The sequence below is a fragment of the Megascapheus bottae genome, chromosome 22 (assembly GCF_031878675.1).
Source record: "Megascapheus bottae isolate mThoBot1 chromosome 22, mThoBot2.hap1, whole genome shotgun sequence".
NCBI lineage: Eukaryota > Metazoa > Chordata > Mammalia > Rodentia > Geomyidae > Megascapheus > Megascapheus bottae.
This window is the reverse complement of record NC_143530.1, coordinates 2,396,058-2,466,306: the sequence shown is the minus strand read 5'-3', so window position 1 is coordinate 2,466,306 and position 70,249 is coordinate 2,396,058. Positions and strand designations below refer to the sequence as shown.

The 70,249-nt window shown below is 54.2% G+C and overlaps 1 protein-coding gene across 1 annotated transcript; it reads right to left on the bottom strand.

Annotated features, from left to right (window-relative positions):
- Positions 1-25,095: 25,095 nt before the first annotated feature.
- On the bottom strand, positions 25,096-60,884 carry Elovl5 (ELOVL fatty acid elongase 5). The gene is made up of 8 exons (XM_090355475.1): positions 60,805-60,884; positions 39,278-39,344; positions 37,582-37,769; positions 30,104-30,181; positions 29,325-29,496; positions 27,979-28,103; positions 26,385-26,519; positions 25,096-25,320 (listed from the first exon to the last, which is right to left on the bottom strand). The coding sequence occupies exons 2-8, from the start codon at positions 39,333-39,335 to the stop codon at positions 25,189-25,191; spliced, it is 888 nt and encodes a 295-aa protein (XP_090211601.1). The 5' UTR covers positions 39,336-39,344; positions 60,805-60,884; the 3' UTR covers positions 25,096-25,188.
- Between the last annotated feature and the right edge of the window lie 9,365 nt (positions 60,885-70,249).

The following is a 70,249-nucleotide window of genomic DNA, read 5'->3' as shown; positions in this document are numbered from 1 at the left end:
ATCCCTGAGGCCTGATTCCGGCTCAGCGGCAATTAAAGGGCTTTGACCAGGCATTCGCTCCTTGCATACCTCTCTTAAGGCATCTCTGTATACATGACTCAATTGAGCCCCCCGCAGCTTCACGGATCTCGAAGCAGCGCAGGTCTCACGCGCTTTCCTGCACCTGTCCTGCCCAGTACCTGAAAGCCCCATCCAGACCCTTAGTGGTAGCACAGAGGCCCTCTTCCTATTGGCTAGCTTCCCAGTGCCCACCTTCTCCTACCCCAACAGTATATAACTAATTGTCCAACGCAATAAAGAGCGAGCATGAGAGCATCAGAGAACAAGAGATCATCAGAGATCAGCAGAGAGATCTGATGCGCTTTCATGGTTAACACTGCTTCTGACTCAGCGTGGTTTTTACTTCCCCGGTGATTGGGGGAGGGCTGGGTCATCGACACTTACCATCTCGCTCGGCTCCCGGGGGACTACAGGCTGGCCCTGTGTGTCCCTCCCCGTTCCTGAGTTGCTGCCCTAGAGAAGCAACAGAGCTAGGATGGCAGGTGTGAGCCAGCCCTTCCTGGCTTGAATGGAGGTTTTTAACACCACTTCCAGCTCCGGAACTTGCATGAGCATTTGAACTTACTTCTGTGCACAGTGGAGCACCAAACTGAACTCTGATTTTAAGATCCCTGTGTGTGTGTGTGTGTGTGTGTGTGTGTGTGTGCACTTCTCAGGCTGGGATTATGTGACAGTTCCACCCAACAGCAAATGGTTTTTGTGTACCTGTGAATTCAAAGCCAAGGACTACTAGCCCATATGAGCAAAAGTAATGAAACGAGCTGGGTATGGCAGCTCACACCTGTAATCCCAGCTACTCAGCGACTGAGATCTGAGGATCATCTTTGGAAGGCAGCCCAAACAGAAGCGTCCAGGAGATCCTTATAGCCCATTCATTACAAGAAAGCCAGATGTGGAGCTGTGGCTCAACATGGGAGAGCTCGAGCCTTGAGCGCGAAGGCCCCGAGTTCAAACCCCAGCACAAGCTCACCCAAGCAAAAACCAAGACAATGGCCAAGGGAGAATGCTACAACTTCAGATGAGGCACAGAGGGAGAAAAGTCACCTCAGTTACAGCTCGGCAGCACCTACAGCGTCCAGTACAGAGAGGCCAAACTTGAAAACAAACAACAAACCAACGCAGTGGTGAACACTACACACCAAATCTGCCGGACACTGGCTCTGTGCATGCAGTGTTGTCAGAGTTGTCCCGGGGCCTGGCTCCTCCCAGCAGCTGTGGGTCTGGCGGTGACTGGAGAGAAGAGTCTCATGGACTTCCTGGCTTTGAACTAGAAAGATCCTCAGCTCTCAGCCCCCTGAGTAGCTAGGATTACAGGCATGAGCATGGGTGTCCCTGGAAGCAGGTTTATCTCGGGTAAGCTGCAAGCCCCCCACGTGATTGTAGTTGCGAGCATTACTTTGGTGACAGCACTGACTCACTTGAAGCTCCACGTCTTTTGGACTACGGCCAAATAGCAATAAAGTAAACCCTGAAGCATGATCTATGCCTAGCAGATCATTTGTTTAATCTTTAAAAGGTGCTAATGCTAATTAATATTGCTTTATAAATAAATAGAGGATTGCAAACATTATTTTTCCTTTTTTTATTTGCAAGGCATGCTAGGCAAGCATTTTTTTTTTCTTTTCTTCCTTTTTCTTATTTTTTTAAACCTTTGCCAGTTCTGGGGCTTGAACTCAGGGTCTAGGTATTGTCCTTGGGCTTTCTCAAGGCTAGTGCTCTACCACTTGAGCCACAGCACCACGTCTGGCTTTTTCTGTAGATGAGGTACTGAGGAATCAAACCCAGGGCTTTGTGCATGCTAGGCAGGCACTCTACCACTAGGCCACGCTCCTGGCCCCTAGGCAAGCATTTACGACAAATGAACTCCATTTGGCTTTGGGGGCCTTTTGTTGTTGAGTCTGTCCACTACCCTGGAGCCCTCCCTCCCTTTGGAGGTCTCCTCTGGAGAGACAGAGGAAATGGCAGCTCCGGGCCAGGTCCTGGTGCCTGTCCTGGAAAGGTCCCGCCAGCCCTGGAAAGGTCCACAAGGTGGCAGCTGTCTCTCCAGCGGCTCCTCATCCGCAGTTCCTGCCAAGAGCACCAGAGGGCAGTAGAGGAGCGAGGCCAGACAGGTCAGCGACTCTGCCTCAGGCCCAGTGAAGGCTCCCGGCGTCAAAGGCCGTCTCCACACCCCAGGAACCAAGCCGGCCTAGCCCGTCCCCAGTGCAGGCATCAGTAAGGATTTCACACGTTCTCTGCGGACCTCCAGCCCCTCTCCCTGACGCCGCCTAGCTTACACGGTGCGGGGTGAGGAAGCCACGGCTGCACCCCAGCTCTGGTCACCCCACTCCCTCTGGTCAGCTGTCCTGCGTGCGGTCATAGGTGGATGGTTCGGGGCCGCCCCTCCGGGCCCCTCACCTCTGCCACTTCCTCGGGGCTGTCATGGGCACGCACAGCTACCGTGTCCACGTCATTATGTATGACCCTCCTCCAGGCCCGCTTCTCCAGCAGCCACGCCCTGTTTCTCTGCCCACACTGACCCTGCGGCCTCCAAGGCCTTTCTGGTTTCCTGATTGCTCCCCAGCACTCTGGCCTTTGCTCACAGCACGTCCAAGAATCTCGTGGACCTCCACGTCCCTCATTGTGTGGGCAGCTTCGTCCTCAGCTTGCTGGACCTGTAGGCCCGGCGGTTGGAAATGGCTCCGCTCCTTCTCCTCACTTCCTTCTGCTGGATTCTGCGTTTTCCCCCCGGTGCATCTGCTGAGCGTGCTAGGGTCCAGGTCTTGAATTCGAACCCATCTCGCTCCTTCAGCGACTTGTAAATACCCCTGGGAATTCTCTAACACCCCCTGCCCAGCTCCATCCTCCAACATCCCCCCCAACACTCTTCCCATTTCTCAGGCCAAAACTCTGTCCTCGCTGTATGCCTGGCCCCACAGGACAACCTGGAGACTCCAGACCAGAGCGGGACCCTTGCCTCTGGGCCCAGGCTCCGCCATCCCCGCCCTGGCAGCCAGCCTCGCCCAGTCCAGGCCAGCCCATGGCCTCTTTACCGGCCTCTCTACGTGAGCTGCAAGATCTTGTCTCCACACCACCCCCAGCAATCTTTTTTTTTTTTGAGGGGTGGGGGTCATGGGGCTTGAACTCTGGCCTGAGCACTGTCCCTGAGCTCTTGGGCTCAAGGCTACCACCCTACTCTTGAGTCACAGCCCCACATTCTATTTTCTACTGATTAATTGGAGATAAGAGTCTCTTGGCTTTGTATTGCCTTGGCAGGATTTGAACCACGATCCTCAGATCTAGTATCCTGAGTCGCTAGGATTACAGGTGTGAGCCACCACGCCTGGCTCCCCAGCAGTCTTCTTGAGGAAGCCAGCTTTGTCACTCCTCCACTCCAGATTCCTCTAAATGCTCTCCCTGTCAGCCAGAAGCAAAGCCCCAAATCCTCAGGCATAGCAGGCTCTGGAACTGCACAGCTAAAAACAAGCAATGCAAGCCACGTACCAAGCCAGGTACGACGCTGTCGAGTTCCTACACACCATGAAAGAATGACAAACAGGCAAAGTGTACCTTAATAATGTCTCATATAGTCCAGCATCTCTAATTATTATCATCACATGGAATCTTTATATGGGAAGTAAAGCTGACCTTTATTTTCAAAGCCTTCACAATATGCCAAGGTTCCCGGGCACCAGTCAGTCAGGACTCCTCCACCTGCCATGGTCCCATGTGGCCTCACACCAAGGCCAGGCAGCTCTGACCTCCAGCTAGCCTGGCTCGCTCACTGCGCCCCAGCCCTGAACCCCAGCCTTGAAAGTGTGCTAGGCCTCAGGGCCTTTGCACAGCCTCTTCTTCCCCACCTCCACTCCCTCCTGCCGGTGTTTGCACACCCATCTCACCCATCCTCCTCTTGTTCTCAGGGTGATGCACTTCTCACGCTGGCTTCCTATAGCCAGGCCATTTCCACCGTGGACCTATCCTTAGGTGTGCAGCTCTCCTTCTGGGGAGATGCGGATCTGGGTCAGTGACCTGGTGCCTGGTGGAAACTTCATGATCGCTGGGGTCGCATTGACCAGCCAGAACGGGAGCTGCTGGGGACCCATCACGGTCCCCATAAGGTGGAGCCGCCCCTTGGAGTGATGGAGGCAGAGCTGCTTCATCTGGCGCAAAGCTAGAGTTGACGACACAGCCACAAGCAGCTCTGAGGGCACGGGGTGCAGAGGGGGCGGGAGGCGTTGCTAGGTAACAACCCCAGCCCACGCAGCAGGAGCAGAGTCCACGAGTGGATTTGACTGTAGGGAAGAGGGTGTGTGCCTGTGTCGGCACGCGTGTTTAACTCACCACCTGACTTCCATTGTGGGGAAAAGGGTATGTGTTCCTGCGTGCAAGTGTGCAACTCAAGATAGGGTCCCTCCCCTCCCTCCAGCCTGCTAGGCATTGTTGCATACAAGAAAGCAAGGTGGGAACTTTGGCCGCAGAGTTTTCCCCTGGCTTCCAAATTCCCCAAGATTTCAAACAGTTTTCTTTAAAAAAACAAACAAACAAACAACAAAAAAAAACTGTGGGCCGGGAGTTTGGCCTAGTGGTTAAAGTGCTTGCCTAGCATGCACGAAGACCCGGGTTCGATTCCTTGGTACCACATACATAGAAAAAAGCCGGAAGTGGTGCTGAGGCTCAAGTGGTAGAGCTCTAGCCTTGAGAAAGTCCAAGGACAGTGCTCAGGCCCTGAGCTCAAGCCCAGGACTGGCAAAAAAAAAAAAAAAGAAAAAGAAAAACTGTAACTGAACTTGTGTCCAGTTGGCTCCGGCCCCCCCAAGACCTCTCCCGCCTGCCTTTTCCTACCAGTGACCACATCCGCTCCAGCTGCTCACAGCAGTCTGGCAGCAGGGAGGGTGCTCAGGAGAAGGGGGGGGAGCCAGGTCCACAGGGTGGGCCTCCCAGGCCAGCTGTGCCCCGGCCCCCAGCCCGCCTCTCCCTTAGCTTGCGGCTTCTCTACAGAGTCTCCAGGTTTGGAAATCACTTTCAATTTTGTTGAGGGGGTTGGGGTGGGGGGGTGCCGGGTCTGGGGCTTGAACTTGGGTGTTTCCTCAGCTTTCGTCAAGGCCACCCGTGCTCTAGTTCTTCAGCCACACCTCCGCCTCCAGCACTTTGCAATTCATTGGAAATAGGAGGTTCCCAGATTTGTGTGCCTGGGCTGCCGGCAGACCTTTGCCTGCAAGGGTTGCCTGGATGAGGTCACTTTGTTTTGGTTTGCAAATCTGAAACTCTACAACCATTCTAATCGTGATGCATAAACTCTCCACTGCCTCCACCTCCTCCAGCTTAAGACTTTTTTTCCCCCCAGCTCTGGGGATCGAAGTCAGGGCCTGAGCACTGTCCCTGAGCCTCTTTTTGCTCAAGGCTAACACTCTACCACTTCAGCCACAGTGCCACTTGTGGCTTTCTGAGAATGTGGTACTGAGGAATGGAACCTAGGGCTTCACGCATGCTAGGCGAGCACTCTACCACTAGGCCAGTCCACCGTGGGACTTCTTTTGGCAAAACATCAATGAAAGCTCGGCAGTCTGCGGCTGGGTCTGTCCACCACCTCTGTGGGGGGAAGCAAGTGCCCCCTCTCCCTCCCTTGCTATGCTGGTCTGGATTTGCCTCAGGTGTTTAGGCCTGAGCACCTTGCGGTGGGTTTCACGCTGCAATTTTACGCCTCAGAACCCCTCACTTGAGTCATGGGGTGGGGACCCCCCCTCCCTGAGAATTTCCAGATCTCACTCACTGTTCATCGAGCACATCTGCCTACATCTGTGTCCCCGCCTTCTCTGGCAGTACTGGGATTTGAACCCAGGGCTTCACGTGTGTTTAGCAAGTGTTCTCCCGCTTGACCTTGCAGCCCCTTTTGCTCTGGTTATCCTTTGAGATTGAGCCTCATCTTTTTCTTTTGCCCAGCCCAGCTCGGCTGTGCCTCTCCAGATACGCCGCCCACAGAGCCGATGAGATGCACAGACCACAGCGCCAGCCTTTTCTGTGGAGTCGGGGCCTTGTGGATCATTTTTACCTAGGCTGACCTTGAACTCTGACCTTTGGTATCTTCCGAGCAGCAGAACCCGCCAGCAATGTCTGTGACATTGAATGGGGAACAGGACAGCAAATCCAGGCCCTTCAGCTAAATCCAGCCCCACCAGCTGCCCGTGTACAGTCTGCCCACCGAGGCTGCTTTTGGCCTTTTAAATGGAGGAAAACCCAAAGGCGGCCTGAAAACTGCTCAGATCTCAGCCATCCCAAATCAGCCATGCTGGAAGGAGACTTCTTCCGGCCTGTGCGGGGCTGCTGGCGGGTTAGCACAGCACGGAACTGTGTGGCCCTTAGACATGAAAACGTCACTTGCCCTCCGCAGAAACTCTTTTTGTGTGGTTGTTGTTTGTCTTGTGCCAGTACTGGGGCTTGAATGCTAGAGGCTGGAGACTGGAGGCTGGAGGCTGCTATTCCTGAGCTCTTTTGCTCAAATCTCGCACTCTACCACTTAGGCCATAACTCCATGGGTGGCCTCGTGGTGGCTGATTAGTCTCAACGCACTTTCCTGCAGGGCGGACTTTGAGCCACAGTGCTTCAGATCTCGGCCTCCTGAGGAGCTGAGCCACCAGCTGGTCCCCTGTGCCCCAGTCCCAGCTCTGCAAACCTCCATGCCAAGGCCTCCCCGCCTCCCTCTGCAGCTCGGCCCCAACCCCTCCGCAGCTCTTCTCTGTCCTCCCAGGCCCCCCTACCAGTGTACCCCAATGCTGTTACTATCCAGCCTTCAAAAACATGGGGTAGGGGGCAATGACAGCAGCATTAATTAGTGTTACCATGCTGACAGGGAAAAGAAGTAAAACCCCAAACCACAAGCACTTGTGAGAGGCTCTTCTCTACCTCCACCACCTGCACAGCAAGAATCCTCAACAGCTTCGTGCACCCCCCCCCCCCAGTCTCAGCCCCAAGGCCTTCCCAGGCCTCACTTACCCCATCCAGCCCCAGGCAGCTCTGACTCCAAATCACTCTTCCAGCTTTAAAGCCATTCTCACCTCGACACACCCCGGCTCTCCACGCCCTCTGAATTCTCCGCTACCTGCTAGCTGCTTCCTTTCTTCCTCCTTTCCCAACCCTCCCATCCCTGGACTCTCCAGCCTCCCCCTCTCTTCCTCGTGGGGTCCCGGCCAGCTTCCATGGCCTAGCAGCCTTCTAGAGTCTTCTCCACGTGACCTCCCCTCCCCCGCCACGCACACACCAGCGTCCTGTTCCTCCGGTGCCCGTGGGGATGCCATGCTGTCATGACCGTCCGCCTGCAGCCCCTCTCCACCACGCCGGCTTCTGGGGCGGGGGCAGGTGCAGGCCCTCAAGCCCTTCGCCTGGCTTTCCAGCAGCTCGGGTGGGGACCGGGCCTTCCCTCCAGGCTGAGGGGTGCAGTGGGAAGGGGCGGGGAGCACGGGGCTCCGTGGGGATGGGGGCCTCCTTGAATCTCAGACCCGGGTGACAGTGGAAGTTCTTGCAAAGCCCAGGCTGGCAGCCATGGCGGCGGGGGAGGGGTGGGGTGGGGGATGGGGAGAAGGGGAGGGGCTGGCGTCTGCGGGGGTGGGGGGAGGGCATCTAGGCTTTCTCATGTGAGTGTGGAGCAGGAGAGGCTAAGAGGGTTTCAGGGCCAGCTCCACATCTTCACGCACTTGACGTGAAGCTCCTGCCCAGCACGCGCTCTCAGACGCTGTGCTAAGGTCATTTCATTAAAACAAAAAAGATTCCCTCTAGAAAGGAAATCTGAGCTTCTCTGGGCCTAGCCCGTCCCTTCTGGGGTTTCAGGGACCCACCTGCATCATTATGGTCCTGAAGGACGTTGGGGGCTTCCCCCCAATTCCCCACAACTTCTCAGCGCCCACCCTGCTACCTGGGAGCCCACAGCCCTCCTCCCCCGGCTGCTGGGAGAGTCTTTCCCCAGAGGCCAGGCCTGTGTGTGGCTTCCAGGCCTTTTGCTAGTGGCCCCGTCACATGTCCGTCTTCTGTCCTGTCCTGAGCTCCTGGGCCATGGGCACAGCCCCCCCCCTCGCCCAGGCCTCCTGGCGCTCTCAGGGGCTGCTCCCTCCACTGGGAAAGCTGTTCCGGGGATTGCAGCACAGCCGTCCTCTGGGGCATTGTCTGGCTTGCTGAGGAGTCACCTTCCAGCATGGCTCCAGCACCTCCCGAGACCAAGGCCCGAGTGTACCTCGTATGTTCTTCCTACCACGCTAGCCACACTCTGCCCTCTGCCATGAGTGTTGACTCAGCTTTCTTCCCTTTATTTTACTCCAAATGCTTGAGACCCAACCTTGCTGGCTGGGTGTGTGTTGAACACACCTTGTGCTCTAGCTGAGTTTCTGGCTCATTTTTGTCTCACAGTTGGCCATGGCGTATGTCATCAACTCCTGGAAGATAACTTGTAGCACAAAACACGAGTTAGGAGGTTATTATTATTATTATTATTATTATTATTATTTTGTCAGTCGTGGGTCTTGAACTCTGGGCCTGGGCGCTGTCCCTGAGCTCTTCAGCTCAAGGCTATGGCCCTACCCACGGAGCTACCGTGCCACTTCTGGTTTTCTAGTGTTTAATTGGAAATAAGAGTCTCATGGACTTTGGTGCCTGGGTTGGCTTTGAACCACGATCCTCAGATCTCAGCCTCCTGAGTAGCTAGAATTACAAGCGTGAGCCACCACACCTGCTCAGGAAGTTGATTTTTTAAAAAGCACAATTGTGGGTCTGGATGTGCTTTGGAGGACAGGGTGGTTGGTTTATCTCCGTGTTGCTGTGGTCTCTGATGGATGCACTTTGATCTCGGGGGAACACATCAGCAGGTGACACAATGGGCGGGAGGGAGCTGCAGGCCCGGGAGGTCAGAGGTTGCCGCCTGCTGAGGATGTGAGGGCACCCGTGCCAGAGGAAACCTGGAAAGAATTCTTGCAGGAGAGAGGGCTCTGGGGAGGTGAGGCAGGGGTTTCTGGCTGGCTGTTTCCCTAGCTGTCTTCCCCCTGCCCCCCCCACACACACCCTCTTGACTGCTGGCAGGAAAACTCAAGTCTTCATTTACTTGGGGCAATGCAGTCAGGTGGCCTCTTTCCCCAGACCTCGGCTCTTGCCTGTCCGGTTCTGGGAACAAGCTGTTCAGCTGAAATCAAAGGGAGATCCACGTTGAGCCTTAGCGTTCTGTAGCCAGTCCTGAATTTCCAAGAAAGAGGCTGAGCTGCCAAGGGTGAGGCCAGGGTCGTGGACAGGGCCTGGGCACAAAGGAAACGGGAAGGAGGGGAGCCCTGGTCTGCTTTCTTCCCCAAGGCTGAGGAAGGCTGAGGGAGGAGCAGCTCCCAGCCTCCAGGCCCTGCCCTGGGCTGCCAGCACCTCCCCTTCTCCTCCCAAGCTCTCTTCCTTCCTCCTTTCCCAGCATCTTCATGCTGGGGTCTCATTTTTTTTTTTTTAAGTCAGGTTCATTTAGATATAATTTACCTAGAACTTGCACTTTTCTGAGCACAGGCCTGAGATTCTGACCGTGCCGACAGTTCTGTGAGCATCTAGACACATTCCCATCACTGTACTGGGTGTGCCCCCCCCCCACAATGCCCTGCACTGGGGTGACCTCGGTGACCTCGGCTGGGCCATCTGGACAGCTGAGGGACCACACGGGAGCCTGACTTCACTAACCCTGAGTCTCTGTGTCTACATCTGCTTTGTTACATGTTTCCAGCTGGTCTCACAACCGAACCCAGGCCCTCTGGCACACTGTGGGCAGCATACACTGTGGCTGAGCGGAACCCCAGGCAAGGCCTTGAGTTCAGTCTCCAGCACCAGAATATTGAATTGAATTAAAAGGGGCCAATGGCTCGCACCTGTCATCCTAGCTAACTCAGGGGGCTGAGATCAGATTCAAAGCCAGAAGGGGCAGCAACGTACGTGAGACTCCACAAAGGACCACAAAAGCCAGGCTCAGTGACTGCAGCGAGAAGGAAAAGAGGGGCTGGGAGTTTGGCCTAGTGGTTAAAGTGCTTGCCTAGCATGCATGGAGACCTGGGTTCAATTCCTCGGTACCACATATAGAAAAAAGCTGGAAATGATGTTGAGGTTCACGTGGTAGAGCTCTAGCTTTGAGAAAGTCCAAGGACAGTGCTCAGGCCCTGAGCTCAAGCCCAGGACTGGCAAAAAAAAAAAAAAAAAAAAGAAGGAAAAGAAGCTGGGCTGGTGTGTGTGTGCCTCAAGTGGTAGGGCACTAGCCTTGAGGAACAAGAAGCTTAGGAACAGGGCACAGGCCCAGAGTTCAAATCCCAGGCCTAGCATCGAAATTAGAAACAAAAACAAGCAAACAAACAAAAAGCACTGACTGGCTTTTTGTCTCAAAAAGCAAAACAAATATTTTACGACATGAAGAAGTAGGTACGAATGATGTCATAGAAATACAGCAGCTGAGCCTGAGCGGAGAGGTAGATTTTCATTGTTGATGGTATTCTGTGGTTGTTTTGTTTGTTTTCTTTCTCTTTCTTTTTTCTTTTTCTTTTTTTTTCCCCACCAGTCCTGGGCTTGAGCTCAGGTCCTGAGCCCTGTCCTTGGACTTTCTCAAGGCTAGAGCTCTGCCACTTGAGCCACTTCTGGCTTTTTTCTATGTGTGTGGTAACAAGGAATTGAACCCGTGTCTTGGTGCATGCTAGGCAAGCGCTCTACCACTAGGCCCCACTCCCAGCCCCACTCCCGGCCCCACTGTGTGTTTTCGTGGAACAGAGTCTCATTCTATACCCAGACTCCCTTCAGAGTTTTGATTTTTCTTTGTCAGCCTCTTAAACGCTGAGATTTCAGACGTGCGTCGCTATGGCCAGCCTGGACATTCTTTAATACAAAGCCGTGGCCAGATCCCGTGTAAGGTGTGACACGTAGCACCCCGTGTTGCAGAGACACGAGCTGACAGCTTACCCGTCCCCTGTAACCCGCAGGGCAGACGCAGCAAGAGAGGGAGCGCTGCGGCTGTGCGGCCACGAGCTCACTGCGCATGAGTAGCCAGCAGAGCTGGAGAGGAGAGGGGTGGACGGCGGTGGAGTGGACATGTTCTGAGCACGCATTGGTAATCAATACCAGTGTGGGACAAGGACTGCCATGTCCCCTGTACTCCGTATCAGCTCAAGAGAACTCCACACCGAGAGGCTTTGTTTCTGGAGGTGCTGCCACTGGCTGGCTCATCTCACAGTCTTCAAAGGAGAGGAGGCTAAAAAGAAAAATAAACAAACAACAAATCCAGCAGCGAATCATCGAAAAGTTTCAGCAAGGCCTCTGGGCAGAAAAGCCACCGGTGTTAGACTGTCTGGACGCAGCTGTGTCCATTCGGAGGCCAGCACATTCCTGTTGTCCACATGGAACCCTCATTCTTCAGCCTTGAGGGCAGGAAGGCTGAGCCCGCCCGCGAGCCGCCCAGGCTCCACCTCCACACTCCCGCCACCCACAGTCAGCAGGGTGTGAGCGTGTTAAATGGAGAGTGCAGAGAACAAACAGTTCCCGTGCTCTTCTGAGGGAACAATGAAGTCTCCATCCACCTCCATCCCACCTGCTGCAGCTGAGCGCTCAGTCTGCCAGTGAGTGCTCCGAGGGGCTGGGGCCCTGCCCCGCTCATGAACCCTCCCCATGCTGGGACCCTCCCCACACACGGGACCCTCCCCTCGCCCGGGATGACTGCAAACATTGTTATTAATCGGGGGATTTTATTATATGAGGGATTTTAGTGCCTAAGTTTCAGAAATAAGGAATTTTGCTTTTGAAGTACTAAGGTTGGCCCTCAGGACTTTGTACTTGTTTGACTTTCAAAGCTTACTTCTATACCAGATTAATTTTATTTAAAAAGAAGGGAGGAGCCAGGGAGGGGCCTGTGCCTCCGCGCCTGTAATCTCAACTGCTCACGAGGCTGAGATCTGAGGATTGTGGCTCAGCCAGCTGGGCAGGAGATTCTGGGAAACTGTCCCCAATGAACTACTCAGGAAAGCTGCAAGTGGTGCTGTGGCTCAAGTGGTGGAGAGCTCACTTTGAGCAAAAGGTCAGGGATCCAGACAGAGAGTTTAAGCCCCAGGATGGGGTGGAGAGGGTGGAGAAGGGAGGAAGCAAATACACATAGACACAGGATAAGAAGAGATAGGCTTAATTCCACATGCAGAAGTGATTGAAAGAACTGAAGCCTAGGGTAATAATCCTGTGGAAACAGCAGCAATCCAGAGGAAAATCACCACTTATCAAGTCTGGCCAGGAGTTTGGCCTAGTGGTAGAGTGCTCACCTAGCAGCATGAGGCCCTGGGTTCGATCTCTTGGTACCGCATACACTGAAAAAGCCGGAAGTGGTGTTGAGTCTCAAGTGGTAGAACGCTAGCCTTGAGAAAGCCCAAGGACAGTGCTCAGGCCCTGAGCCCAAGCCCAGGAAATTGTGACCTTGTGTGCTCAGGTTCCTCTCATGCTTCTGACATCGTCGGGTTAGAAGAGAAACTCACTCATCACAGGAACTGGTGATGTCGGTTTTAAAAGCACTTGGTAAATGTAGCAGTCAGCCATCATGAAAATCTAAGAAGAGCAAAAAAGACGTGGGGACCTGAGGCTCCCAGGGGAACGGAGGCCCCCTGGAGCTGCAGGCAGGCCTGGACCTGGCTCCTCTGGGGCTCCACGAACTCAGCCCTGGGCTGGGAAGGGCTGCAGTCCCAGCCAGCCCTGGTGAGGCACAGGCAAGAGGACTGAGCGTCTGCTTGGGTTCCATAGCCAGAAGTTGTCAGAAAGAGAGAGACAGAGACAGAGGGACAGACGCAGCCACGCAGAAAGACCAAGGGAAGACAAAGAGAGGGAGGAAATAGGCACAGAAAGGCCAAGGGCAAAGGAAACAGAAGAAAGCAGCTGAGCCTCCTGGCCCCCAGCCCCACTTGGCCCCTGCCTGCCGTGGTTTTCTTGATATTCTTGATTCTTGATCGAGGCACCCCGTATTTTCACTTTGCCCCGAGCTCTGCCCATCCTGTGTGCGGCCCTGGCCCGCCCGGCTTCTGTGGCTTGGCTGCGAGCGCTCAGGGCTGGGGCAGAGCAGAGCTGTGGCTTCCCTGGCCTCCCGCGGGGAAGGTGGGTGACCCGCTCTGTCTTTGAACAGATAGGTTCTGGGGCTCCTTTGAGCCAGTTGAGGGCTGTGCTGGGGCGGCCAGGCATTCCCAGGGGTACCGGGAGGGCAGGAGTGGGCAGTGGAGGCTGCTGTCGCAGGGCACATGACAGCCCAGGAAGACCATTTCTTTCTGTAGTCACCGTTTACACATAGCTTGTGTCGTGTGTGCGATGTGGGGCACTGGAGATCATCGTTATGCGTCACAGGATGTGAATTCAGAGTGAGGCCCACTGGGAGCTGGAACCAGGTGACACATGGCTTTCTTATTCCAAAACTTCAGGGTCTACTTTCTGCCCTTTTCCCTAGAGAGAGAAGCATTAGAAGAGAGGGGATGCTCTGGGCTTCTTTTCTGTCTGGTGCAGAGCCCCACCCTGTCTGTGGGAGGGCAAAGGACAGACACAACAGTGACACGGCAGACAGGTGAGCAAGAGCAGGTGGCCGCCTGCCGCTGGCTGCCGGAGGCCCCCGAGGCCCCGAGGCCCCGAGGCCGGACACAGCGCGGAGGTGTCCCTTTGCATCACCATCTCGCCTGCACTCTGGCCTCCCGGGTCCTCCATTCTGCCACCTTTGCAGAATGGAGCCTGCCAGGAGTCGTGCAGGGATGTCCGTTGTGAGGATGAGAAGTGCAGCCAGGGAGCCGCCAGGCCCTGGCGTGGTCTGAGTGGAAGGACGCCTCCACAGCCTGCCCACGAGCCAGGGACAGCTCCCTCAGTGTCACCTTCACAACACTTCCTGCCAGCAGCCAGGCTACTCCCCACCCACAGGGGTGGCCTTGGGGACAGACTTTCCAGTCCTTGCTCTCGTGCTCATCTTTGACCCTCACCCCTGCATGAAAATCATCTCCCTTAAGTCTCCAGGTTTGCCGGGGATGTAATGCTATTCACCTCAAAGTGTGTGTGTGTGCGTGTGCATGCGTGTGCGTGCATTGTGCGTGTGTGTGCATCTGTGTGTGCGCACGTGCGTGTGTGTGCATTGTGCGCGTGTGCGCATCTGTGTGTGTGCATCTGTGTGTGTGCGCACGTGTGTGTGTGTGCGTGCATGTGCACCATTCGTGGGGCTTGAACGTGGGGCTTGAGTGACACCTGTGCTCTTCTGTGCTCAAGGCCAGCGCTCTACCTCTAGAACGATGGCGCCACCTCCAGCCTTTTCGGTGCTTCACTGGAAGTGAGCGTCGCTTAGACTTTCTTGTCGTGCCAGCTTCGACCTGTGATTCTCAGTGCTCAGCCTCTGGGTAGGGCGTTTCAGCACCAGGCACCAGCAGGGCTCGGCTGCTGTTTTGGGCCGTGGGTTGAACCAGGGCCCCAGCCACTCTAAGCACAGCCTCTGTGCTATGCCCCGGCCCCCAGACGCCGCAGGATCCCAGTCCAGTCTGGCCCTGGTCTGCCTGGCCAGAAGCTGGGTGGAGGGCCGGGCTCAGCACTGGGGCCTCGGGTGGATTAGAGCTTTCCCGTCTCCTTGCGGAGCAGGCTGCCATGACACCCAGCCTTCCAATACACAGTGTGCGCTCAGTAAATCATACACGGCACATCTTGAAAACAAATCTCAGGGGCTGGGAGTGTGGCCTAGTGGTAGAGTGCTTGCCTAGCACGCACCAAGACCCGGGTTCGATTCCTCAGTACCACATACATAGAAAAAAGCCGGAAGTGGTGCTGAGGCTCAAGTGGTAGAGCTCTAGCCTTGAGAAAGTCCAAGGACAGTGCTCAGGCCCTGAGCGACTGCCCCCCGCCCCCACCCCCCGCAAAAAAATTTCAGTTACATGTTGTCCATGTTAACACTTAACTATGCTTACACGGAGCTGTTCATTTAGAACAGAACAAGGAGAAATAGAAAGGGAGTGTTCCCTGACATTCCAGCGGTAAACAGGAGGAGCTCTTGAACCTAATCAGACTCGTGTGTGTGTGTGTGTGTGTGTGTGTGTGTGTGTGTGTGTGTTGCCTCTCTATAGTGACCAGAAAAGGTGCCAAAAAGGAATTTTGAGAGGAACCACAAAATCAGGTGGGGCTGGGTGTGGCGGCACACACCTGTGATTCTAGCACTCTGGGGTAGAAGCAACTGGATGAAGAGTTGGAGGCCAGCCTGATCTATAGAGCTGTAGTCTGACACCCCCAGCAAAACAAAACCAAAACAAACTGTGGATCTGTACTTGTGATTAAAACAAAAAACAAAACAAAACAAAAAAACTAGACACAATGCCAGGGCTGTGGCCCCCGCCTGCCATCCTGGCCACTCAGGAGGCTGAGATCTAAGGATCGTCCAAGCCAGCCCGGCACTAAAGACCCTGAGACTCTTATCTACAATTAACCACAGAAAAGAGGAAGTGGGCTGTGGCTCAAGGGTAGGGTGGTAGTCTTGAACTCAAATGCTCAGGGACAGCACCCAGGCCCAGGGTTCAAGCCCCATGACTGACAAAAACAAAACAAAACAACACTAGACACTTCCTAAACTCATACTGAGTCTCGCTGTGGTTGAGAAGAGCCTCCCAGGGTATCCAGGCTGGTCTTGAACTCTCCACTCTATAGGTAAGAGACTCCAGATGCTCTGGCGTGGGTGGTTCTTGAGATGGAGTGATTATCCTTTTGAACAGATAGACCTTGGCCTTTAGATGTCTAAGGCAGATTTGACATACAACCTGACTGTGTCCAAGAGTCTGTCTGTTGGTGACAAAGTCCCAGGCAGCCAGGCCTGGGATTCTTCTGGACCCTTGAGACCCTCCCTCCCTTGAGGTGCTTGGGCCTGTCCCAGGAGACATGACAGTCACCTTGCACGGAGAGACTCAGCCGCCAAGGAGGCTCCCAGCTGGGCAGACACCTGTGGTCCCAGCAACCACTCAAAGCCTGAAGGTAGGGGACGGAGGCTCAGGTACCAGCCTGGCAAGTGCAGGGTCCTGAGTTCAACCCCCCGGACTACCAAAACAAAGCAACAGCATGGCAGTTCCTCTGTGCGTGTGTGCGTTGGGGGGGGGGGGTGTACTGGAAGACCTACTCGGCCTGAACATGATCATCAAACCCTTGATATACAAGACTTTCCCTCTGTCACCCCTCTGATAAATGTGAATCTATACAGTGTATGAATGAGAGACTAACCACAACAAATCATAAGATAAAACAGTTTACTAGTGGGCCGGGAGTGTGGCCTAGTGGTAGTGTGCTTGCCTAGCATGTACGAAGACCCAGGTTCGATTCCTCGGTACCACATACATAGAAAAAAGCCGGAAGTGGTGCTGAGGCTCAAGTGGTAGAGCTCTAGCCTTGAGAAAGTCCAAGGACAGTGCTCAGGCCCTGAGCTTAAACCCAGGACTGGCAAACAAACAAACAAACAAAAACAACTTACTAGTAATAAACTAGAACAGTGATGCCACTAGACTGAATTCTTTATTTTGGGCATTTTCTATGACCTGCTTCAGGCTCCCCTGTTGCCCGTGCAGCAGTGCGCAGTTCAGGTGCCTGGACTAGTGCCGTGTCCAGGTCTGTGCTGGCAGGCAGGTGGCCGGTGCCTGGACGAGGGCTCTGGCTGTCTCTCCTCTTGTGGGAGGAGGACGTGGCATGGCTCCTGTGGCTGTGCTGGGGGGGTGGTGCTCGGATTCTCCGAGTGGCTTGTCTGTGTGGCTCCAGCTCCTCTGCCTTAGAAGACAGAATAGGCTTTGTTACTGTTTAAGTATGGCCTTGGGTTTGATCTAAGTACAGGAGAAGGAGGAGGAGAAGGAGGATAAGGGGGGAGGGAGGGAGGGAGGAAGGGGGGCAGGGAGGGAAGGAGGGAGGGGGGAAAGTTGTGTGACCTCACACATCTTACTGAGCAGGCACGCGCCCGCGGTGAATGCTGAGGCAGGAGGTTCACTTGAACACAAGGTCCGAGGCCAGCTTGGGCGACATAGTGAGACCCTCATCTCAATAAAACTGGGTTCTGCTGCTGAGGAAGAGTGAAGGGAGGCGAGATCCCATTGCAAGTGTGACAGGGGCCCTGCACTCCACACGCAGGCCCGGGCCCAGCTCGGGGGACAGTGTCACAGAACTGTAAATGTGGGTGCACTTAGGATCAGAAGGCTTCCCGCAGCAGGATCTGCCGTCTCTCCTAAACTTATTGACCATCTTCCTGGAGGCCAGGCAGGGCTCCAGCTGTCACGCCACTGCAGAGGGGGAGCTCCAAGAGACGCGCTCAGAGCTACCCACGCAGAGAGCTAGCAGACCCAGACGCCATCTCGGCGGACCCATCAGGCAGAAGCACAGACAGCCACTCCCCCCTCTGAACACCACCAGGCAGACCCGCCACACCTCATCTGGCAAAGAAGCCAAGCAAAAGGTCTGGAGACACAGCTTAAATGGCAGCCACCTGCCTGGTGTGTGCCAGGGCGGAGTTCCAACCTCAGAGGTGCCAGGACCACACGGAATGTCACCCTGGAGCATCTCACTGCACTAAGCCCCGAGGGACCACTGCCACAAACCTTGTCACCACTCGGTGTCTGCATTGCCACAAACCCTGTGTGGCCTTGTCACCGCCTGTGTCTGCATTGACCCCGGAAGGGAAGAAAAGCAGATGTCATTTTAAGGAAATGGGGTTATGAAGAAAATCTAAGAGGGGAAGAGTGAAAAAACGTGAAGCTCGGTACTCAGCACACACCGGAGGATCAACCGCACAACTGTGCACAGGGCGGGGGAGGAAACAGAGCAAAGGAAAAGGTGGCGCTGTCCAGAAAGAAAGGCACTCATCACCTGACTTACTTACTGCGCCTTCATAACAATAAAGCTATATTATTATGCTCTGAAAAGTTGGGAGCTGGCAGCTTACACTGTGAGCCTGGCTACTCAAGAGCTGAGCGCTGAGGCTCACAGTTCAGAGTCAGCCTAGGAAGGAAAGTTAAACTAGAAACGGGGCTGTGGCTCAACCTGGTAAAGAGCCAGCCTTGAGCAGAAAAAGCTCAGCAATGCCCAGGCCCTGAGTTCAAGCTCTAAGACCAAGCAAACAAACACAAATCTAAGGAGAGAGATGGATTGTAGCAAAGCTGCTGTGAACTCACAGCAGAACCCCAGACTGGAAGAATCCAGATGAACTGGGGAACGGAAGACAGCCTCCCTGCTCGTCAGTGGTTCTGGGGTGTGGAATAAAAATAACAGGGCAAACACAGATGGAGAGGGAAGAGTGCCGAACACATTCTCAGGGTAAGAGAGAAAGAGGGGGTTCCAGGAGATGTGGGGCGGGGGCTGCTCCTCCTTGGGGGGGGTTGATACTGATAATTCATCCTCGTGATTGTTCATGTGTCCTGGTCTCCAGACAGTGGGGGCTGGCAGCACTTCCTCCCAGTTGGGATAACTGAAAATGTCCCTGGACATTGTCACATGCCCCTAGGGAGGTTGGGAGTGGAGCCAAGGACCCCTGGGTGGCATTCATGACTCCAGGACTGGTAGAGCCAAAGGACGAGCAAGAAGCGGGAAGCAAGGGGAGACCTTGAGCCTGGGGAGGATCAAGGACTGGCAGGGCGAGGGTGGTGTATCTGGTGCCCTGGCAGGGTCTCCAGTGGTGGGCCAAGCGGAAGCAGGCTGTAGGTCAAGAAAACTTTGGTAGAATTTGCTCTGGGGTTGCAGTCTGGCTGTTCCGCAAACACAGACAGGCAGTGGTAGAGTTGTATTTGCGTGATAAACAGCGTGGACAATTACTTTATCACCCCCTCCCTTCTCCAGGTTAGCTGCCTGCCTTCCAGAGCTGAGGAAAGCCTGGACAGCTCAGACTAAGCCAGCCCATGCTAGTGTGGGGGTGGCAGAGGTGGCCTGGGTGGACAAGTGTTGTCTGCGGGGACAGGTCAGGAGCAGGACTAAGACTGCAGAGGGCAGCAGCTCCCCAGCCCATCTCAGGGTGCTCAGCTGCTCTGAGCCCTGCCGTCTCCACGAGGTGAGCACACAGGCCTTCTAGGGGGCTCACTGTGTCAGGAGTTCACAGCATATGCCAATCAAGGCATTCGTGTCTGAGGAGGTTTGTGAGTATTCTGAGGGGTGGAGGAGGAAGCAGGAAGCCAGGAGAAGCCATGCCTATGGCCTGTGTGAGGGGCTAATGGGGCCTGGTGCCTCTGCAAGCCGAGGCGAGAAAGCCGGGGTTTGCCAGCCAGGGCAGACCTGGGAAATCCCCCGGCGGCGTCACACACAGAAGCCGGGGTGGGGAACACCCAGCTGGGGGAGTGATGCTTGCGCGTGTGCTCCTGTCACTGCTGCTTGGCTGAGCTTCCTCTGACGACTGCAGACAACTGGAGATGTTCAGAGCAGATCCCCAGGCAGCCACAGGACTAGACCAGCTCTACTGTGAACAGGGCCTCCACACCCATCAAGGCTGAAGTCTCAGTCGGCCTGTGTTGACTTCAGGTCTCACCATTTCTTCCTTCCTTTCTTTCTTTCTTTCTTTCTTTCTTTCTTTCTTTCTTTCTTTCTTTCTTTCTTTCTTTCTTCTTTCTTTCCTTTCTTCTTTTTTTTTTTTTTTTGCCAGTCCTGGGCTTGAGCTCAGGGCCTGAGCACTGTCCTTGGACTTTCTCAAGGCTAGAGCTCTACCACTTGAGCCTCAGCATCACTTCTGGCTTTTTCTATGTATGTGGTACTGAGGAATCGAACCTGTGTCTTTGTGCATGCTAGGCAAGCACTTTAACCACTAGGCCAAACTCCCAGCCCTCTCACTCTTATTTTTATTTTTTAGGCTTTATTGAAAATTGTCATTCCTAATTAGGGTAATTTTACATTCATAACAGATATTTAGAATAAAGGATTTCAATGTTTTATAGTCTTTTTCTCAATGACAAAATAAATGACTGTGTTCTTGAGATTTCAAATAGTAGTTGGATTAAAGATTCCTTGTAGGCCCGGGAGTGTGGCCTAGTGGTACAGTGCTTGCCTAGCATGCACCAAGCAAGCCCTCATTACCACATAGACAGAAAAAGCTAGAAGTGATGCCGTGGCACAAATGGGAGACCACTAGCCTTGAGCAAAAAGTGTCCAAGGACAGTGCCCAGGTCCTGAGTTCAAGCCCCAGGACTGGCAAAAAAAATTCTTCCAGGTTCTCGCTTTTGAGGCAAATACTTAAGGGAAACAACTTTAAGGAAAGAGAGATTGATTTGTGGCTCAAATGGTAGAGCATCTGCCTAGCAAGCACAAGGCCCTGAGTTCAAACACCAGAGAGAGAAAAGCAGAGAGGAGAGAGAGGAGAGGAGAGAAGAGGAGAGAGTGCCTCCAGCCTCCAGGTGAGCTGTGTTTCTTGGCAAACCTTGCCCACAGGACTCTGGGTAAAATATTTGCCCTCAGAAGAGGGCAGTGGTGAGGGAGGCTTTTGGTTGCTTATTTGGAATTTGTGTGAAGACCTATTAGGATACTAAGAAGCTTTTTTTTTTTTTTTTTTTTGGTGGGTCTTGGGCTTGGATTCCACCTGGGTACTGTCCCATCTCTTCAGCTCAAGGCTACCATCCTTACCCCAGGGTCTGGGCGCTGTCCCTGAGCTCTTCAGCTCCAGACTACAGCCCTACCCTTGAGCCAAGCCCCACTTCCCGTTTTCTAGAGGTTAATTACAGATAACAGTCTCAGGTCCTATTGTGCCCGGGCTGGCTTTGAACCTTGATCCTCAGATCTCAGCCTCCTGAGTAGTGAGGATTACAGGCGTGAGCCACTGCACTGGTTACAAGCCAGTGTTTTCTGAGCTTACTTAAGGAAGTATCAAACTTGGATTCTGAAGAGCTCAGGGACAGGGCCTAGGCCAAGTTCAAGCTCCATGACCCCCCAAAAAGCAAAAAACAAAAAAACTACTCTGGGGCTGGGAGGTTGGCCTAGTGGTTAAAGTGCTTGCCTAGCATGCATGAAGACCTGGGTTCAATTCCTTAGTACCACATACACAGAAAAAGCCAGAAGTGGTGCTGTGGCTCAAGTGGTAGAGCTCTAGCCTTGAGAAAGTCCAAGGACAGTGCTCAGGCCCTGAGCTCAGACCCCAGGACTGGGAAAACCAACCAACCAACCAACACCTAAGAAACTACTCTGCTTAATGAAAGCAAGAGCTGTTGGGTAGTAAGTTTTATTCTACCAGAAATATGAGACGGGGGCTCATATGGACACCCTCCCCCCCAAATTGTTGGGGTTGGTTACACGTACCAGCTCCTTGGCCACAGCAAAACTTTGTCATTGAGGGTCCCCTAACTCAGTGCTGGGCGTGGGCAGGGCCAGGTGACCTTGAGTCTCCTGCTCTCTGTGGACCTGGGTTTGCAGAGCTGACCCAAGGTCTCTCTGGAGATGTCATCTGACTGCTCTAGCCAAGACTGAGTCAAGATCGTGGTCAAGGGCGTGCTCTGGAGGGTGGAGGATGGAGATGGGGCCATGGATAGCCCTTAAGGCTGAGGTGCCCAGAACCACCAGGGGCGCCGGCCTAAGCAAGGAGGAACTTCACCCTGGTTTTCACTTTGCTGAGCCCCTCCTTTTTATCTAAAGACTGCTTTATCCAACCCCTTAGGCCCTCAGAACTCTCCCTCTCTTCTCTCCAGAGCTAAAGCCTGCTCCAGGGCGTAACTGGGCTTGTTCACCTGCACAGTGGAGAACAAATGAATGGTTACCTGCCATTCCATCCACAGCTGGAGGCATCCAGGTCTCAGGGAGCCCACGTATGGGCTGAGGGAGGGCTCCCGGCTCCCGGCTTGGGGTGGTGGGTGGGTGGATGGTGGTTGAATGGCGTACGGGGCTGCCTGAATCAGCAAATGCAGGCATAGGACACACAGTTCAATTTAGATTTGCACCTTAGGTGAACAGAAATGCGATCCTAAATGATAAGTATGTTGCATGTTGGGGCCAGGAGTGTGGCCTAGTGGTAGAGTACTCGCCTAGCATGCACGAAGCCCTGGGTTCCATTCCTCAGTACCACACCCACAGGAAAAGCCTGGAAGCGGCGCTGTGGCTCAAGCAGCAGACACTAGCCTTGAATAAAAAGTGTCCAAGGACAGTGCCCACGCCCTGAGTTCTAGCCCCAGGACTGACAAAGTAGGTTGCTTGCAAGACTTGAAACATATGCATATATTATACACACCTATGCATGAGTAAATATGTAAGAAAATCACCCATTACTTATCTGAAATACAAATGTAACTGGATGCTGAGTAACTCTGCTCTTCCAGGGCCCGTGAGTGAGGCATGACGGAACCCAGCTATGTGCGGCCCCCACCAGCAAAGTGTGCCTGCAGCCTGGCTTGCTTAGTGATGCCCTACACACTGGCACGGGGGCACAGGTCAGATCCTGTGTGTTTCACATTCTAGTCTCCACAAGTTTCGTTTCATTGGTGGTCCTGTAGCTTGAACACACGATCTAATGCTTGCTAGATGGGTGCTCTGCCACTTGAGCCACCCCCCAGCCCTTTAATCTGTAAAGAAAGGCCTTAGTACTGCCAGTTACTTATTTCCACAACTATTCCAGTTCTGTATTTTGCTTCCCAAAGCCGCCTGCTCTCATGGCTGACGCAGGCCCTTGCTCCGAGGCCAGCTGACTCCCCTCTCCATTCCCTTTTGCGCTCTCACTGACTTCGTTAGTACTATTCACCAAACCACAAAAAATGAGCTCAACACATCGCTATTTGTCGAAGAGATTAAGGAGCTGAAATTCTGACCAGTGGGTAGATGATCAGAAAGTTTTGTGCAGTAAAGCATGCAACACGGGTGGAAGCAAGCTGAGGGCAGGAGGAGAGAGCACTGGTGGGCGGGGCTGGGAGGTGGCTGGGTTTGTTGGTCGAGTCAGATGACCAGGAAGCTCTCATGGAAGCAAATCATTCAGGGCCAGACCCCTCCAGAGGGCACAGCAGACAAAGCAAGCAGCTCTAAGGCCTGACCCCGTTGTGACTGGTGTAGACTTGTATCCTGGCCTCAGGCCCTGGAGAACCTCTGATGCCATCTCCCGCCTGTGCTGCAGGCCTCAGGGGTGAGTGGCTCCCAGCAGGGATTCAGCCTTTGCACCTGCCTCCCCCAGGCCTTTCAGCATCAGAGTCCTGACGGCACTCCCGAGCGGGCTCCTCCCTCATGGTCCACACACTCTGTTTTCCAGTCAGGCATCATTTCGTGAGACTCTCGGAAGAGGGGCACTCTGAGCTGAGCAGGCTGGACTCTGGGCATGAGAAGGAAGTGGCAGAGCTGAGACATGGCCACCTTCCCCAACAGCCATGCCATTGTCTGCTCACGGCCTGGCCTTGGACCCCAGGGGACGGGGCAGCTGAGTGGGCTCCCCTGGGGCTCCAAGGCCCGCCAAGCCCAGCGGTCCCCACTCAGCTCCTTATAGGAAAACGGGGAGATGTGCAGTGTGGGGAGGGGCGAAGGAGGAGTAAGGGAGAAGTGCGCAGGTCCGGCGGTGCGAGTCCTGGGGACGTGGTCTGTCTGTGGACTCCCCCTCCGCCCTCCTCCGCCTTGCAGAGCGGACAGCACATCAACATGCCAAATGCGAGCACTGGTAATCAAAAGTGTTTAATGATTAATGTTCAGACATCATTTAACAGAGTGTATCCAGACGGCTAAGCACACTCTGACGGCACACCAGTGGACATTCGAGTTCTTGCACGAAAGGGAGCGATGCGCCCACGGTGAAGCCACACCCACCCAGCGTGGTCCCGTCGGGAGGCAGGGAGGCAAACAGACGCCAGGGCTCCTCCTGAAGAAACCCCCTCCCCGGAGAGCCCAGGCTCCCCACCAGCAATGTGCAAAGTGAAAGCATGGTAAACGCGTATTTACAGAAACACCAAACCCACAGTTAGTTGACGTACTGCCAATGACCATCTAGATGTGTCACCAGTGGTTCCATGGACTTTGTGTCCAGGGGGGCAGGGCGTGGGGTCACAGCGCTCGAGCAGCGCACACCACGGCCGCCGCAACCAGAACGCACCATCTCCAAAAGGTGGGCCCACACTGAGCTTCAGGGAGACCCAGCCGGTCAAGTTCACCAAACTCGACAAGAAATGGCCGTCGGGCAGCAGCGGGGTGCTGGGGGTGCTGTCTGCATCTGCTTGATTTTACCTTTGTTATTTTTTTAAGGTTTTTCCCCCTCCCCCTGCTCTGTTAATTTCTGGATTAGGCACATTGCAAAGGAAGTCTGCGTCAAGCAGACCAACTGAAGTGTGGCAGCCCCTGCCCTCACCTACAGCGTCTGTGAAGGAAACACGCTGGGCCCAGAGCTCACCCCGTCTTGGCCCCGGAAAGCGAACGCCGCTTTCTGTTCCCTGCATAAGCACACTCAGTGCTTCAGAAATTGAAAACGGCTGGCTTGCCCGACACTCACTCTAGACTGTCGAGGACAGAGAATATATATATTTAAGGTTCATCAAGACTGCTGGAGCGCCCCTTGCCCCACTTTTTTTTTTTAACATTATTAATAGTGGCACTCAAAATAAAAAAATAAGATCTGTTAAAAAGTTAAACTGTTCCACTACTTTTGAGCCTGCTTGACTGAAAGCCTGGGTTACAAAACTGAAGGCGCCGTGCTTGAGGACACATTCACAGGAATTCCCGCCGCACACGGGCTTCATACATGGTCTTTGATTTTTTTTTTTTTTCTGAACAGAGCTATTACAAATGAATATAAACTTGAAACATACCCTAATCGAAACTAGTAAGCTTTGGGCCCTGCTTTTTAAATTGTAAGGCATGTGTGTTTCTCTACTGTAAGGACATTATACAAATTTACATTTACAATCACATGCATGATCAACAGTTTAAAAAAAAAAAGTCGATTACAGTGTTTTTAAATTGTGAACCACAATTCAGCACCTATCATGTTATAACTAATAAGGCAACAGCAGTGTCATACACTACAGTAATTCCCTTCCACAGTCTAGCGCGGGGGCGGGTGGGCGGGGGCGGTGGATCCCGGGGGAGTCCGGGATCTGATGCCTACTTGTCTAATGTGCGTACGAATTCTAGGGGTTTGGAACAGACGAGTCAACTACTGCAGGCCGGAGGTCGCAGCGGCGGCCAGCGGGCGTCGGGGCGAAACTCCACTGTGCTCACAGTCACACGAGTCGACGTCGGGCTTCAATCCTTGCGCAGCTTCCGGGGCTTTGCGCTGCTCTCCAGGGACGAGAAGCCGCTGGCGTGTCCGTTCACAGCAGGCGCAGACCCGTTCTGGTGGTCTTTCCGCCGGGAGGCTCCCTTCTTGTTGTAGGTCTGAAACGTGCAAGGACAGGTGAGGGAACAGGCCAGGGCAGAGCCCCCACCAGGCCCCCCTCAGGGGAGGGGAGGGCTGCACAGGGAGGACTGCACGGGGAGGGAGCCAGCCCCCACCAGGCCCCCCTCAGGGGAGGGGAGGACTGCACAGGGAGGACTGCACGGGGAGGGAGCCAGCCCCCACCAGGCCTGCCTCTTTTAGCTAAAGGATCAAGAAGGGCCCCGGGCTGAGGACCACGGGCGTGAACCACTTCAGTGCCTCAAGGCCTCTGCCTGTCCACTCTGCACGGCCCTTTGAGGACTCCTGTGTCAGAGACAGGGCCATGTGGCCCAGATGCGTGTGAATCCCACCGAAGACAAATGTGACACGGGCACTGATGGTTCACACCTGCAACCCTAGCTACACAGAGGCTGAGAGTGAGGATGGAGGTTCAGAACCAGCTTGGGTGAGAAAGTCTGAAAGACTCTTTTTCATTGTATTTTTTATTGTAGGGGCAATTGAAAGACTCATCTCCAGCTAACCACCAGGATATCAGAAGTGGCACTGTGGTTCCAAGTGGCAGAATGCTACCTTGAGCTGAAGCCCTCAGGGACAATGTCACGGCCCTGAGTTCAAGCCCTATAATTGGTAACCAAAAAACAAAAAGGAAAAACAAAACAACAACAGCCCGAGGTGCGGCCACATGGCAGGAGCTCACACACAATGACCAGCAGTGTCCAAAGCGACCAGGCCGCCGGAGACCGTGCCCAGACATCCTCTGTCCCCGTGCACGCGTGGTGCTCCAGGATGGGGCAGGGGGCAGAGTCTGTCTCCATGGACGGCAGGGACGGAGATAGTTCTGAAGCCACTTGGGAGCCATGTTGGGAAGGGTGGCAGGGCCAAGGCGGCTGACCAGAAGTGCCCATGCGTCTGGCATGGGGCGGGGGGCGGGGGGCAGCAACGGGAGTGTGGAGGCTGCCGTGGGGCAGGCCTGCCCCTGCCTCCCCTCCCCGCCCGCGCCCAGGGGCTCCCCACCACCTGCCCTGCAGGGAGGCCCCGGGCCAGCTGCCAGGGAAGGGCTTACCTGGATGTAGAAGTTGGTGAAGAGCGCAATCAGGGAGACCATGTACCCGATCTGGAAGTAGAGCCAGCCAAGAGGAAAGGCACAGCGCCACAGCACGCCACAGCTTGTCTGGACGATGGTCAGCACAAACTGCACCTGGGAGGCGCAGGGCGCTCGTGAGCCGGGAGTGGGGGGGGAGAGGCGCCGGGGCGCTCGTGAGCCGGGAGTGGGAGGGGAGAGGCGCCGGGGTGCTCGTGAGCCGGGAGTGGGAGGGGAGAGGTGCCGGGGTGCTCGTGAGCCGGGAGCATTGGTGGGGGGGGAAGAGGCACCAGGGTGCTCGTGAGCCGGGAGCGTTGGAGGGGGGGGGGAGAGGCGCCTGGGCGCTCGTGAGCCGTGTGTGCACAAGAGAAGCGTGGGCGCGTGCACGCCTGTGAGCAGTGCACGAGCATGAGCAGTGGCACAGGGTCATGTTCACACTCAACTGAGTGCAGTGTAGGCGTGTGGCCCCCTCCCCGTCATGCTACTACACGGCTCCCAAATGCCCAGGGCGGCAGCAGAAGGGCGCCAGGCCAGGGCACGGCCCGCCACACCTCTGAGGACTGAACCCTCACGGCTGGAGGTGCTGCTCAGGGGCGGTGGATGGAGCCTCGGCCACAGCCCTGGCCTGGCAGCTCGCAGGTTGATCCAGGAACCTCTGCCCCACCCCCCACGCCCATAGAAGTTCCTGACTACTGGGCAAACTGGGGCACGGGAAGGTCTGCCCGGAGCACCCCACTTCCAACACGGTGCTTTCCCCTCCGTCCCTGTCCCCTTGGCTCCGGGGTCTGGCTCAAGGCTGGTGCTCCACCACTTGAGCCTCCCTCCGCTCCAGCATTTTGCTGACTAACTGGAGATCAGAGGCTAGCTAGACCACAGGCACCAACCACAGGTGTGCCCTTCTCTTCTGCAGACCTCTTCCCTCCTCATGATGCCACGGTGGAGCCTGAAAGGCCTTCTTGGAGTGCTGTTTGCACGTTGACCTGAAGGACTGCGTCGGCATGGTGGGGCCCCAGGCCCCCGACCACACCAGCCACCAGCTGGGCTGTTTTCAGGGTCCTCCTGTCTGAAATCAGGCTCACGCAGAACCCTTCACTCAGCCCGGGGTGGACATGTCTGTGTTACAGGAACAGTCCAGGAGTCTCTCAAATACTGACGACCGGGCAGACCTCGGACAGGACAGTGCAGTGGGACTTCGAGCGCCAACCCTGACTGGCCCGTCCCTGGAAGGGCGGCCCTCGGCGAAGTTCTTCCCACCAATGTCACCGGCCCACAGCCCAGCAGCTCACGGAGGCTGTCGGGGACACAGCTTCTCGTGGGATGCTGGACTCATAACTAGAGCAGGCGCGCGCGCGCGCACACACACACGCGCCGGGGACACAGCTTCTCTTGGGATGCTGGACTCATAACTAGAGCAGTTACACCAGTTACACGCGCGCACGCGCGCACACACACACACACAGAGCCAAGGACGAATCACCAGGTTGGGACACAGGCTCAAGCGCTGCACTCCCTGCCTGCCGGAGGAGGCTTGTGGCAGGGGCCAGGCTGGGGCGGGGGCTGGGAGCCCAGTACTCACCAGCTGCCCCTGCGTGATGTACTTCTTCCACCAGAGGTAGGGGCGCATGGAGGGGATGGAGGACAGGCCGTAGTAGGAGTACATGAGCACGTGGATGAAGCTGTTAAGCGTGGCACCGAAGTATGCTGTGGGGCGGGGGGCGCGGAGGCAGAGGCGTTAGCGTCGTCCACGGGAGAAACCGGGGATGGTTGTGAACACAGCGCGGCAGACCTGCCCGCTTCAAGCACTGCGTGGTGAGGGCCCGGCAGCACCAGATTCATCTCCACAACCTCACGGCCACCTACCTCCCACTCCCGCAGCTTGTGTTGGTGGTGGTCGTGGGGCTTGAGCTCTGGGCCTGGGCGCTGTCCCCGAGCTCTTCAGTGCAAGGCTAGCGCTCTACCACTTGAACCACAGCGCCACCTCCAGTTTTCTGGTGGTTAACTGGAGATGAGAGTCTGTTTGTGCCCAGGCTGGCTTTGAACTGAGACCCTCAGATCTCAGCCTCCCGAGTGGCTAGGATGGCAGGCGGGAGCCACCGCGCCTGGCTCCTGCAGCTTGAACTCCCAGACCCCCACCTCCTGGGCCAAATGTGCTGTTCTGAAGCTGGGAGGAGGGGAGAGCTGATGTGATGTCCTGTGTGTAGGTGGGGAGGAGAGGTAGGTAGGTGTGTGTGTGCGCATGCAGCTCATTAGCCATGGGCACTTCCCACAGCTGCAGCTGTACACAGGTGGTGTACAGAGGACGTGGCCTTCTAAGCCCGCCCTAGGGCTGTGCTGACGTCACAGTTTTCATCCCTAACAGACTCCAGAGTCCGTTCCACCTATGGTGGGATCTGAATTTCGGGGGGACCTCCCGCTTTCTTTAGGCCTTTCCGAGTGCTATGCACACAGGCTGGAGGAGCTGCCGCCACCGCCCAGGGCAGGGCGTCTGCCGAGGGACAGGGCTCCGTCCACAGCTCAGCAATGGAAAGGGTTCTCCAAGTGTGGGGAGGGCGGCCGGGAGGAAGACGGTGCACCGCCCGCCAGGGCCTCTGCCTCCTCTCTACAATCTATGACTGTGAACGGGGCCCACGGACACGGCCATCGAGGAAGAAGAAGCCCAAAGCTACCAGTGGAACTCTTCAGTGCGGAGGCGACAGGAGCCGTCTGAGACAAACCTGAACCCTTGGTGACTGCTGTAATTCTCAGGGAAGTGCTCATGACAGGCAAGTGGCGTGTGTGTTGGGGTCACAGAAGAGCAGGGCGGGGCCAGCACCGTCTCACCACCAGCCGTGGCCCCTGCCAGCTTGCGACCACTGACCGACGGCCACTCACGCGGCACCAGACGTTCAAAACCCCGGCCCGCAAGTCCACAGAAGTACTCACAGTGTCCGCAGGGGACCCAGTTCATGACGAACCACCAGATGTTGAACATGGTGGCGTGGTGGTAGACGTGCAGGACTGTGATCTGGTGGTTGTTCTTGCGCAGGATGAAGAAGAAAGTGTCCATGAACTCTATGAGCTTGGAGAAGTAGTACCACCAGAGGACTCGGATGATCTGCAAGCAAGGGCGGTGGGGTGGTGAGGGCCTCCAGGGCAAGCTGGAAAAGCTCCAGGAGCTCACCCAAGCCCCTGCAGCGTACCCTCGCCAGGGCCGCGAGGAAGCCACGGCACGACTCCCAGCCTCTCACTTATCTATATAAACACAAGGCCTGCTCAACACATCCCCAGGAGTTTTCTCGCAGAGTGGGGAGCATTAGTTTTATCTTTTCTTTGGTGGGTCATGGGGTTTGAACTCAGCCTAGGCGATGTCCCTGAGCTCTTCATCTCAAGGCCATTGGCCTACCCTTGAGCCAAGCCCCACTTCTCGTTTTCTAGAGGTTAATTGGAGATGAGTCTCAGGTCCTTTTGTGCCCAGGCTGGCTTTGAACCTTGATTCTCAGATCCCAGCCTCCTGAGTAGCTGGGATGACAGGCGTGAGCCATCGCGCCCAGCTAGTTTTTTCTATCGTACTCATACTTCCCCACCTTATGGATGCAGTCCTCTGTTGAGGACTAGCTGGATAGAGAAGTTATCGTCTATTTTGTCTTTTATGTAATTTATTTACTAAAACCCTGAATGAAAACCCCACCCACCCCACGGGCACTTTTTAAGGAGACACGTACCTTCATGTCTGATTCCCCAGCGCTGCGGGTGCCCTGACAGAAGAAGTTGTATCTTCCTTCCCACACTCCTGTCACTAACTGAGAGAGAGAGGGAAGGGGAGGGAGAGGGGAGTGTCACCATGGGAGCTGGGAACACAGCTTTGTTTTGCTCTTCCTGTCATTGGCTTTTGAGGCTGTCTGGGACTGGGAGCCTCGGCCTTCAGACTGGCATCACAGGTAGGCTGCAAGACCAGCTCGAGAGGTCAGGAATACGTGGCCACTAGTTTCATGAAGGGTCAGGGAGTCACCTGCAGTCCCCTCTCCCGTTGCCCCTTGGGAGAATGTTTATTCTGTCATGCCCGTGGTCCTGCCCAGTTCAATGACAGGCTCCTATCTGGCCTGGAGTCGGCTCCCTGCAGAGCTCTAGCCTAGAGTCAAGGCAGGGGAGCTCCATCTTCCTCATTTCTGCCTGCCGCCCCCAGCCGCATCCTCTTCCTCTGAGATGTAGGAAGCAGGTCTCTAGGGAACTGGGGAAACAGCACCTATGCCACAAAACTCCCTGCAGCTGAGGAAGCGGTGGGGTCGTGGGAAGAACCTCAGGACCCCGGCAAACTGGCAGCTCCACCCCCCCCCCCCCCCCGGCACGTCAGGTTGGGTGGTCCACGGTGAGCACCAGCCATACTCCAGTCAACACGGGGCAGGGTGGCTCCCTCCCTGTTCTGCAGCTCACTGCCCGGCCGCTTCCCTCCCAGACCCTGCACCGGCTCCTGTGTTTCTGTCATCAGGAGAAAGCTGAGCCAGCAGGGGCTCTGTCTCTCACCATCACCTCCTCTGACCCTAGGCCCCGGGCAGGTGATCCACCAGGTCCAGACCTTGGAACCAGAATCTCTGGGTGGAAAGCCAGTTAGGTATGTCACAGCCAAAGACTGACTGACCTGGCTCTAGACCAAGGCTGAGGGCCCATCCTGGCTGCGCAGCTGGAGCATCTGGGAGCTCAGAAAACTTACTCATGCCTGGTCCCAGGCTCTTCAGAAACCTTTCATAAAACTCCCCAGGACATTGCAGGGCAAAGCAGCCTGGGAAGCAGGAGCCTGGGAGGGAGCCAGCGCAGCTGCTGTGGAAGAAGAACTAAAGCCAGACCACTCTTGGCGAGCACTGGAGTCCACCTACGAGAGACACCACACACCCTGGTTCTGCAGCATTGTTCAGAGGGGCCAAGCCGTGAAAACAGCCTGGATGGCCAGCGACTGGTGAGTGGAGGAGGAACCTGTGGCATATGTACAGAATGGAGTTCACCCAGCACAAAGAAGAAGGAACTCAGGTCCCTTTCAGGAGATGGCTCCAAGGGCAAGCACCACACGCTCAGTCTACCATGATGACAGGAGGGGCGTGACCGAGGAGCCCCGTGTGGGGCTGGAGCACGAAACACACGCATCATCAGGGAGGACAGCAATGCAACCGGTCTGAAGGGTGTCCTGCAGTCCTGCAGCCCTGCCTGCTCCCCGCCAGGCCGCCTCATTGCTCCCAGGTGCCCTGGGTGAATGCGTCTCTCCTCTGGTAGATGGTACCACTACTCCAGCCGACAACAGACTCGGAATAGGGACTTCCATGTAGGAAGCCTGAAACAAGTATTTGTGAAGCAAATGATAGAAGTTCAAAGCGCTGGGTTTACTGCTCCTGAATATAGGTCAAATGTTTCATCCGCAGAAAAGAAAACAAAGAACTTCATTTCACTTTTGCTTTGGGAATAAATCAGAATACCAGGAAAGTACTTCAAGGAGTCTTGAATTTAATGACAGGCATCTGGGCTCTGTCCAGCGGGAGGAGCTGTGAGCAGATCCACAGGGGAGGGGACTCTGGTCCCTCCCCTGGGCTCTGACAGTCCAGTGGCAGTGGGAGGAGGCCATAAGCCTCACCACCTCTCCACCCCATGTGCTCTGAGCGCCAGCAGCTCCAGGGAGCTGTGTTTACCTGACTTTCCCCACTGAACAAGAGAAGCAGCTCGGCTGCAAAAACCATATGCGGCCACTGCCTCCTTAATTAGTGCGGGAGCTTGTGCACAGCTGTGATTACAACAGCCAGGGCTTTCGTCCCCTCAGGAGGCAAATTCAATAAGCAACCATGGCTTTGTGCTGGGCAGGTGAGCGTCCCAGCCAGGCCTGGGTGACGTCAGTCACAGCAAGTCATCTTTAACAGTGAGAGAACACGACCCCACCCAGCATCAGAGTCAACCACAAGCAGTTTGAGCCTTTAGCGTGGCACTTTCTGGAATACTACCAAAGTCTCTCAAGAAACGAGGTCAGCTGAAACAAAGGCGAGGCAGAAAAACACTGTGTTCCTTATCAGCCTTTCCCTCCCATGCCAGGTTGCTCTTCTCAGGGAGCTGCAGGCTCCCTGTGCAGCTGGAGAGCGAGGGGTCACTCCCTACACAAGCCGGGCGAGAGGCAGGCAGAATACTCTCCGTGCCGGAGCTCAATGGGGCCACCGGGCTGAAAGCATGTTTCTAGGAAACAAGCAGGCCCAGGGCTTGTCTCTATGGGTGGATTTTCTCCCCTCTGGTACTGGCACCTCGCATCTGCTTGGCTGTGTGCCATCACTGGAGCCACAGCTCCAGCCGGGCGTTTTGCTGGTTATTTTGGTCACGGAGTCTCATAGCTCCTCTGGCTGGGCTGCCTTCGGACCTCGTCCTCCAGGGCGGCACATGCTGAGAGCCAGGACCCCAGATGGGTGTGAGTTCCTGGGCATGAGCTCCACGTGCAGAACAGGGAGCGGAGGTGGGGAGGTGCTAGGGAGAGAGCCACGCGGCCCCTGTGGTCATCTCATCCTCATTGGACGCAGGACGAGCAGACAGCACTGGGCCTGTCGGTCCTGTGCTGTCCCAGGTGGTTTCAAGGGCTGGATGTTCCCTCAGTGGCTAGCAAGATGGCCGCAGGGGTGCTGTGTGCGTAGGGACAGCAGGAGGCTAGTTTAAAAGTTCACTGCCAGCCACTCTAAGATTAAAAGCACCTGTTCGTTTCCTCTGGAGCTTTCGCTTGTCACTTTGGCAGTACCACTGTGAACCAGAGCCAAGTTACAGTGTGTGGCTTCAAATGTCTAATCTCCCACGTCCACATCTCACACCCAGGACCCTTCAGACTACTCTCCGACGGTGAAGCCCCAAGAACAGGTCCATACACTCGGGAGTCCCCAAGCCAGCCTGAAACAGGCCTGCCATCCTCTATGTGCTAGTGCTCCGCTGACCTGCCAGGCTTCCTGGAAAGTCTCCCTAGGAAGGGTGCAGCCACAGCATGCCCGTGCAGTGAGGGCGCAGGGCTGGACTCCAGTCAAATGCTCCCCATTCCTGCTTCCTGCTCCTGAAGTCCACACCCACAATCCCAGCCACTCAGGAGGCTGAGATCTGAGGGCAAGCCATGTGGTCTGAAGTAAGACTGGGCAGGAAAATCTCATTTCCAAGAAAATGACTTAAAAAAAAAATAAGCCACAAGTGGAAGGGTGGCTCAGGTGTACAGTGCTAGCCTTGAGCAAAAATGTGGAAGCCCAGTGCCCAGCCCGAGTTCAACCCCAGAATTTGGGTGCACGAGCACACACACACACGTACACACACACATACACTCACACACACACAGGATCTTAGAACTTCATACATTTTGTCAAATGTAACACATCCAGGACGAGAACTGCAAATGCAGGAGGAAGCGTCACTGAGGAGGCTGCACGGCCCTGCACTTCCTGGGGCTCCTGTTCAGCTCCTGCCAGCGGAACCCATAAGCACATGCCACCACCGAGCTCCACCCACCACAAAATCACACTGATAAAATACCAACTTGGTAGATCATCTTCATGCGATTTTGAGTTTAAATATTTAGGATAATCCCAAATTACTGTCTGAAAGTAAAAATTGCAGAGATCAGAGAGTAAGTGTGGATTTGTATCATCTATAAGCCTTTCTCTGGATGTCTGAACGATTACTCTCACATTCATCACCAAACACAGCTCTGACTGCAAGAGAAGAAATACACACAGGTACTCAAAACAGCCTTGTTGGTCACCTGTGATTTACCTTTGCTTTTTTGTCTGGTTGTAGAGCTTGAACTCTGGGCCTGGGCGCTGTCCCTGAGCTCTTCAGCTCATGGCTAACACTCTACCATGTTGAGCTCAAGGGCCACTTTTGGTTTTCTGGTGGTTAATTGGAGATAAGAATCTCATAATTTTCCTGCCTGGGCTGGCTTTGAACTGCGATCCTCAGCTCACAGCCTCCTGACTAGCTAGGACTAGGCGTGAGCCACAGGTGGCCAGCCGATTTATCTTTGCTATGTACCATGTGATTGCGTTTCTGGGCTGGGGATAATGGCTCACACCTGTGATCCTAGCTCCTGGGGAGGCCCAGGAGTTCACGAGACCTGTTTCTTGACACACAGCTGGGCACTGTGGCACACAACCAGCCATCTGAAGTGCTAGGGTGGTTGACACTGGGAGACCATGGTTCCAGGCAGCCTGCCCCGCAATGGAGGAGACTGGGTATGGTACCCCTGGCATCCCAGCTGCAATGGGAATCTAGGCAGACTGTGGTCCAGACACCTACCTGCTCAAAACATCACAGCAGAAAAGGGCTCGAGGCGTGGCTGCCTACTTACTGGTACTGAGTTCAAGTTCCAGTGCCACACACACAGTCATAACAAACAAATTGCTTTTTGGCTCTTACCCTCAGGCTTTGTTTGGCGGAGCAGCCACTGCAATAACTGGGGAAGTCAGTGGCCAGATGCAGCAGGTTACCAGGCCTCTGAGGGAGGGGCCTGGCGTCCTCTCCACTCAGCCCCCCCCCACCCCAGCTGTATCTGTGTGGGGAGGCCCAGCTCACCAACAGACCAATGCGTCCCCCAGGGCTCGGCTGATTTACTGGGTGGCAGGGGTGCAGGCCCACTGTGAGAGCCACTGGATGAGGGCGAGCCCGAGTGGGTGCCGGGCTGTGGGGTTCCGCCCCGAGCTCCTGAGCTCCCTGCTCCTTCTCCAAGTGCGTGCCTCGTGCCCAGTGCACTCTGCGGGCTGTCAAGTTCCAGTGACTGTTCCTTCTTCCAGAACCCTCTGTCCTGGTCTCCTCCAGATGACTGCTGCTCAGTCCACAGCTTATCGACGCTGCTCTGTATTCCGGGATGAAGGAACCCACCAAAGAGTACTTATTTACTTTGAAAATTCCTCTGACTCAAAGCTGGGTGTGGTGGCTCATACCCGTAATCCTAGTTACTCAGCAGGCTGAGATCCGAGGACCCCGGTTCAAAGCTAGGCCGGGCACTAAACGCTCAAGGGCTAGGGCGGGAGCCTTGAGCTGAAGAGCTCAGGGACAGTGTCCAGACCCAGAGTTCAAGCCCCACAACTGACAGAAAAAAAAAGAACAATTCCTTTGACTCAAATGTAGACAAGCAGGAGAGGCACATGGCCAGTCAGGACTGCTGTCTCCGGGACATTTCTCTGGAGTCACCGGCCAGCCCGGTGGCTTATGGATTCCTCTGTAAGACACCACGGTGGCACTTTGTGTCCGAGTACTCGACAGAGGTGCTGCGTAAAACAAAGAAAAACCTGAACTCACATGAAACTCTGACTTGAGAAAGGACATGTGCCAGTGATTCCCCATGGATGTCCACAGGCAGAAAACACTGCACAACACCACAGCTGACAGATACAGTCCAGCCTGCGGCCAGTGGGCCTGCCCGCCAGCCAGGCCCGGCCTGGGCGCGCCTCTACAGCCTGCTGTCCACAGCAACTGCCTGCCTGCCCTCTTCCCAGGGCTCGCACGTGCAGTCCCCTCACTCCACTGGCTGTCCCCCCTTTACCAGGCGGTGTCTGTGTCAAACAGGTCAAGTACAAAACCAAATCTCTAAGATTCACCATCTTCAATACTTTTCTCTCTAAATACAGTATGTGCAGCAGCAAGCTCCCAACGCTGGGTAAGAAACGGCTCTCCCACCATGGGTCACAGGCCAGCGAGCACCACACACTGAGGGCCTGCCAGGGGCTGTGGCTCTGCCCTCCAGCGCTGGGAGCCATGCCCGGCTGGGCCAGCAGGCTGCCTGAGCCCTTCCTCCCCACCTGCAGGGCTGCAGTGTCCACACTGCGGCCTTCACTCTGAAACAGGACAGGGAAAAGCAAAAGGGGTTGTGGGCATTTCTTGGTGTGTGTCACTGCACGGAAGCAGTGACTCAGATTCACCCTACTCCCTTCCTCCTCTTTACGCCCTATTAGGTGGAAGTGTTTGTTTTAGTCACATTTTAGTTCTTTGCCAGCATCGTGACCCTGAAAGAGTCCACCTCTTGACACGAGCTCCTCCAAGTAGCCTTCCAGGCCCCATTCTTATCTCCTGCAAAACAGGAAGATCACTTGACTCTCATTTCCTCTCCTTTTTTAGCACAGGAGTGCTGTCCCTTAGCTTTCCGGCTAAGACCAGTGCTCGACCCCTCGAGCCGTAGCTCCACAGCAGCTTTTTGTTGCTTAATTGGAAATAAGAGTCCCACAGGCTGCGCCGGCTGGTTTCAGGCCTCGATCCTTAGGTCTCGCCGCTGCAGCAGCAAGGATAACAGGGTTGATTCACTGGAGCCCAGCTTGCGTTTCAGTTTCATTTAAGCTAAAATACCTGTGTCTGATTTCTAACACTGCTGTCTTATAAAACAAACAACCGGGCCTGAACACCCATAAACCACTCAAAACTTACAGGGAGGCAGGCACCAGTGGCTCACGCCTGCAATACTAGCTGAGATCCCAGAGGCTGAGAATCATAGTTCAAAACCAACCTGAGTCAAAAAGTTTGTGAGACTCTTATCTATAACTACCCAAACCCTAAAACTGTAGCTGGCTCAAGTAGAAATAATGCTAGCCTTGAGCAAGAAAGCTCAGAGACAGTGCCATAAGTCCAGAGTTTATGCCCCAGGACTGACACACTGATACACACACACACACACACACACACGAAGAAAACAGGCTCTGAATTTAAACTCAAGTATATGCACATGCATGTGCATGCACACGTGCGTGTGTACACTCACACACATCTACACATCCACAGCCACAATTAGAGTGGAGGACTTCCTCTCTACCTCTTTAAAAAACAACTTGTGAGTGCATATGGGTTGTTAGGATCAGACAGAGGCTTACTGGCCACAAAACCCTACAAACCAGATACATCCATACAAGAAAACTCACTTTGATCAAGTCTTTGTGATGCCCACAGACCTGTTTTCACGATATGTTCACTTTCCATTCGGTACACTACTTCCCTGGAAGTATTTTCAGAGACAGTTAACTCTGAATGCATCCCGTGCAACACACACAAGAGTCAACAGCAAAGGTTTCTCTTTTAGATGCTCCAGAAGATGTGTACGAAAGTCTCTGGCATACTGAAAAGTCGATTAAAGCTCCTTAAAATGCCCTGCCTGCCCCTCTCATGGGCGGAGCTGCTCACGCAGCAGTGGTGCAGCTGGCCAGGCCGAGCGGGGGCGCCCGGGACTCACCTCATAGAACATGTAGAGGGACAGCAGGGTGAGGCCGAGGTTGTACACCACCAGAATGCCGCGACAGGAAAAGGCCGGCCGGTTCTTCATGTACTTCGGCCCCAGCCACACAATCAGCAAGTAGATGACGGAGCAGACGAAGGTGGGAATGTAATTATCCAGGAGGAACCATCCTTCCACTCTGGTATCTGCACAGCGACAGAAAGGATGGAGTGATTTGATAATGAGATCGATACAAAAAGAAACCCGTTTCCTGGAACACTTCAAGCAAAGTATATAAAACAGCGGTGTGTGGAGGGAAGTCGGGCGAGGGCAAGCCCAGCCCAGCCCAGCGCAGGCCAGTGCAGGCCAGCGCAGGCCAGCGCAGGCCGAGCCCCGCCTGAGCCGGCAGAGCAGAGGAGGGGGCACGGAGGCGGGCACGGAGGCTGGCACGGCTCACCCGGGTCATGGTCAAGTGTCTGGTTACAGGTTCTCGGTAGGAAATCTCTGGTAAAACAAAAATAGGCCTTCCAAAAACTCTAAGAGAAGTGAAGAGCAGGCTAGCGTCCCATGCAGAACTGCAGATGAGCACGAAGGCCCTGGCGCAGTCGGAGGGCACGACACAAGTGCAGCTGGGAGACACTGCACCATCTCTGACTACACGGTGTGTCTGCTCCAGGTGCAGCAGCGTCCACAGGAGAAGGGCAAGGTTAAAGCAGGTTAAGACCTGCTGCTGGTGGGCCTTGAGCACCTTGAATGCTAACTGTACTGAAAGCTGGGCTTACGAGCCCCGCTAAGGCCGTCCTCACACAAACACACGCTTTCTACTGAAGTTGAGACTCTGGCGGTCCTCAGCCCGCAGCTGCAGGGCATCTGGGTGACAGCCACTTTCGACAGACAGTGCTGGCATGGGCAGAACTGACCAAGGTTCCTGCAGGACAGAGGCCTGGGCACACACAGCTCATCAGAGAGCATCAATGGTTTAATCCCAGTGCAAGCGCCAGCAGCCCTCTCCAGAGAAGCCCTACTAGTCTCCCTCTTCAGCTGACACCCCCACACCCCCACCATGGGCCTGGATCGATCATCAGGTCCTTGTTTGCTTTTGTATTTTAAAAATCCTTCCTTTTGAAAGCTCCTTGTGGATTTCCTGTGCCCCCAGAGCGGAGCTCTAGAAGTGGCTGGACGTGATCTGGCCACAGGAGGTGAGCAGCTCTGCTCTGCCCTGTCCTGCCCACCAGGACACTGGGTCGTACCGGAAGCCCAGGGACCAAAGACGGCAGCCTCTGACACCTCTAAAACCACAGGCCCAAACAAGCCTTTCCTCTAAGCTGGGCCTCCGCGAGCATTTGATTGTAACAATGAACTCTCACACACTTCTTCCTATGAGCCTCAAGTTCCTGGCATGGAAAGAAGGTGATCTCGACCCGATGCACTTCCTGAAAGACTAAAGGACGTGGGCCGCGGGTATGGGTCAGGTCGTGGCACTGGGGGAGTTGACAGGACTCCTGGGAAGGCCCAGGGCTGGAGCCCACGGCCGCGGCAGCTGCCTGGACACCAGGAGCCATGCCCGGTAGAGCACTGGGCCATGCCCTGTTACCTATGGTAAAAACTCCTACAATCTCTTCATGCAATATTTACAAGGGGGGGGAGGGCAGGGCTGGGGGGGGAGGGAGAGCCACACAGCAGGTGGCAAAGCCAAGGCCAAAAATCACCTTACCTCGTGGGCCCAGCCATGCCCTGAAATAGGTGCTCAGTGATGCATCAAAATGTTCCATTTTAAAAACCTATTAAGAAAAGACATTGATTAGTCCCTCCTCAAAATGCTTTTTATACAGCATTTTCCCATCAAAGAACAAGAACAAATGCTTTTCCAAGAATATGCAATGGACAGGTTGAATTCCTCCCATGAAAACCAAACGTTATTCCCCAAAGCTCCAATGAGCTCATTCTTTTTTTTTTTTTTTTTGCCAGTCCTGGGCTTGAGCTCAGGGCCTGAACACTGTCCTTGGGCTTTCTCAAGGCTAGAGCTCTACCACTTGAGCCTCAGCACCACTTCTGACTTTTTTCTATGTATGTGGTACCGAGGAATCGAACCCGGGCCTTGGTGCATGCTAGGCAAGCACTTTAACCACTAGGCCACAGTCCCAGCCCTCCAATGAGCTAATTCTAATGCGGGCCATGGGGCCAGGAGCACAGCGGAGCAGAGGTGGCAGAGGAAGGGCCACTGTCCAAGGCTCCACAAGAAAGGGCACTCAAGACAGCAAAGACACAGAATCTGTCAGTGGGGGCCAAGAGCAGAGCCGCGCGCTCTCACTTGTTACTGATGTTATCACCTTGGAACTCTTCATTGGCCACGCGGAAAACAGTAAGCAGGAAAAAAACGAGGCAATGGCCCCCTCCCCGCCCTCCAGCGTGGGCCCTGGCACAGCCGGGTGAACCCTCACAGACACTTCTCCTCTGAGCTCCCGGAGGGGAGGTCGGGGGCCATGCTGAGGGTTAACTCAGCATTGAAGACAGCAAATAGATGGTAGTTGTGGGCCGAGGCGCTCCAACATTGTGAGAACTAACATCACTCCGTAAAGCTTTAGTTTTCCTGTATCCGCTCTCAAGTGCAGTCACCACCCAGACTGAGCTCATATCTCTGCAGGGCTCTGCAATGACCCGGTGTCCCCACGATGATGCAGAACAGATGCGGGCGCATTAGAAAGCACACAGCAGGCATTCACTGTGTACATAGGATTGCCAGACAGACACACAGAAGCTGCAAAGAAGTCAGAATGACAGGGCCGGAGTCTGGCGCGCTGGTAGAGAGCTTGCCTCGTATGCAGATTTGGTTCCTCGGTATCACACGGAAAAAGCTGGAAGTGGTGCTGTGGCTCAAGTGGTAGAGCGCTAGTCTTGAGAAAGGCCAAGGACAAAGCTCAGTCCCTGAGTTCAAACCCCTACTCTCCCTTGGGGCAGGCAGTCCATCGCAGTCCCCTTTCCTTACCAAGGTACTGTTGCTAATCACACCCTGGGGGTCCCGCCCTCTGGACCCCACTAATCCCCTCCTCCAAGAGCCTCCGGTCGCCAGGCCAGTCCATCAGGGCCTCCGGCTTCAAGCATAGAACCACCCGTGGCCACCCAATCCAACCCCCAGCTCGGTTCCCACTTCAGAGGTCCGAGAAGGACGGCTCAGTGTCTGAAGGCCTGCCCACCACGGCAGGTCACCTTCCTCCCTGTCCCCCGTCCACATTCTCAGAAAGCCCATGGCTCCTTGAGAAAGGTGTGCTCCATGAGCAAAACAATGGGAAGCAGAGTTCTCTGTGGAAGTCTGGTTACCGGGCAATGGAGAGCTGTGTGACCCAGGAGCGGGGGCACTGCTAGATCAGCGCTGCTCCCGCCCAGAGGAAGTGAGGCTCAAAGCTGTCTGGAGAAGGGCAGGCGGAACCAGGGCCCAGCAGAGCTCCACCCCCAGCCCGAGGGCTGCACCGGGGCCTGTGCAGGAGGTGCTGGGACTCCAGCTTCCCTGGGGAAGGGGGAGGAGTGTGGTGTGGCAGACCAGTGTGACTGTGCTGTTCTGGTTTTCATGTGCACTTCCTGGCTGCAACTCCCACGGCCTTTGTCACTGCCTAAATAACTACAACTGTAAGCATCTCTTCTGAAAGTACAGTCTGTCCTTTCTTATCTCTCTTTCCTGAAGGGCTCAGGGTCTTGGGTTACAACGGGCCGGTGCTGCAGGCCTCAGAACCCAGGTCTCCCCTGACCACGCCTGCCCTCCTTTGCTGCTCAAGGGCAGGCCACACAACGCCCCTTTGTCTGCTTTCAGAAGTCCTAGACCCTCACCTCCTCTCTCCACACCTCTGTCTCGGAGCTAACAATAGGAAATCCTGGGACCAACACCGTTCTGCAGGAGAGGCTGAGACCCAGGTCAGGAGCCCCGCCCCTGAGCCCCTGGAGGGGAGCGGGAGCTAAGCAGCATCTGAACACAAAGCCTAGCTGTGGTTCCCCACCCATGCAAGTCCTCCATGTGTGTCCACATCTCGGGGGTTCTCCAGACACCAAAGCACAGGGCACTCAGGGCTTCTGAAGCTGGGCGGGCAGGTGGCTCGCTCCACTCTACAAGGACACACGGCACACAGCGCTGCGAGGGACCCTGCCTGCCCTCCCTGGCCTCCGGCTAGATCTAGACCCTTACAGTAACCTCTAGAGACATCAGCGTTCCAGAGTTCTGGGGCCAGCTCTAGCACATCCACAGACACCAATGAAGGCGCAGAGGGAGCCCCAGTGTGGGGCAGAAATTCTAGAGGCCTGGTCTTGCCACTGTGTCTGAAATGAAGGACGGTGGAGAGGGGTGTGGGGCTCGGCGGCCCTTTCAGCAGGTCAGGGTCAGGTGGGGGAGCGAGCGCCCATGCAGAGAGCCTTCTCTATGGCGAGGACCGCAGGCTGGTGACCGTGCTCTGGGGGTCACAGGAGCACTCTGTGTGGTAGGCGTGGAAGGAGAAAGTTTGCTTTGGGGGTGGTGATGACAGGGAATTGCAGCATAGTGGTTTGGGTGCCATGCCTCAGCATGTGGGAAACTGACCCTAGGTTCTTAGTTCTGCATGGGGGTGGGGGGGCTTAGGAACCCATGGAAAACATGAATCCAGCTGTGCCCATTTGGATTCCACACTTTGGGAGGCACAACTATTTAGCCCATTTCTATCTCCTTCCCTGAGCTGCCTGCTGAGGAAGCTGTCCCAGTGCACAGTCCCACCCATCCAGGTCCCCGAGGGGGAGTTCAGACACAGGAAGTGGCTCCCCTCATGGGAGGGGTGGTGGTGGAGGTACAGCAGCAGTGCTGGGTCCCACCTCACAGGCTGGCAGACAGCCTCAAGGACATTTTACCCAGGGATATTTGTGAGAAAAACTACTTGTTTAATTTAGAAGTCAAAGCAAAAAGCAAGCAGAGAGCCCACCCTCTTCTGTATATAACAAAGGGACAGTGCACACACAGGGCCACCTCACCCCAGGCCTTGGTCCTCTCCCGGGGCTGACCTCATCAGAAGGGTGGCTCAGGAGGGCACTTTGCAGGGACACAGGCTATCACTATTTAACAAGTAAATAAAGCATAACTTGATTTCTCTGTGCTTTAAGCACACATTGTAATCTTAAAATTTAAATCCATGGCAATCATTTTCTTCAGTAACCAAATTTGAGCCCGAAAAAACATTTGTACTAATGCTCTCTCTAATAATCCCTCAAGAATTGGCCATTTCATCTTTCCAAGTTCCTTTTAATCCTTAAATAATACTGTAGTAAATACCTTCACAGAAAGCCTTACCTAAGAAATCATTTCCCTGGTGAAGCCGTGAGGGCCTAGCCAGTTAGGTCAAGGGTAACAGGGATTTCTACCAACAACCAGAGCACCCTGCATGGACCGGGTGGCCTTGTGAAGGGGACACTCATTTACTAACTTAGTCTAACATGAAATGCTCTACAGAGGTCAAAAATGGAAACACTAATGGCTGAACACTTTATATATGTTGAAAATCAGCAAAAAATAAGGAGTCCTTTCCAGCTAGCACATTAAGAATAAGTAGCAACTTTTGTGTCTTCTACTTTTTAAAGGATTAATTTGTGAATATAAACTGGTATTGCTGATTGGTCATTTTCCTTAGCTTTTCTTTCTCCAGTTGTAAGTAAAAAGTTTCTCCTGAAACCAGGAGCTAAATCTAGTTATTTTTTAAATACCTCTAAGAAGTATTAAGCTTCACATAAACAAGACAGATCTCCTAAGAAGAGTGTGGTTTGGAAAGCACAGTTCAAGCATTTGTCAAGAATTTACTTTGTCTAAAAGTATGAACCCTGGGCTGGGAGTCTGGCCTAGCAGTTGAGTGCTTGCCTAGCATGCACAAAGACCTGGGTTCGATTCCTCGGTACCACATACCTAGAAAAAAGCCAGAAGTGATGCTGTGGCTCAAATGGTAGAGCTCTAGCCTTGAGAAAGTTCAAGGACAGGGCTCAGGCCCTGAGCTCAAGTCCAGGACTGGCAAAAAAACAAAAGTATGAACCTTGTTTTAAAAAAAACTGAATCTTCACATTCACCCAGAAAGTAGCCCTATAAAACTATAAATTTTTCAAATAAGAGATGGTCAGAAAACAGCCTTCAAAAAAGCAAAATTTCTTAACTTTTAAGTCAATTAGGGAAGGGGTTGTCACTGTCCAAAAGGAAATGTACTCTTTACTTATGCAACTGTAACCCCTCCATACATCACCTTTATAATAACAATAAATAAATTTAAAAGAAAAGTTGAGCCAGTGGCTCACTCCTTTAATCTCAGTTGCTTAGAAGGTTGAAATCTGAGATCACGGCTTGATGTTAGCGCTGGCAGAAAAGTCCTCTACACTCCCTCTCCAAAATCACCAACAAAGTGGAGGGCTTAGAGGTGTGTCTCAAATGGTAGAACTCCAGCCAAGTTATGCCCAGCAAATAGGAGATCCTGTTTCAATAGTCCTAGAAAAGCAGAACACTCTTCCAGTTGTCTTTTAATTGTGTGAACAACATTTTGTGGAGGGTAAGCTAGTTTTCTACCTAGTAGCTGAGTCAGCAGGTTCCCATTGACATGGTTAGTACCCCTGTCACTGAAGAATCATAAAACAGCGGCATGTTTCCAATCCTGGGTGGAGACACATAAATGAGCTGTTAGGAAAACACCTTGCCTGGCTTGCGGAGAGGGCTCTGCTCCACCACCATGCCCAGAGAAGGAAGCAGCTCAGAACAGTGCAGTTCCACTTACAATCACCCAACTCGACAGGCCATCAAGCCCTCATGGCGACAACTGACACAGGGAAAGGGAACCTTCGTCCCTCAATGCACGGCAAGCCGGCAAGCCCGCAAGCAAGCAAGCCCGCAAGCAGGCAGGCTGCCCATGGCTCAAGAACTTACTCTCTCCAGAATCAAGCCAATCTTTGCACCTATAGCTACCTATTGTACCACCTCACTGGCCAGTTAAGGGACTGCGTTAGGGAGCTGCATCACACCTCCTGTGGTGACATCAGGGCGGCAATCATGCCTCCACAGCCGTCTCTGAGCAGGCGCTAAAAAAGGCATACCATTCGGAAGATGTCATATCCCCTTCGGGAGGGGAGGCTCACAAAACACACCCAAAACATGGAGCCCTGGGGACCCAGTGGGACTCGAGGTTCCATCCTGGCTGTCAGCTCCACAGCCCCGTGGAGCTCAAGCTGGAAGTTCGTCTTAAGGAACACTAGGAGGGAAAGGGCATCACTCCAGCAACTGAAGAGAGCTGGGACGCACTGAGGCGATCTGAGGTTAGGTGACAGCGCAACACCAAGACAACAGTGTGCAAACGAGTTTCAGCGCTCAGTGGCGGCTCCCAAGCTTTGCAAACACATTTGATTTTTTCCTTCCTCACTCAAATGGATCACCAGACAGATTCAGTGTTGGAGAGAACACACCAGTTCCCGGCCCCAGGCTGGCTCGGACACACGCCCAACCCAGCTGGACATGTGGACTGGGAGCTAATGTGCCAGCAGAGGCAAAGACAGAGGCCTGGGGCTGTGGAGAGGCTAAGCCAGGGCAGCAGGGGCTGGCGGCCACTCAAACGCACCCTCCCGCCGTGGGCAAGCAGCCGTGTCCCTGACACAAGTGGACACCACGCAGAACCAGACACCAGTCAGAAGGACTTCAGTCCAGCACTGCCAGCGCTGGCCTGCTGGATGAGCTCCCATGAGCCCAGCAAAGACCTGTTCAAGTGGCCTCTGGCCAGGTCAGTGACTGTTCTCCCAGACACAGGACCTGAGCCGAGAGGCAGAAGGGATCCAGTGGATGGATGGGGTAGGGAAACCATGTGCAGCCTGAACTATCTCCTCAGAGTCCAGGCAGACTCACCCCCTTCGCCCCACCTTCCATCACCGCCACCCCAGACAGCACCGTCTCCTCCCCCGGGATTCCAGGCTGGTGGCCATCCACACGCATCACGCCAGACTTCTCTGTAAACCAGCAAAAACTGCCAGGCCACCTCGGCCTGAGCCTTGTGCTCCCGCTCCATGGAGAGTCCTAAGCCCTCCTGGCTCCCCTTCTGTGCACGCCATGCTCAGATGGGTGTGTACCTCACCCCGACTCCTCCCCCGCCGCCCCAGTCACTCTGAGTTCCCAGAAGGCTGTGCCACGGGCTGCATACTGCATGCCTGCCTCGGCCGGCAGTGGCCTGGGTCAGGGGACTGGAAAGCAGCCCCAGGATAAAGCAGGGGAGAGCTTCAGCGGCTGGCCCCGTCTCCAGCGTGGGTCAGCCTTCCCAGCCTCCCCTGCCTGCCTCCCCGGCAACATGTCAGTCCTCAGGCTCCTGGAGCAGGCGTTTCAGGTGACAGTCCTGAGGAACCGCACGCGAGGTCCACTGGAGTCCTCACAGTGCGCCACAGCTGGGGACCCCAACCCCACCCAGCTCGGGCCCAGGGCTTCCCTGCTCAAGGCAGACCTGGACCAGCCCATCCTGGAGCTTCAAACCCACCACGGTGGCCCCAGGTAAGGGCTGGGCCAAGCTCAGCAGTCTACAGGAATAAACTCCATCCTTCAGAGGGCACTCTGTGGACACTGAGAATCTAAGCACTAGGTAGGAAATGCCCACAGAGACGGAAGATGGATGGATGGCGGCCTGGGCGGTGAGAAAAGGGAAGGAAGGCCCATGTGAATTATCAATCACCACTGAATCCAATACTGTGAAACCATTAACTTATAGTACTGAACTTCAGCCAAGTAAAAACTCATAGAGCTTATCACCACTTTTCCTCTCAGTTTATTTTTGATAAACTTTTCCTCTCAGTTTATTTGACTTCTAACTGGCAAGGTAGTTATAAAATCGAGACAGGCTACAGTATATCATTTCAATTCAGGCATATAATGTGTAACAACTGGATCAGGGTTAGTGTATCACTTCAGACCCTTGTCATCCCCTCCTATGTCTACGGTGACATATTCAACTACCTCCAGTTAACTACAGCTCTGCTGTGCACTGAAGAGCAGTAGACGCAGCGCTGGGTTGTCCGGCACCCTCTTGGTACCCTTCTTGGCACCTGCCCCGTGCCCTCCCTTCCCCTGGTAATGAGGCCCACTCGCTTCCATACCTCGTGAGAACAATGGCATTGGACTTTCTTTGCTGGTGTGTCTCCCAGCTCCTTCCAAGGTCACACAGACTCATACTGCTCGTTTACCATGTTCCTCGGGGTGGGCCTCTGGGGCCTGCCAGATGGTGCCAAGCCCTCTCCCATGGCAGCAGGCTCCCGTGGCAGCTTGTATAGTATCTTTCTCCTTTTCCTGTGGCTTTCATGAACTCATCTCCCATTCCCTGTTCACCTTCAACTGCTTCTCTCTACACTCCAGGTTGCTTCTCCTGAACTGCCTCCTCCTCAAAGCACATCTAGAATAATCTCAAGGTCTAAAAGGCAGCCAATCTAATTCCAAATCTACCAACAAAGCAGACGACAGATAGTAAAACCTCTGCTATGATCCAAATAAAAACTGACAAAATTAAAAAGGAAGGGAAGAGGAGGGGAGGGGAGAGAGGAAGGAAGGAGGGAGGGAAGAAGGGAGGGCAGGAAAGAGAGAAGGGGGAAGGGAGGGAAGAAGAGAGGGAAGAAGGAAGACAAGCCTTCAAAAGTACCCTGTGAGATTGGGAAGGAGAAGAAATGAGCCATTAAGAAGCTGCCTGGCACAACCAGCTAGTGGGAGAAATAGCTGCAAACTAGTCACCCAGAATAACACAAAACAAAACCAAGTAATAGTAACACAAAAGCAATCTGAAGAGGCATTTCCAAAGAAAACCGCTACCAAGTAGAAGAAAATACATGACATCAAGTTGCGGTGAGGGCAGGCTCATGAGATGCCATCTCACGGCTGCAAAGGCAGAGGAAGAGCCGGTGTGAATGGAGAGGGGGCCCTAACCCACCCACTCAGCACAGGAGCCCCAACTAGGAGCTGCAACTAGCACCGCCACTGAGCAAGAAGTGCTGCAGCATAGCCCCACTGGAGATCCAAGAAACTAAAACCAGGGTGCTGGAGGGAGCGTGGGTAAGGCTCCATCACAGAGGCCTGGGTGTGGCACGTGGGAGGCCCTGGGGCCTCTCCCTAGCCACACCACCTCACCCCAAAATGTACAGGAAGTCAGGATGCTCGCTTACTTCAGCATTATCCACCCAGTCAAATGCCCACTGAAGGAGAGAGACAGGAAAGCGTGTATGGGGAACGCCACTCAGTCAGGAAGAACAAACCAGACGCTCCCACTTGCAGCAATGCTGACCAGCTGGACGTCAGTGAGGTCAGCCCAGCCCAGACTCCAGGGGAAGCTGAGGAGGGGAGGTGGAGGTAGAATGCCGGTCCCTGGGGACTCAGGGGAGTCGGCGGGGGAGGACCGCTGTGCAGTCAGATAAAGGGCAAGACTGCTGGTGCCCCAGTGTGTACCGCCTGTGGGATGACTGTGTTTGCAACCACGTCCTGCGTATTTCAAAATACAGGCTAATTACCTGGAAAGGGCGCTCGCAGCATGTAGCCCGCGGATGTAGCCCGCACATGTGCAGTTACAGTCTCTCTCCAGGACGGCAGGCATGGCCCACACGTGACTAAATATACAGAGTAACAGTAACACTGAAAACCTGTCACTTCAGTCACAACAGCCACTTCTCAAGTGCCAGTGAACATTACCCGGACAGTGCAATCAAGTTAGAGAATCTCTGAAGGCTGAGAGCTGTGGCCCACACCTGTCTTCTAGCCACGCAGGAGGCTTGAGATCTGAGGACGGCAGTTCAAAGCCAGCCTGGCGTGGATGTAAGACTCTCATCTCCAATTAACCACCAGAAAACTGGAAGTGGTGCTGTAGCTCAAGTGGTAAAGCGCTGGCCTGAGCTGAAGAGCTCAGGGAAAGCACTCAGGCCCAGAGTTCAAGCCCCACAACCACCACCACCACCACCACCACCACCACCTCCTCCTCCTCCTCCAAATTTAGAAATAGTGGCCCAGTTCACATAGAACCAGGGGCAATAAGCATCTTGAAAGAATTCTCAGCCATCAGTGAGTGGCTGGTGCTGTCTTTATATACTCCCAGAAGAGAATCCCCACACCAGATGGATGATAAAGGCTGGAGGACTCTTCGTGTAACACACCAGGGTAAGGAGTTACACTCGAAACAAGATGAAGAGGTGGCCCATGAAACAAAGTTTTTTATCAAAACAAGAGCATTTTCCAACATCAACACAAAGAGGAAAAGGTCAGCAGTATTAGACAAAAATCAGGAAAGATACTAAAATTAAATTAAAAAGACACTAAAGAGAAAGGGTAAATTAAAAAAATAAAACATCTATGATGCTATGGTGTTACAATGACCTTAACTCATTTATTCCTTCCTGCTTTCCACTTTTTCTTAAAAGCCGTCCACTCCAGACTTCCAATGCAGCATCATCTCTTGCAGGCAAGGGTGCTAAAAGGCTCGATGTACCCTCGTGTGTATGTGTGTGCGTGCACACACTGGAGCTGTACACAGGGCCTGGGCACTGTCCCTGGGCTTTTGTGTTCAAGGACGGCATTTTACAATGTGACCCACAACCCCACGTCTGGCTTTCTGGTGGCTAACTGGAGAGAAGAGGCTGGGACTTTCCTTCCCAAGCTTGCTTCCATCCTGGGTGTCAGCTCTCAGCCTTCTGAGCAGCTAGGATTACAGGCATGTGCCAGCACCGTTGAACAGTTTGTTTTTTAAATCTGACAGTGATTATATTTTATATGTTTTCTTTGAAGTAACTTATAACCTCAGAAGCCAGGCAATCAGGCTCTCTACTTCTGTTGTAAGTGGGGGACCTACAGATACACTCCCTACCCAGGATGAGCCTGACGCTCAAAGGGTGGGTGGCACATTATACTCATAAACTCACATGTCCAGCTGAAAACGCCTTCATCTGATTAAAGATACTGTTATAGTTATATAGAAATAAAAGGAAACGGCAGCAACTGCTGCTATTGTTTTATTAGCTGTGTAGACAGGACCCACTTTATTTGTGGACACAATCTCCAACCGCTGTCTAATCACCCCTAAGCTCTGGGCCCTTTTCTGGGGTTCAGCAAAATAAAAATGACTTCCTTAAGCTAAGGGACTACTTTTGACAGTTACTGCCTCTCTGTACCTGGTTGTCCAGGCTCTGTACTGGGTGTCAGGACACCAACCCTGATGTGGAAGGAGTGGGTAAGGCCCTGGGCCCTCACTAAGCCAGATGCCCGGACACCAGCCACGATGTCAAGCCCTGCCTGTACTCACCAGGGGTTTCTAAGCTGTGAAAGTCTACTTGTCGTAAAGGAATAGGTTATGTTATCAGGTAATGATTATTTTAAAATGCATTAGTAACTACGTAAAATGTTTATCTCGGCATGATTTAAAATCAAGTTCCAACAAGATAAGCATCAGAGGACACAAGCCACATAACTGTTTTTTGAGTCTCTTGATTGGTCTTAAAGGTACAGGTCATTAGACCAAGGAGCTTTAACAGTGGCTGTGGGAAAAACTGTCTAGTCTCCCTTCCTCTTACAAGGATATGCTAAAAAAAAAAAAAAAGAAGAAAGAAAGAAAGAAAGAAAGGAAGAAAGAAAGAAAGGAAGAAAGGAAGGAAGGAAAGAAAATCAGCCAGGCTACGCAGGAGGCTAAGATCTGAGGATCGAGGCTCAAAGCCAGCCCAGGCACTAAAGTCCATGAGATTCAAGCAGTAGCGAGCTGACCTTCACTGCCATGGGAGCACAAACACCAATTTTCTCCAGCCGAGCACGAGGCTGGACGCTGTCCCAAGCGAGGGTGCTTAGGAAGGCTCCGCCAATGCTGCTCTCCTCACCACCCGGTGGGTGCTCCCTCCAGTGCGTCTACTCAGACACAGGGAGGACGGGAACAGGAGGCAGGAATAAATACGGAAAACTACCCGACACCTTTTCCAAAACAAGAATCCGGGAGAGACATTTTACCTCTCGAGCATGCCGCTTCCTCACACGACCTGCTCTCTTTGGAGGAGAGAACAGTCTGGGTGCAAGGTGGCAGACGGCAGAACCCTAGGTCATGAACAAACAAGATGCCCAAGCTGAGCTCGGAGTCTGTCCCGAGGCTGCAGCCACAGAGCACAGGCCTGCAGCGTTTGTCCCAGTTTGGAAAGCATAACAGGTGTGTGGATTTGCAGAAAGGGAGGTGGAGGGGTCCACAGGGGGCGTGGACCGCACTGGCCCCGCCCACACGCTGGTCTCAGAGGGAGACCGATTCATGTAAATGACAATCCAACATCTACAAACGCTACTTTAATCAAACCAAAAGGGCAAGAATTCGGGATCTCATTTACCTTTCTGGAGATAGCATCTCTCACATCTTGATGGGATTTAAGATTCTCTAACTGCATCCAGTACAGTTTTCATCGACATCTCTCCACCTGTGTAGCTACAATCTCATGGTGTGAATCCCATTAGCATAGGTGGAGAACAGCATGAACTGACAGGGTTTTATAAAAGCAAGGTGACACCAGAGGACAGGGATCTCTAACGCTACAACTCTGCATATTGCTCCCCTCTGATGTCTCGCAATCACCAGCGCCAAGTCAGACATGGAGACCCACAGAGACCTCATGCACGGAGCATCTTTTCCTTTCCAGCACAAGCCAGCGTGTTGGTTTGTGTTTCTACCCTCCCCAATTCAAGCAGCAAGATCTGCTGAGGGCAGAGGGCAGGACCTGTGCCCCAGAGGCTATGACAAGAGAGCTGGCGGCCTCCAGGGAAACAGCCTGACCACAGGGAACAATGCCTAAGGGAAGGCCATACAAACACCATTTATTTACTTTAACTCAGTAGTTTAGAATGAACTGATTACAGTCTCACTAAAAAAAAAATTCAGTTTCCATTGCAGTGAAACTAGGAGAAAAGAGGAGTAACAGACTCCTGACGCTGTGTCCCGTCCAGCCACGTCACTAACCTGCTTGCCGCCATACTAAACAAGCTTCTGTGGGTATTATCAGAGCACAGTACACACCGGGGCAGCGTGAACAATGTGTGGTAGCAGCACAGCATGTCTCCTCCAGTGCACTCGCCCTCACAGGGGAGGAAGATGAAGCTCCCTGGGGAACTGTGCCTGGTGATGTGGCCCCCGGAAGCCACGGAGGGCACACATGAAGCAGCCTGTCCTGGGCTCCAGGAGCTTCACGCAGCCATGGGCTTCCATCCTCACTAAGGAACACATGCTGGCCTTGGTGTCCTTCACGTTTCCTAAATCGCTACAACAAGAAGGTTAAGTATATGGACTTTGGTCTTTATTTTCTGGATCAGCTTCAGAGCCCCAGAGGTGAAAGATGGTGTTTGGTTGCAACGTGTTGCTGCTGCAGACATACCGACCTCTTTTGCTGCCACCAGCTCACCTTTCTCACCTAGACCTAACCTCACTCACCTCTCCCTGCCTCTGGCTTGGACCAACGGCATCAGGAGCCCGGCCCCGCCCCGGGAGGAGAGGCCAAGATTCTGATGTACCATGAAGAGAAGGAATCTACCAACCTACTTTGTTTGGGGATCCCATTACCAGAGCCCCTATTAAATATGCTTGCAGCCACAGCTAACTACAGCATACACACCCTCATCTGCAGCACATATTCATGTACACACGTCACCCCTCTAGTGGACTGTACCCCCTGGCAAAGACTCTAACGGTGCTGACACGTCTCCTGGAAGAGGACAGCACACAGAGATGCCCTGCAGTGAGTGACTGAGTGAGCAAGCAACGGATGGGCCACACGGTGAAACTGTGCTCACACACTCACACGCTCACACACGCGCGCGCGCGCGCGCGCACACACACACACACACACACACACACACACACACGCACGCAGAAAGCCGCGCCAGCCACTACAGCAAGAGTGAAGACTAGAACATAAGAAGACAGAATGGAGCCAGGAAAAAAGTGGTCCATGGTGAGCAGCACCCCTTGCCCAGGATGCAGCTTAGCCCGAGTCTTCTTCCAGTACTCTGCAACTTTTTACCTCAATCCTCTAAAGGATAGTAGCCCACTTCTCAAAACGATGATGTCGTGAAGCTTGAACTCTGTTCTGGCACATGATGAAAATCAACCAGCGGGGCCAGTTGTGCACACACTTATAATCCCAGCCAGTGGAGGGGAGGAAGAGGCAGGAGGAGGCAAGGTTGCGGTTGAGACTGGGTTACATAATGTGTTCCAGGCCTACCTAGGCTACTAGTGAGACAATCTCAAAACAACCCCCCCCACACACACATGATGGAGTCAACGTCAGGCAGTAGCTGTGGTTCAACGGTAGAACATTTGTTCACATGCCTGAGGTCCTGGGTTCAATCCCAGGGAGGGTTCACTACAAGGGTGAAAGCGGGGGAGGAAGGGGAGGGCTTTGAAGAGGCTATTCTTCTAGCTACCTCCCAGTTATGAAACACACTTTTGAAGAGACTGGCTTCTTCTTCGCTCAGATTCTAACATAGAAACCAACAGATCAGTCGCAAATAGCTATGAAACAAAGAGTCAAGAGATTTTTAAGCAATGTTTTCTCCTAGGAGTAGCTACTTACAGTTCTTTTCTGATTGCAGTCTCCGAGCTGATTACTTGAATATGCAAAATAAATGATCATGTTCTCCAAGCGAATTTGTACAAAGTGTACAAAGGCAGTATTACAACTTTGACTGAAATTGAGGGGAGAGAAATATTCGTTTTGTTAAGCACCCTCTCTCCCACAAGAGAAATGTCTCACAAGAAGTAAATTCAAATATGCACTGCAATAAGAAATGTAACATGGAAGTTGAAACACCTACATTTTATAACTGTTTAGGGGTGGAGGTGCAGAGAGCCAGTTAAAATGTCTAGAAAGGATTGGTTTAAAAGGTCAATTTTTAAAGCCTGTGATGACATGGCATTTTTTTTGTTGTTGTTGTTTTGTTTTTTTTTGCCAGTCCTGGGTTTGGGTTCAGGGCCTGAGCACTGTTCCTGGATTTTCTCAAGGCTAGCACTTGAGCCACAGCACCACTTCCAGCTTTTTCTATGTATGTGGTACCGAGGAATGGAACCCAGGTCTTCATGCATGCTAGGCAAGCACTCTACCACTGGGCCAAACTCCCAGCCCACATTTTTTTTTTTTTTTTTAAAGAAAACCCATGTTCATTTCTTTGTTGGGAGTGATGAAGGCTAACAGCAGCTTCATTACCTTGTCAGACTCCGTGTTAGTGTGACTCCATGTTTTAGATTTTGGGCACTTTCAGCCATTGCATTCTTTGTCAGACAGATCTAGAGACTCAACTCTCCCTCTAAGAAAACTCAGCTCTGAGCAAGTGAAAGGATCTCAGCACCCCTGAATGGGGCCTGAATCACAATGAGTGAGCTGGGGTTGGAATTGGAGAGAGGCTCTGAAGGGGGCAGGCCCTTTGCCTAGCAGCCAACACCTCTGTCTTATGCCTTCAAATCAAAAGTGCAGGGGGCCAAGGCCAGGAAAGGACACCAGGGCCAGACTCCACTGCATCAGACCATGCACTAAACGCTGAACTGCCACAGGAGCAGTTTCATGTTTCAACTTTTGGGGCGGTGTTGGGGACCAAATGAGGGCCTTACCCATGCCAGGGAAGAGCTCTACCACCTGCGTCCCCAGGTCTGCACTGCCCCAGAAGACGACGTTCAACTTCAGGATAAGGAGCAAGGCTGACCAGAAATGGTGTGCTCTCAGCTCTCAGCAAAACCATCTCAGCACAGTGTCCCCTCCCAGAACAGAACCAAGAGAAACATGTCCATCAGCTGTGCTTCCTGGTTTCTAAACTCAGAGTGGTGCCAGGGTCTGACAGGCTACCCACTTTGCCACCTACTGGGGCTGGAGAAAGCTTGGGACAGAGAACTCAGTTTCCTCATCTTTAAACTAGGACTATTCCTTTCTGGGGGCTTATGTTAAGCATTTCAGAATAAAGCGCCTGGTGTGTGGTACTCTTCCTGCAGAAGTCATTCTCAGTTTCAGGGGGCTGTGGAACTGGCATCCTTCAGAAGGGCGTTTCCTCTTCTAAACAACAGTGTAGAGGGCGGGTTACTTCAGTGCACAGGTCCGTCTGTGCCTCCCTCACTCAGCTTGCCTGCAGCACAGGCTGGCTCCACAGCCTCTGTGGGGGCACTGGACAGGTCCCAGGCTGACTTATCAGGGAGGAGTTAGAGCCCACTTCCCCACAAGTGGGGGCTGCTGAGCTGAGCAGCTTCATCCCCCTTCCTCCTCTCCTTACCAAGAAGCATTACAGTGCCTCAGGGTGACAGTAACTCAACACACAGAATTTCTATCAGCAAACTCAGATGTTTTCTTTTTTGTCAGTCCTGGACCTTGAACTCATGGCCTGAGCTCTGTCCCTGGGCTTTCTCAAAGCTAGAACTCTACCACTTGAGCCACAGCACTATTTCTGGCTTTTTTTCTATGTTGGTAGTACTGAGGACTCGAACCTGGGTCTTTGTGCATGCTAGGCAAGCACTCTACCATTAGGCCACACTCCCGGCCCCAAACTCAGATTTTAAGAGGTACTGAAAATCACAGTGCTGATGGAGGTGTCAGGTTCTGTAAATATTAATTTGTTTCTCCTGCCAAAGACCGAAGCAGAGGTGCCCTGAACACCAGGTATGTCGCCCTGCAGGGACACACACCACTTTGCCAAGTCCCAGGGAATCAAATGAATAATGACTGAATTCGGTGTCCTGAGAACTGCTCTCTGGGGAAAGAGAAATCCTGACAATGGCTTTGTCCTCAAGTTTGCTCTACCAAGGTGGGGGGGGGCAGCACTCTAGGGTTCAGATAAAATTATACCTGAGAGGACAATTCTCCAGCGAGACTTTAATTAACTCTTCAGTTGGTGACGTAAGAGGAGATGGCAAAGCGGAGACTCACAGCTGGTGCTGGTAGAGCAGGCCAGCCTCATGCAACTATAAGAACTGCAGTCTGGAGGTGAGTGCAGCCACGATCCTTTCAATCAGAAAGAACAGGACGGTATCAGCTCCAAGAATCTTACAACATATGACTTACATCCCAGACAGCAAGAAGACATGGAACAAAAGGTGCAAATGCCTAACATAAAATATAAGGCACATACTCTATTACCTAAAGGCAGTTACAACAGTTATTTCAACAGGCAGAGATAGCAGGGAAAGAGAAGGAAGAAGGGGAAATGTTGCCTTTCCAAACACTAGCCTAGGCCAGGCGCAACGGCTCAGGCCTGTAATCCTAGCTATTCAGGAGGCTGAGAGCTGAGGACTGTGGTTCAAAGCCAACCTGGCAGGAAAGTCCTCTTAATTAGAGACTTTTATCTCTAATTAAGCAGCAAAAAAGCCAGAAGTGGAGCTGTGGCTCAAGTGGTAGAGCATTAGCCTTGAGCAAAAAAGCTCAGGGGCAGTACCCTTGCCACTGAGTTCACGTCTGACCAGTACAAAAAAAAAGAAATACCCAAAGACTCACCAAGTAAATTCTGGCACCATCAGCACTAAGTGGGACCCATAGAGTTTGGTGTGGGTAACACTTACTGGCTGAAATCAACACTGGGAGAAAGTCAGACTTAGGTCCCCACAGTTTCCTCAATGATTTGTTTTGTAAGACCTGAAAGTATTCAGCACTTTTATTTCCAACCTCTGCAAAACAAACCCAGAGGTTTGCTTCCTTCTGCCACTGTGACTCCCTCTCTCAGAGGTGACATCAACCTGGCCAGAGATGAAGGCTTTATTCGTGGCTGAAAAAAAAAAAAAAGTATGAAATTTTACCCTTTTTTTTTTGTGTGGGGAACGGGGGGGGGGGCAGGCATGGGGCTTTACCTCAGGCCTGGGCACTACCCTTGGACACTTTTTGCTCAAGGCTAGTGCTCTGCCACCTGAGCCACAGCACCACTCCAGCTTTTTTTTTTTTTTTATGAAGGTGGTACTGAGGAACTGGATCCAGTGCTTTGTGCATGTGAGGTGAGCGCTCTACCACCAGTCCACGCCCCCAACCCCCCTTTCATCTTTTTAAAGAAAAAGAGATCAAGCGTTGATTTTCTCATGGCTGGTGTTTAGAACAAGGACCAGAACAGCAGGTTTCTAAATAAGAGCAGCGGGCTCTCTGCTCAAACACCCATGCCTGCTTGTCTTTACACACCATGACTTTAGCTTTTAACAGGCAGGCAAACATGTGCGTGCTTCCTAGACCCAGAGGCCCATCATAAAACCTGCGATTCACCACTCATCTATGTGAGGAAGACAGCTGGCGGGAGGGGCCAGAGGCCTGACTTCTTCATCCTGGCTCCGCCAGCCACAGGAGCTTGAGAAATACCCGGGGCTTTCTTCTCCTCAAGGCTTCTTCATGAAAGGGCTCAGGAGGCACCCCAATTTCAGTAGTGTTGAAATGTGGGAAAATGCCCTCGGTTACTGTGAGATTCACTAAATACAAGCCTTATCTTTACCCCAATGTTAAGTAGGAAAAACCTGCAGATGAATGAAACACAAGAGAAAAATGTACTGGACCAAGGCCAGTCCCCCCCACCTGTCTGGCCAAGACAGAGGCTGGGCACAAAGGGGGCTCTGGATCTGAAGGGAAGAAAAGGCTCTCCCAATGCGGCTTCCCCCTGCCTAACAAGGCGCTGCCCTGCAACACGGGCCCTTCTAGCACTGGTCTGGGTGGGATGCCTTCCCTCCCTAGGGGCCCTTGAATCCAAAGGACCTCGGGTCCTGTCCTCTTGGGGCTGTGCTCCCGGCCAGCAGTTGCCCAGCCCCTCCCCAGCCCACTCCACATGCCCCGACAGAACGCCCATTCCTGCAGCGGAGCCCTCACTGTGCACTCTCTCTTTCCGCTTTAACACTTGGTTGCATACTGGCCCCAAGCAACTCGGCATATGGCTGCACGCCTTGTGGCCTCACGCAAGGCTCCAGACTTCTCTAGGCTTCACAGCTCCGTCTGTATAGTAGGAAAGGTCTTGTACCAACTAGGAATAGTTGAGCCTGGTACTCACACAGGGCTCTGTCCCGGGCCCGACACGTGGGAGGAGATAGTTGTTTGCATTACAGCAATCCCTTGCTGATGGAAAAACCTTTTTCTGCTGTCTTCTTTACCAGGTAAAACTAACTGGGCTACCAGGTCCATGCCCCACGACCCCCCAGCATGGAATGCATGTCCTCCCATCACTGCCTGTGCACTAAGACCCACGCAAAAATGCAAGGTGAAAATCAAGTGCTGAGTCCAAGTGTTTCAGTTTGGTGCCAGCATCCCGGAGGGCCTCACAGAGGCAGGCTGACTTCCTGGTGTGGGAGCAGGCCCTCTGCCAAGGGACAGCTGCCACCTCTGGGATATGTCCAGGTGGTCTGATTTCTACTGTCTGAGTTATTGCTTCAAGCAACCAAGGCCTACGCCAAGCTCCACAGGAGCCAGGTGACGGGAAGAGAAGTCCTCTCCAGTTCCTCCACTTCTGGGATGGGGTATCCAGACAGTCACAGTCATCGTTCAAAACTGGCCTAAGGACACAGACAGTACCTCCGAGGGCCTCAGAGAAATGCAGCAAAAGTACTGCTTTTAAGAACTTTCCAGAGTGGGTATGAGGTTCAGTTACCTGAACTGGCTTTCTGTTCCTCAGAGCAAAAGCATCCTGAGTGCTTCCGCACCGCGAGGCTCTGCTGTGACAGGAAGTGCTCCCAGGATGCCCTGGCGCCCGCCCCCGAGGTCCACTCCTCGCAGGCTTTGGCAAGGTCTGGTTGTAGATGAAGTACTTGGAATCCACAGTCACGCCCTCCTGGCTATCACCTGGCTGCCACCAGCCAGCAGCCACACATGAAGAGAGGCAGCCCACATCTAACAACCACTGAACTAGTACCAAGAAAAGAAAAATAGACCATGGGCTAAGAGAAACTGATGGGCCGGGAGTGTAACCTAGTGGTAGAGGGCTTGCCTAGCATGCATGAAGACCTGGGTTCAATTCCTCAGAAAAGCCAGCAGTGATGCAGAGGCTCAAGTGGTAGAGCTCTAGCTTTGAGAAAATCCAAGGACAGTGCTCAGGCCCTGAGCTCAAGCCCAGGACTGGCAGCTTTGAGAGATGAAAACTCCCATTGTGGAAGCTTTCAGCACAGGTTAGAGTTTTCTGTCACTAAGTAACACAGTTACATAAATGCATGTAGCTGACTGGACAAAAACCCTAGCAGTGCAAGGCCAGGCAGGGGTGGGTATTCGGCAAGAGACACAGGTAAGTGAATCTGGAAACTTCTCTGGGTAAAGCTCTAGGCTTTCCTTCTTAACTCATTAAAAAGCAGGGGGTGATATAGCTTCCCACAGGGATCTGTGGGGAATGATTCTCACACCAACAGCGTGGAAGCTGGGGTGGCTGCATGGGCGATCCCTTGCCTAGCAAGTGTGAAGCCTTGGGTTCACACCCTGGCTCCAACAACAGTGAAAAGAACTGGATATAAAATGTATGCAAAAAGTTATAGGTAGCTAAGGGGAGGGGAGCTGGAAAGCAGAGAGCAAGAGCCACCATGAGTCAGTGGCTGATACTTCTAATCCTAGCTACTCAGGAGGATGAGACCTGATGACTGTGGCTCAAAGCCAGCCCGAACAAAAAAAAAAGCACACGAGACTCTTATCTCCATTCCTAGCTCTAAGTTGGAAATCAAGTTGTGGTTCAAGTGGTTGAGTGCTAGCTTTGAGCAAAAAAGCCAGGTGAGAGTGTGAGGCCCAGGGTTCCAGCCCATACCTACAATATGTATACGCATACGTACATGCATATTATATGTGTTCATACATGTATATGATATACTAGCCCTCTGAAAGGAAGTGTGCACACAGAAGGGAAAGGGATAAAGCTGTGTATGTGTGCCCTCTACAATCTTCATTCATTGTACCTTAAGGGAAACTAAAAACTTTTGTCTTGAGGACCAGGAGTTTGGCCTAGTGGTGCACGAAGACCCGGGTTCGATTCCTCAGTACCACATACATAGAAAAAGCTGGAAGTGGTGCTGTGGCTCAAGTGGTAGTCTTGAGAAAAGCCCAAGGACAGTGCTCAGGCCCTGAGTTGAAGCCTTATAACTAGCAAGAAAAAAAAAAGATGGGGGGGGGGTAACAGTTTGTCTTGCTGATTTAATTCCAATTGGACAGAAGACACCGGAGGGACTAGTGCTCCCGTCTAAAGGCAGGAGACCAAGCAATAATTACAGTGAGGACGAACAAGGAAAAAGACGTCTGCACACCATCAGCCGACCCAAGACGGAGGTCTGGCCCCAGGCAGCCCTGAGGTGCGGAGGGCAGGGCCCTACCCAGCAGGCCGCCGGGAGGACGGGAAGCGGAGTCAGGGGGCGGAGGGGGTGAGGACGGGGTCGTGAGGAGTCGAGGGATTACATTCTCACAGGCGTCTGACGGGCTGTACAACTGGAGATGAGAGGAAAATGGAAGACGAGGAGGTGGGGCACCCGCTCCAAGTTCCTGGGTGTGCGGCTCTCCCGCGGGCAGAATGCTCGCTCCAGTGCCTGTCTCCCCGGAGCTCGGGAGCGAACGCCGGGGGCCGCGGACAGCCGGAAAAGCCAGGGTGGGCCAACAGGTTCCGCCTGCCCCGCGGCGAGGGGGATGGACGGCGGAGCCCCGGCCCCGCGCCCCGGCCGCACGACCCGCGCTCCGGCCCCACGCCCCACACCTCGGCCCCACGACCCGCGCTCCGGCCCCACGACCCGCGCCCCGGCCGCACGACCCGCGCTCCGGCCCCACGACCCGCGCCCCGGCCGCACGACCCGCGCTCCGGCCCCACGCCCCACACCCCGGCCCCGCGCTCCGGCCCCGGCCCCACGCCCCGCGCTCCGGCCCCGCGCCCCAGCCCCACGCCCCGGCCCCGGGAGCGCGGCGGCCTCCGCGGACGCTGGAAACAGGACCCCGCGCCGGGCGGCGGAGGGGCGCCCCGCGCGCGCCCAGCCCCCTTGACCGCCCGCCGCCCCGCGCATCCGCCCGGGGAGGCCCGGTTCCGTCAGCCCGGGCCCCGCGGCGGGCCGCTCCCCGGACAGGTGGGACACGTCGCGGCGGCAGCCCCGCGCGCGGCCTCCGCCCCGGCTGGCCCACCCGACTCCCGCCCTCCCCGCCGGCCGCGCCCGCGACGCCGCCACCCGGCTCCCCCGCGGCGCGGGCCGGGCACGCAGCGGTCCCCGCGCGGACCGGCGGCGGCGACGGCTTCCAGCCCGCGTCCCGGCGGCGCGCGGCGCATACGGGGTCAGGCAGGCCGGGCCGGGCTCCGGGGCGGCGGCTCACCTGGGCCCGCGGGGCGGCGGGAGGAGGAGGAGGAAGAGGAGGAGGAGCGGCGGCGGCGGCGGCGCTGGCGGCTCGGCGGGGCGAGCGCAGGAGGACTGCGCGGGAGGCGGCCGAGGACCGCGGGAAGAGGAAGGCGCCGCCGGCGGCCGCGGCGTGGGCGCCGTGACGTCACAATGGCGCCGCCGGCCAATCGCGAGCGGGCCCCGCGCCATGACGTCATGCGGCCTCTTAGCCAATCCCCGCCTCCGGGACCTCCGGGGGCCCGGCCGCTCCGGGTCCCCAGCGGCGGAGGCGGGGCCGGGCCGCTGCGCGGTGGTCGGCGCGTCCGCGGGCCGATTTTCCCCCTTCCTTCCCGACGGGCCCGCGAGGGATGCCGAGTCTGCGCGCTGGCCGCGCCGGCCTTCGCGGTCCTGGGGCCGGGCATCTGCGCCTTCTTTAGGGCGGCCCGAGCCACCCCCTCGACGGCCCCCACCCTGCCCTCCACGATCCCACCCCACCCTCTCGACGATCCCCCCCCTCGACGATCCCACCCCACCCCTTCGACGGCCCCCCACTTTACCCCCTCGACGGCCCCCACCCTGCCCTCCACGATCCCACCCCACCCTCTCGACGGCCCCCACCCCTCGACGATCCCACCCCACCCCTTCGACTGCCCCCCACTTCACCCCCTCGACGGCCCCCACCCTGCCCTCCACGATCCCACCCCACCCTCTCGACGATCCCCCCCCCCTCGACGATCCCACCCCACCCCTTCGACGGCCCCCACCCTGCCCTCCACGATCCCAACCCCCTCGACGGCCCCCACCCTGCCCTCCATCCCACCCCACCCCCTCGACGATCCCACCCCCTCGACGGCCCCCCACTCCACCCCCTCGACGATCCCACCCCACCCCCTCGACGGCCCCCATCCTGCCCTCCAAGATCCCACCACACCCCCTCGACCACCTCCAGCCTCTCAGAAGTCCCCACCCCACCACAATCCCCAACTGAAACAAAGGCAGGAAAGTCTGTGAGACCAAAAGGCTGGCAGTCAATCTGTGGTTCAAGCGGTGCAGCCCCAGCCCTGACTGAAACCGCTCAAACACCACGCCAGGCCTTGAGTTCAAGCCCCAGGACCCACTCACAGGCACACAACGCTGCGTGGGCCAGAAGGAGCTGAACATATGTTTATTGAACTAAAGAAGAGGTGAATGGAAAACCAAAGTGAAAATCAGTAAGACATTGCTTTCTTTTTTTTTTTTTTTGCCACTCCTGGGCTTGAGCTCAGGGCCTGAACACTTGGACTTTCTCAAGGCTAGAGCTCTACCACTTGAGCCTCAGCACCACTTCCGGCTTTGTCTATGTATGTGGTACCGAGGAATTGAACCCGGGTCTTAGTGCATGCTAGGCAAGCACTTTAACCACTAAGCCAAACTCCCAGCCTCAACATTGCTTTCTTTAGGTATTATTTCAGCAGAAATTAAATGACTTTGGAAATTTTTTTCATATATTTTTATTGTAATTATTAGAAGGGTTACATTATATTCTCCAGATAGAAGGTGCATTACTTCACATACATTGATACCCTTTCTCATGTCTTGGTCCCCATTTTCCTCCCCCCCACCCCCATCCCTCATCTTGTTTTCTCCCGTTCCCTATCTAATTTCAAATAACCAAATACAAATATGTCCAATATATCAGGTAACAAAGTGAGATACTGTAACAATATGAGATAACCAAGGGACAGCAAAAGAGATGAGAGATAACATAGTACATTAAGGACAATCCCTCATTATATGGCTTTTGTTTCTATATCCTGGAGGTCCTTTCATTTAATGTCATACTGTATGGCCTTATGTACCTAGGTTTTGTTCTATTGCAAATCTCTGCTAGGAGAGCCCAAGGTTTCTACTGATTATGACGAATGAGGGAAACCATTGAGCCTATGTTCCTTTGAGTCTGGCTTACTTCACTTAATACGATTTTTTTCTAAGTCGTTCCATTTCCTAACAAATGGGGCAATGTTGTTCTTTCTGACAGCAGCATAGAATTCTATTGTGTACAAATACCACATCTTGTTGATCCACTCATCAACTGAGGGACATCTGGGTTGGTTCCATATCTTTGCTATGGTAAATAGTGCTGCAATGAACATCATTGTGCTAGTGGATTTACTATGTCCTTGTCTCTGGACGGTTGGGTATGACTTCGGAAATTTTAAGTACAATCATGATCTGATAAAATTTCACCACGGGAAGACTGACTTAACTTTGCAAATACTAAGCTGAGCTAAAAAGATACAGAGGACAGATTCTCTACATGCCTTTTACTTCACTGGTTATCAAAACACAAATTTTGTTACTGATTTGTTTCATAGCATATGAAAGTGCTTAAGACTTCTAGAACTTGGACAACAGATAACTTTTAGCCAACAACTGTCTGTGTATAACAATATAGCCTTTGTTAAGATGTGTCTTTTGGCTAACATCTACAGAATGGTCTAGTATGGAATATATTTTGCACCACTTGTGTCGTTTACAAAACAAGCTATCAGCCATATGTAATCTAGTCAGGTCATATGCTCTTTTAGTCCTCAGGATAATGTGTCCCTATTAGACCTTACTTTCATACCTGCAACATTAAATATGTGCTTGTCAAGACCAAATCAAATGAATGTGCCATCTTAAGAACCAAGTGGAAGGGGCTGGGAGTTTGGCCTAGTGGTAGAGTGGTTGCCTAGCATGCACCAAGACCCAGGTTCGATTCCTCCGTACCACAAACATAGAAAAAAGCCAGAAATGGTGCTGTGGCCCAAGTGGTAAAGCTCTAGCCTTGAGGAAGCCTAAGAACAGTGCTCAGGTCCCTGAGTTCAAGCCCCAGGATTGGGGGGGGGGGAAACAAGTGGAATTCTATAAGCTTATGCTGCATTCAAAAACCATTGATGTTTAGTACTTTTTTCAAATTTATGATCTAAGAACCAGTCAAGGCCCTTCTGGATTGAACAGCATGTTTTCTTTTCTTTTTTTTTTTTTTCTTCCAGTCCTGGGCTTGAGCTCAGGGCCTGAGCACTGTCCTTGGACTTTCTCAAGGCTAGAGCTCTACCACTTGAGCCTCAGCACTACTTCTGGCTTTTTTCTATGTATGTGGTACCAAGGAATCGAACCTGGGTCTTCATGCATGCTAGGCAAGCACTTTAACCACTAAGCCAAACTCCCGGCCCTGAACAGCATGTTTTCTACACACTTAATTGGTCAATCTTCTAATTACCTTCTAAGTTGGACAACTAAATGTCAAGGCACCCTCTACAGGTGTTTCAATGAATGAAATACTGAAAAATTTGCCAAATAGCTCTCAGCATAAATTTGGGGGCAATTTTTAGGCCGTTTACAGTTTTGAAAATGCACTTCCCCATATTGTCCATGCAGAGAGTAGATATTTTTTTAAACTCGATCTCACCTTTCTGCGTAACCAGTATCTTCATGGAATGGGACTTAGAACAAAAATGTCACTTGTGACATTCATCTAGTTTGTCCACATCTGTCTGACCAAAGCCAAGGGCAGAGAATGTGTCATTGTGTGATTCCTCCTTCTTCTAGCATGAGGCCGAGCCAGGTATGCAACAGGCAGATACGGCCGTCCAGCTCAGCACACAGTTCACAGGGTCATTGGGAGACAGGCAAAGAAGTGCAAGGAAGCCTCCGAGGCCCCTCGAGGCCCCTCCGCTTACTGTGCTTTCAGTGCGCCTCCTGGGGAGGTGGTTTAGAAAAGACACAACGCACACGGCGGCTGCGCTGAGGAGTCTGCAGCCCCCGACACGTTTTCCAGGTACGTGGGGGGCTGCGGCCTCCTTCAGCCTCGAGGCCTCGCCCACCACCCGCCGCCCGGCGAGGCCGGGACCCTTCTGAGTGCCCTCCGCGGCCCAGGCCCCGGCCGTGCGGAGGACACAGCGCGCGCTTGTACAGACACAGGGGCGACCCCAGGACGTTTCCATCCGCGGGGAGGGGTCTGCTAGGGGTGCGGGGGTCTGGGCCGGGGTGTGGGGGGGTCTGGGGCCAGGGGGTGCGGGGGCCTGGGGCGGGGGGGGGGGTGGGGGTGCGGGGGGCTGGGGGTGGGGTGCGGGGGCCGGGGTGGGGTGCGGGGATCTGGGCCGGGTGGGGGGGTGCGGGGATCTGGGCCGGGAGGGGGGGTGCGGGGGCCGGGGTGGGGTGGGGTGCGGGGGCCGGGGTGGGGTGGGGTGCGGGGGTGCGTGGGCCTGGGGGCGGGTTGGGGTGCGGGGACCGGGGGCTGCGGGCCTGGGCCCTGTCGAGGCTCCGCTGAGTCCTGGCCCGACCCCGGCTCCTCGGGAGCGGGGCGTCGTGCGCGGACGTCGGCTCACGAGGGGACCGTCCCCGGCGGCTCTCTCACGGGGACCCCGGCGTGCGCGACGCGAGGACACGCGCCTCCCGCCAGCCGGGCGGAGCGGGGCGGAGCGGCGGGGCCCGGCCGGGGCCCGGTCCCGCGCCCTCCTCCTCCTCCTCCTCCTCCTCTTCCTCCTCCTCCTCCTCAGAACCCCGAGCCAGCCGCCCCCGGCCCCGGCCCTCCGCCCCCACGGTCCGGCCGCAGCCCTCGGGCCGCCGTCCCTTCCGGGATCCGAGCTCCGCGGCGGGCGCGGCTCCCTCCGCCGCCGACCTCCCCGCCCCTCCCTGGACGCGCGGACCGTTAACCGCCCGCCGCCAGGGCGGGGCCCCCGCGCTCCTCCCCGGCCCCCGGGGCTCCTCCCCGGCCCCCGGGGCTCCTCCCCGGCCCCCGCGCCCCGCCCGCGCGGTCACCTCATTCATCCCGCGGCCGCACCCGCCAATCACCGCGCTCCGGGGGCGGAGCCTCCGACTAGGGGCGGGGCCTACGGCTCGCCCCGCCCCCCGCGCGGGGTCACTCGCGGGCAGTGACCGACCTGAGGGCCTCGACCCAGCGGGGCGGAGGGGCAGGGGACGGCGGGGAGGTGGGGGAAGAGGGGGGAGGAGGACGGCGGGGATGGGGGGGGGATGGGGGAGGAGGGGGGAGGGGGACGGCGGGGAGGGGGGAGGAAGAGGAGCAGGGGACGGCGGGGGGCGGGGAGGAGGGGGAAGGGGAGGAGCGCACGGGGTCCTGGAGGCCGCCCGGCCGCGGCCCCGGGGCCCGGAGGCCCGGGGAAAGACGGCCCCGCGCGCCGCTGCCGGCCGGCCCGGGCCGGGGACGCCCGGGAGCCCGCTGTGGTCCGCTCCCCCGGCCCCCCCGGCCCCCCGGGTCACCCACATTCCCCCCGGTTCCCCCCGGGCGCCGGCCTGGCCGTGGAGGCGTCGCGGCCGCTCCCGCCTGGAGCGCGGGGAGGATCGGGAGGAGAGCTGGAGCTGGCAGGAAGCACGCAGGAGGCCTGGGCGGGGGCGTCTGCGGAGGCCCGCGTGGCCTGCTCCCCACACCGGGCCGCGGCGCCCGGCCTCGGCCTCGGAGGATGGGGACCTCCTGCACCCCGCGCGGCCGGCCGGCTCCGACGGGCGCCCGTGGGCTCCGGGGCGGCGCCCGGCCTCGCCCGGCCCGCTGGACAGGAGGGCCTCGGGTGCGGGGTGGGTGGGAGCCGGGCTTCTCTCTCTCGGTGGTGCGTGACGGCGGGTGATGTGTGTAGGGATGAAAAGTAAACAAATAAATGGACGCGAATGCAATACACCAGGTGACAAGGTCAGGTACGGTAGCCATCGAGTGGACGGGAAAGACGTAGCCGCGTCACCCTGGCAGTGGGGTCCCCAGGGTCTCCCCTCCCACTTGAGGTGAAACACCAGTGTGACGGGGGAGTCTTGGTGTAACAGGGCCCTGCTTCCCACCAGAGGGGACAGTGGCTCTGGAGCTGGGCAGAGGGATGTCTGCTTTGTGCTGTGGATGCCTAAATGCTACTGAACCACGTGGTTGGCAAGGAGCATTTGATGTTATGTACATTTTACCATAATAAAAAATTGAACATTAATTTCTCTTTTTTTTTTTGCCTGTCCTAGAACTTGAAGTCAAGGTCTAGGCCACTGTGAGCTTTCTCAAGGCTAGAGCTCTACCACTTGAGCCACAGCACCACTTCTGGCCTTTTCTATGTATGTGGTGCCAAGGAATCAAATCCAGGGCTTCCGTGCATGCTAGGCAAGCACTCTACCACTAGGTCAAACTCCTCCTCCTCCTCCTCTAATGTTGCAGCTAGAAAAACTGAAGCTTCGAGGAGCGGGAAAGGCTGCTCGTGAGGGGTTGGCTGGACCCATGGTGGAGCTGGGGGTGGCCTCTGGAGATGAGCCATCTCTCTTCTAAACTCAGTAACCCATCCAGGCCAAAGCCACAAGGAATGGCCCATGTCGTGACCACATGCAGTTGTGAACAGAACAACACAAGACAAAAACCACTCAGTGGACATAAGGATATGCCCAGCAAACCGTGTATGTTGTTCATGTGTGTGCCAGGTGCTAACAATAACGAGAACTGTTAATTACCGTCAGCCGATCAGTCGATCAATAAATGTGGTTCCCTCATTTTCTGTTCCGATGGGCTGCACTGAGGCAGTGCACTGGGCGTGGGGTAACCGCAGTGAAGGTCTTTGTTGGTCTCTGTGTGCCAGCGAGACTCCTTGAAAGCAGGGTGAGAAGGCCACAGGCCACAGTGATCCCAGAAGATCAGGATCTGGCAACGTGTGGAATGTGTAAAATGCGCACTAGGAAACTAGTGGGGAAAGCAGGGAGCGCGGCCGGCTTGAATGAGGGAAGGAAGTTCCGCGCAGCTTGCTGGGGACTGCGCTGGGGACACCGTTGGCTGCCATGGGTTCTCCCGGCAGCTGGCCCCATGTGCTCTTCCTGATTTGTGGAGTGATTTTCCACGTGGGACGCTCTCTCTCCAGAGGCACAGGTAAGATGTCACAGTGAGGTTCACAGAGCACGGGGTTTGTGCAGTGTGGTCATGCTAAGCTCCAGCTGTGATTCTTTTGCGCCAGTAACACTCCCTTTTATGCAAAACTGAAGGATCGCCACACATGACCACCGGTTACCCAGCCCCCTAAAATGGCATTTCACTCACTTCACAGACCTTGTTTTGGGAAAACGGTTAGCTTTGTGTGTCCAGTGTGGTCTGGCCATCTGTGAAGTTTGCAACCACCCAGGATTTAAGCAAGTGCTAACCCAATCCTATCCAAAGATATGCACAGAGACAAAAGGTCACACACAAGTTCAATCCCTCGATTTCTAGTTAGGCGCGCAAGGGTTAATGCAAAAGATGTGATCGAGGGTGTTCTCAGAGCTGGTGCTGCGAGGTCTCTGTGGCTGGAACCCCCTGACTTGTTTTAACACCCCTTGAGGGCAGCTTAGGAAGCAGCCAGCCTGGGGGCGCGTGGAATGCCCATTCTACTACTAATTTCTCCTTGGATTGAATGACTGCCACCTCCCCAGAACTAAAATTCCACTTGAGTTGGGTGGATCCTAGGGCTACAGAGGGAGAAATGTAAAGCTTATTAGAGAAAAATCTACCTGTCAAGAATAGAAGTTTGGGGGCCCAGGAGTTTGGCCTAGCGGTTAAAGTGCTTGCCTAGCATGCACAAAGACCCGGGTTCGATTCCTCGGTATCCCACATACACAACCAAGCCGGAAGTGCCAGAGACGAGACTGCAACAAGCGACAGAGAGCGAAAGCAAGCAAGCGGAGCCCAACCGAGTGGTGGCCGGAGCGAGCGGGGCCTGAGCGAGCGGGGCCGGAGCGAGCAGGGCCGGAGCGAGAAGGGGCCGGAGCAGGGCCAGAGCGAGCAGGGCGAGCGGGGCCAGAGCGAAGAGAAGGGGGCCAAAAAAAAAAAAAAAAAAAAAAAAGAATAGAAGAAGTTTAAAATGCTGTAGAACAATGCTGGACTATTCCATGCAAATGAAATCACAGCATAGGAGAGATGTTGACATTTTTACCCTGTCAGTTTGTTCATTCTTTCTTTTTTTTTTTTTTTTTTTTTTTTTTTTTGCCAGTCCTGGGCTTGAGCTCGGGGCCTGAGCACTGTCCTTGGACTTTCTCAAGGCTAGAGCTCTACCACTTGAGCCTCAGCACCACTTCCGGCTTTTTTCTATGTATGTGGTACCGAGGAATCGAACCCGGGTCTTCATGCATGCTAGGCAAGCACTTTAACCACTAGGCCAAACTCCCGGCCCTCATTTTTTCTTTCTTATGGGGGTAATGTGTAGAGGAATTACAGTTACATGCGTTAGGTAGTAGGTACATTACTTCTCACACATTGATACCCTTTCTCACATTTTTGTTCCCATTTTCCTCCCTCACCTCCGGTAAGTTCTTACTTTAACCTATCTCTTTGTCTTCCTCTCACTCTCCCTACCTGCCTTCTATCATCTGCACTTCTAGTTTTAGTATAATTCTTTCTTTTTTTTTTTCATTTCCAAAAGTACTGGTATAGAGTTTATTTGATTCTTGAAATTTGTGAGGTTTTATTCTCATTATATATAACAGGCAAAGAAGTGGAGGCTCAGATAATCAGATTTGACCATCATCTCACAACTTTTTTTTTTCTGGGGGTGGTGGGGCACGGGGTAGGGGGCGGTGTGGAAGCGGAGGGCAGGCGGGGAGCCCCGGGTGGGGGGACCTGGGGTGGTGTTGCAGGCAATAGTTCTTTCTAAAGATCCCTATAAAGCCTGGGGTTATCTCTGAGTCTAACCATCTTAAGAACTGCTGAAAGCACCAGTTTGTCAACCGCATTATCCTTGGTCTTGCCTTGAGGGAGCTACAGATTTAATGCCATCTAAACTACATCTTGTACCTAAACAGTTACAAGTCCTTTGATCATTTGCTCTTTTGTTTGCTTTTCCTCCAAAGAAAATGGCATTGATTTGGGACTAGCAGATGCTCTCTGCAGAAATACACATTCCACAGCCAGGGGCTGTTCTTGAACAGGAGAAAGTGAGGAAAAAGGGACTGGATATTTTAAAACAATGGTTGAGAACAATGGATGACACTTGGTCTGTTGTTTCTGCCCAGGAGCCTTGCATCTCTGCATGACAAGGAATCCACTTACCACTGGGGTCCTTCAAGCCAGCTTTGAGAAGAGTGCTATTTCCTTTTCTTTTTCTGATTCAAATTTCTTTTTTCTCTCTTAATTTTCAAAATGTGATAGAGGTGAGGTTACAGTGACAAAAGGCAGGTGGTGAGGGCACTTCCTAACGCCCCTTTCTTCTCTCTCTGTTTTTCCTTTGAATGCTATTTCTGTGCTCCATTCCATGGTCTAGTTTTTCTCAATAAAGTAGGAGTTGGTAGTTATCTCAGAGGGTCACTTTAGCCTTGGCCTGAATCTCTTAAGAAACAATTCCTGTAACACTATGTGATAATACCTCTAGCATCTCCCACTTGCCGCTTTACTGGGAAATAGGGGCGTCACAGCTTTCTGGGGAACCACAGGAAGCCCGCTCTGGAAGAAGCCCTTGTATGTTCAGTGGCCTAATTGCTCA

Bases quoted from the DNA above. Each gene is read 5' to 3' on its own strand.
- Elovl5 (XM_090355475.1), bottom strand. From the start codon at position 39,335: ATGGAACATTTTGATGCATCACTGAGCACCTATTTCAGGGCATGGCTG. The intron at 30,182-37,581 runs GTGAGTCCCGGG...TCTCTCTCTCAG, and splicing joins CCCTCTACATGTTCTATGAG to TTAGTGACAGGAGTGTGGGA. The intron at 26,520-27,978 runs GTGAGTACTGGG...TGCGCCTCCCAG, and splicing joins ACATCACGCAGGGGCAGCTG to GTGCAGTTTGTGCTGACCAT.